This window comes from Solanum lycopersicum, chromosome 1 (assembly GCF_036512215.1).
Source record: "Solanum lycopersicum chromosome 1, SLM_r2.1".
In the NCBI taxonomy this organism is placed as follows: Eukaryota; Viridiplantae; Streptophyta; class Magnoliopsida; order Solanales; family Solanaceae; genus Solanum; species Solanum lycopersicum.
Window position 1 is genome coordinate 55575817 of NC_090800.1, and position 72089 is coordinate 55647905.

Sequence of the window (72089 nt, forward strand, 5' to 3'; positions counted from 1 at the left end):
GTGCCCCATGTTCCAGACCATGAGGTTTTGAATGCATAGTTTTAAAATGCTATCAAGTTTTTAGCTCAGATTCTAGCGAACCACAACAGTTAACAAGTTCCAGTTCATACTAATACTAATGTTGGGTTGTGACAGCTAGGATCCGAGACTTTGTTAGGATGAATTGTCATGAGTTTCTAAGGTCACAAGTTGGTGAGTCTATAGAACTTCATTGATGAGGTTAAGAAAATATTTAGAGACATGAAAGTGGCTGGTAATGATAGGATTGAGTGTACATCCTACTAACTTAAGGATGTGCCTCATATATGGTTCACAGAGTGGTAGGGAAACAAGTGTGAGAATGTAGCCCCTGTGATGCGGGAGTGCTTTACTAAAGCTTTTGTGGACAGATTCTTCCTGAAAGAGTGAGAGAGGCTAAGGCTAAGAGTTAATGAATTTAAGTCAAGGTACCCTTGCAGTCTAAGAGTAAGTAGTTTATTTTACCTAGATCTCTAGGTATTCTCTACATATGGTTGCCGACTTTAGGTCACAAATTAGTAAGTTTCTAGTTTTAGTGTTTGAACTTGGTGAAGACGTAGTGCAAAGATACTATGTTGTTAGAGGATATGTATATAATTAGGGTCATGAATCATGCTCATCAAGTTGAAGGAAATAAGCTTAGGGGAATGACTAAGGACAACAAGAAAGCTTGAACAGAGAACTATGAGTACTTTAAGAAAAAATAAGGTGGTGAAGATCGCTCACAGTTTCAGCATATATATTCAGCTCCATCCTCTTAATCTACTAGTTCTCCATCCCCAAGATTTCGACAAGATCAAAAAGGTAGGGCATCAGGATCAAAGTTTGAAGGGAGTAATTGAGGTGACATGACCTACCCTACTTGTCTAAAGTGTGGTAACAACCATTTCGGAGAGTGTCTTATGGGAAAGGAAGGATGTTTTATGTGTTTTAAATTTAATCATACGTTGAAAGATTTCGCTTCTTCTAAACAAGAAAAGAGGGTAACAATAATAGGGGTTAGTCTCTAGCTCTAGCAACACCAACACATCGCCCAACTCTATGGAGTGCTTTATGTTGTACAAGTGTCGTTCAGTGCGAGAGCATGTTGTATGTTCTTCAGACTCGCAAAGATTAAGAAGAGTCTCCTTATATGGTAATTGTTATGTTGTGATTCTTTCATTTAGATGTTTGTGCATTGTAATATCCAGGGGATACTCTTTCTTTTGTGAATCCCTATATAGTAGTAAACTTCTGAGTTAGTCATGAAACTATTTCAGTACCCTTCTAAGTCTCTACTCCAGTTAGTGACATAGTTATAGCTAAACTTGTATGCAAAAATTTCCATGTCACAATCTCTAGAAATGTCATATAAATAGACATTGTAGAGCATGAAATGGTAGATTTCTATATCATTCTAGGCATTGATTGGCTGTATTTATATTTTTCCTCGGTCTATTATAGAACTTGTATTTTTTCCCAAACAAGCCTCTATTAGAATGGAAGACTAGTATTTCTATGCCTATGGGTCAATTTATCTCTTACCTTAAGGCTAGAAGAATTATCTCCACAGGGTATGTATACCACCTTGTTCCGGTTAAGGATTTAAGCTTTGAAGCCCTAACTCATGAGTTAGTCCTTTTAGTAAATGAGTTTCCAGAGGTATTTCGAGAAGATCTTCCCCGAGTTCCTCCCCAAAGGAAAATTGACATCAGAATAGATCTTTTTTCAGATACCCTGGCCATTTCAACTCCTCCTTACATAATGGCTACAAATGATTTGAAGCTATACAAAGAACAATTGAAAGTACTTCTAAATACGGGATTAATTTGATCTTATATCTCTATATGTGGTACACAAGTGTTATTCATGAAAAAAATGATGCTTCTATGAATGTTCATGTACTACCATCTGGTTAATAAAGTCAACATAAAGAATATGTACTATATCTCTAGGATTGATGACTTGTTTGACAAACTTCATGATGCTAGTCATTTTTCAAAGATAGACCTCACATACAATTATAATTAGCTCAGAGTCAATGATACTAGCATCTTCAAAGTAGCCTTTAAGATTCGTGTGGTCACTATGAAATTGTTATGTTATTTTGGAATAAAAACTTCTATAGACACTTTCAAGGACTTATTAATAGGGTTTTCAAGAAGTATTTGTACTTTCTCATTATTGTCTTCATTAATTATATCCTCATTTGATCTATGAATGAGGAGGTGCATGTGAATGATCTAGGTGTTGTTCTTCAAACTCTCAAAGATCTCTAGTTATTTGCTAAGATTAGAAAATGTGAGTTTTGCTTACAATCAGTTTCTTTCCTTGGTAATATCAAATCTAGCATAGTAATTCGAGTGGATTTTCAGAAACTACAGGCAATGAAGCAATGACCCAGACACACCGGTCTAACAGATATCAGATGTTTTGAAGGCTGGGCTAGTTATTATAGAATATTTGTTGAAGCATTTTCATCCATAGCTTCTCTATAGAAATATTTGAGTGAAAATATATTATGTTTTAGTGGTTAGATGAGTGTGATAAAAGCTTCTCAAAACTACAAATTACGTTGGCTACAACACCAGAATTCTCTAGGAGTTATTTTATCTATTAAGATGTATCCACAATCGTCCTATGTTGTGCTTTGATGCAGCAAGGTAAGGTTCTAGCTTATGTTTCTAGTCATTTAAAGGTCCTTGAGAAGAACTAACTGACTTATGAACTCGATCCTACAACAATAGTATTTTCCCTAAAGGCTTGGAGACATTACTTTTATGGTGTTCACGTTGATGTGTTCATATATCATAAGAGCCCCAGTATGTGTTCACTTAGAAAGAGTTGAATCTTCGTTAGAGGAGACAACTTCAATTCTTCAAGGACTATGAGATGAATGTGTTTTATCATATAAGTAAGGTCAATATAGTAATCTATTCTCATAGAAGACTATATATGGGTAGTGTATCCCATATTATGGAATAAAAGAGGAAATTATCAAAATATTTTAAGAGTCTTGCTCGCGTAGGAGTTTTTCTTGTGAACATATCAGATTGTGGTGTGATAGTTCAGAATATATCCAAATCTGAATTGGTAGCGGAGCTTAAGATGAAACAAGGAACTGATACAATATTATATCACTTTAAAGGTGCAATTCATCAAAAGAAAGTTGATATTTTCTCCCAAAATGAAAAAGAAGTACTTCATTACCGGGATCGCTTATGTGTTCCTATGGTTAGTGAGTTGAGGCAGCAGATCCTTAAAGAAAAACATATTTTTTTTGTATTTTGTTCATTCAAGTGCCACTAAGATATATTGTAATCTATGAGAAGTCTATTGGTGTAATATCATGGAGAGGGATATAGCATATTTAGTGGTTAAGTGTCTTAATTGTTATAAGGTTAAGGGAGAATATTAGAAACTAGGAGGTATGAGAAGATGGACTTCATTAAAGGTCTACCTCCTACTTGCAAGATACATGACTCCATATGGGTGATAAAAGAAATTGATACTAAGTCCTCCCATTTTCCGGCTATCTACACAACATATTCATTAGTGGATTACGCTAAACTATGTTGGAATGAGATATTCATCTTACCTGGGGTTCCTTTGTCCATCTTCTAAGAAAGAGGTCCTTAGTTTACCTCTCATTCTAGAAATAATTTTAGAAAGTTAATGGTCCTCAGCTAAATCTATGTACAATATTTCATCAACAAACAGAAATTAGGAACAACATACTATTAAGACAATAGAATACATGCTAAGAGGTTGCATGATCGAATTAATGTGTAGTTGGTATGATCACCTACCTCTCATTGAGTTCGAGTACAATAATAGTTACCATTAAGTCTTCAAATGGCTTCTTATGAGGCATTGTATTGGAGTATATGTAGATCTCTAGTTTTTTGGTTTTAAGTAGATGAAGTACATTGATTGAGCCATATTCGGTTTATGAGGCTATGGAGAATATTAAACTCATCAAAGATAGACTTAATATCGCTCAGAGTCATCAGAAGTCCTATGTATATCTAAGGAGAAGTAACTTCGAGCTTAAGATTAATGATTGAGTTTTTTTGAAAGTGTCTCCTATAAAAGGGATGATGAGATTTTGCAATACTGGGAAGATAAGTCCTTGATACACAGGTCCTGAAAGAATATTGAAAAGGGTTTGTAAGGTCACTTATGAGTTAGAGTAGCAAGTAGAACTTGCACTGGTTTATTCAGCTTTCACATTTCCTTGTTGAAGAAGTTTGTAGGTTATCAAACATTTATAGTACCATTAGAGTGTGGTCGTGAAGGAAAATATCACTTATTAAGAAGTACAAGTTTAGATTCTTTACCATCGAGTTCGTAGGTTGAGAAACAACAAAGTCTACAAAGTCATGTTTATGGCAGAGTCACTTTGTTCGCGGAGCTACTTAGGAAGCAGAAATAGCCATTAAGTCTAATCATCTTTATCTCTTTCCTTTCGATTTTATTCTAGCTTTGGGTAATAGCTCATCTCTAGATTGTAACACCCCGTATCAAAAACATACAAAAAAACAACTTTTTCAAAAAATCTACAAGTGCAAAAGATGGTGGACATCGATGGACCGTAGACTTACCCACGGTCAGTCTTGCACATCTGTCAATAGGGTAAGAAACCCCCAAAATCTCAGCCCGAAAAAATTTGGTTAAGTCATGATCGAAGGATGGACCTACGATCCGTAGGTCAGACAACGGTCCATAGTCCGTGACCGTCAATCAAAACCTTATTCACCTATGTATGACCAGTACGATCCGTAGGTCTGACCGTAGGTGGGAACTACCAGTCAGTTAAGGGCGAAATGCAATTGGGTCAACTCTTAATGGTCATAACTCTTATCACAAAATGAATTAGGTGTCTCATTGTCTATCTACAGATAGATAATTGAATTATCTTGCAATCGCCACCGACCTTGCTAAAATCAGACCTCCAAGTAAAAAGTTAAGTCCATTTTAGTAAAGTCATGTCAAACAAGACCAACCAATGGACCCAATGATGGACAGTCTATGAAACAATGGACCGTCTGTCTAGCCTGTCGTTTGGTTTAACAGAAATCAACTCAGGGGTCTTTTGGTCTTTTTCCACTTTGCTTAAATCTTAAAATACGTCATTTTTAACCCCAAATTATCAAATTTTAGTCATTTTAAGACTGCAAACATAACAAGATCTTACCTAATTCAAAATCATAAATAAAAAGCTAGAAAATACAATCAAGAAAGTAGAAAAAAGATCAAGAACCCTAGTTCAAAAATGAAGCAATTTCTACCAGATTCAGCCCTGATGTCTAAGTGTTTCTCCGTGAATTTTATTACTAGGATTAAACCTAGGGTTCCTAGAATTACAGCAGAACTTCATAGTTTTTTATTCCAAATCTGGTTATCATGTTATTACTCAGATTATCACATGAATTTTAGAACTCTTGCTTTGTATTTCTTAAGTTCTTGAATTATACATGCTAGGTCATATATTTCAGTTATGCAGTTATACATGCTTTAGTTTAATACATCATTATCAGATCAAGTGTTGGATGTAAGTTTTGAATTATCCAGTGTTTACAGAAAATTCAGACATAATTAGTTAATTGCATAAAATTATGAGAGAAGCATAAAATCAAGTTGGACTAGGGTTTAGCATACCCAATTAGTCCCAGAACTACTAGCCAAGTAGGTTGTAAATCCCGTCTGTGGGCATCAGTGTAGTGCTCACACCAACATGCATTTATAACTGTGATAGGGTATATTGGGTCTTCCCGATGGGGCGTATACATCAGACTCCACATTTAGATCATGTGGTTTTATTATCGGTAATTAGTAGCTCCACATTCCAGTCAGACTCTCAGCATTGACCATTAATCAGTATATACAGTATTCAGTCTCACCATGTTATAAATTGGTTATTGCATCATGTTAGCTCAGAAATAAGTATATCATGTTCAAATTATTATACTTGCTTTTGTACTTGTTCAATTATGTTTTATTTTAGCTTTACTCTATCCTACATGATCAGTACCTTTCAATTATTGACTCATATGTGCACTACATCTTCTCGTGATGTAGCTTCAGGTTCTAAGCATCCAGATCAAACATAGATAGATTTTCAAATCTTAAATTTAGCAGATTCCGTTGTGAGTCCTCATTCTCCGAGGACAATAGTCATGAGTTTCTTTTCAGTTTTAGTCGTTTAGTTGCTATTTTTTCTAGACTTAGTTGGGTTTATTTCAGACATAGATAGTTTCAGCTTAGTATTGAGTTAATATTTTATTTGTATTGAACTCATCAGTTTTCATATATATACTAGTTTTAGCATATGGGTTTTCCCCATCTTTTCAGTTAAAAATTATGATTTAGTTTGCAATAGTTTATATTCTTTAGTATGTTCATGATCATGACAACAGGGTTAGCTTGGGATCACTTTTGGTCCTAGGTTCCGTGTCCGCATCTCGGGGGTAGCTCAGGGCATCATGAAACTTGGTATCAGACAATAGGTTCAAAAGTCCTAGGATGTCTAAAAAAGCCGCAATAAGGAGAGTTCCTTTCATGGGTGTGAAGTGCACCACATCTAATGAGAGGGAGGCTATGAAGTGTTTTAGGAAAAAAATTCACTTTCCTGTTACTCTTATCGTGCGTAAGGTATGATCTTATTCCATTGTAACTTGACATTGTGCGTTTCAAATCACGCCTCCTCGTACAGCTAACACTAGGAATATGAATGCTACGAATGTAACCGCAACTCCTCCAGTCCTAGATCAAGAAGTCTAAAATGCTGATTTCAAGAATTCCATAAAGATGTTGCTTAGAGTATGACTAACCAAAAGAATTAAGTTCGTGCTCATATGAATGAAAATTGTTGATCAATAGTAGAAAAGGTCTGTGAGTTTGTTATGATGAATCTGCTTGAGTTCATAAAATCTCAAACTAATGAGGATCCATAGAATTTATTGGATGAGTTCAAGAATATCTTTGAGGTAATGCAAGTCATCGAAAATGCTCAGGTAGAGTTAGCATCATAGTATTTTAGGATGTTGCTCATATATGGTACACTCGGTTAAAAGAGAATAGGGGTGCAAATGTAGCTCCTATCACTTGGGATAGCTTTAGTGAGACTTTTCTCTATAGGTTTTTCCCAATAGATTTGAGAGAGGCAAAGTCTAAGGAATTTATTAACTTGACGCAGGGTAACATGACAGTCCAAGAGTGTGGAATAAAGTTTAACCAACTCTCCAGGTATGCTCCTCACATGGTTTCTGAGTTCAGGGCTTAGATTAACAATTTCTTGTATGGAGTGTAGGATTTGGTGAAAATTAAGTGCATAAATGCTATGTTACTTTGAAATATGAACATCTCTAGGCTTATGACTCATGCTCGACATGTTGAGGGTGATAAGCTTAGAGAATATGCTAAGGAAAATAAGAAAGCTAGGACTAGAAACTATGACAATTCTCAGCAGAAATCAGGTAGTGGAAATCGCTCACAGAGTCAGAAAAAGTTTTCAGCTCCCACCCCTTCATCACCTAGTATTCCATTCTCCTAGAACAAGTATGACAAGAAGGGTAGAGCACTAGTCTCTATGTCTTAGGGAAGTGTTTCAGGAACAAGACTTACCCCCACTTTCCCTAAGTGTGGGAAGAACCATCAGAGCAAGTGTCTTGCAGGAAAAGAAAGATGTTTTGTGGGCGGTCAATCTAGTCACAGGTTCAGTGATTCTCCTTCGTGACAGTGTCAAGGAGATGGTAATGGAAATGCTCAGTCTACAACTTCAGCAGCACCAGCAATTCGCCCAACTCAGTAGGATAACTCATCTGTTACAGGTGGCGGTCGGTGCAAGAATAGGTTCTATGTTCTTTAAGATTTCTAGAATCAGGAATATTCTCCATGTAGTCATGGTATGTTACGAGTCTTTGACCTTGATGTTTCTGCATTGATAATAGTTCCTTTCACTTTTCTTAGTGTTCTGCTAATGTGTGGTTCCATTTTCTTTTGATGTGAATAATGGACCATATATTATGCTTGTGTTGTCTGCTAAATTAGGAATGTAATGAGGTCAGAATATTTGGTCTATTCTTACTATAATACCTCATATATTCCGTTTCTGGTCTTGAAATGATGTTAGCAGAAAAGGATGTAAAACATAAAGATATGAGTTTCTGGTTTCTTATCTAATGTAATTGAACGTGTCGTCTAAAATAGGTATGATTCCCATCTGTTGGATCCACTTGCAAGCTTACAGTTCACAACAGGAACATATTACATGTTATCCTCCAGAATTAAGAAACTTGCCAAAGATTTATGTGGGGGACGTTGCGTGTTTTTCTTAGAAGGGGGATATATTCTCATGTCTCAATCAAATTCAGTTGTAGAATAATTTCGTGCTTTTCTTGGGGATCGGAGCTTGGCTTCAGAGCTAGACGATCCATCCTACTTGTACAAAGAGCCATTGAAGAAGGGGAAGCAGATTATTGAAAAATTGAAGCACAGTACATACACTCCTTTTGAAAGATTATATTGGCAGTGATCTAGAATTAATATACAGCTTTGTACAGGACACCATCACTAGTCTATAATTCCTATACAACTTTGTTTAGTATATACCATATAGATTATATTGGTGTTGTAAATTCGTAGCCAAAATTTGTTTAAAAGTACAAGCTAAATTTGATGAAAGCCCATTCTATTTAATTGTTTCTTTCTTGGATACCAAATGCTTATATATTGTATGGTGTTGCAGAGGAATTGATGTATATCTATAAAGGAAAAATGCAAGTTTTAGTATTTCCTCTTCATTTTAAATTTTTTCTTCTTTTCTTCTTTTTCGTTTTTTATTACCTCTTAATTTGATTTATGGAAATAATAAGAAAATCCATCAAGGGTATTTTTGTAATTAAACTTTTGTCTGTTTTTTTTACACTTTAAGTATAGTGTTATAATTATGTTATGATATGGTATGATGATTCTATTCTAGTAGAGTATATGTCGTTCTCCATTTGAGAATAATATGAAATCAAATTTGTTGATTCTCTAAATGAACTCTCATACAGAATTAAGGATGATTTATTCTTTAGATATCAAACTCTCATACACAGTAACCAAGAAAATCTGAAGAACTAACATCCCCTAACCATTGAACTTCTATAGTAAAAAAATCTAGTAAATATTGAAACATATTCAAGTACTTACGTCACATACTTAAAAGTAGAAAATTCTCCCATTGATTTGAATGGTCTTGCATGAAGAATGAGCGAACCAGGAAAAGTACATGAACATTATAAATAGATGTGAGGACTCCCACATATTGATTATAACTTCGGCCTTTTTTTTTGTTGTAGCTACTAAAAGAAATTATACGTATCAAATCAAGAGAGCACAATATTATCATTTACGGAAAAATGGTCCCAATTCTCTTTCATGATTCCAAAGGGAATATGGAGAACTCTTACCTTAACTACACTTACATCTTCAATATTTGTGTACTTACTTCTATATGCAAGACTATTTACCTAGAAAATTGTAATCCAAGTGAAGAGGAGTGAGCCTCTCATTGACATGAAGCAAATATTGAAGAATTTATTAATGTGTATGGTCAACGTGATTTCACAATATCATTTTCAACAATAGTATATTGCAAATTGCAAAGAAATGTGCAGAGATGCTTCACATACGGACAACATAGCGGGATAACTCGAGAATTAAGTACTATCAATTCCTAGATTAGAATTATGGAATATATAAGAATGGTAGTTAAGAGTTCTTTTAAGTTAAAATCTTACTAAAATATCGAGAAAGAGAAATATAACTAACCTTAAAAATAAATTAAAGAAAATATTAATTGATAAAATAGCATACCAAATTGCTACTATAGTGTGCTTCACGAGTCTTCTTTTCCATAGCTTCCACTCTACATGTTCATAATTAGTTAGACCATAATCGGTTAATTCATCACAATAGTGATTAGGTAAAATGGCAAACCTCACAATGTTAAACTCTTTCGAAAAGAGAGATTAAATCCCTTGAACGAAGTTGTTCAGAATTAGTAAAGAAAAAAACATTTCATTGAAACAGATGGGAAGTTCTACATAGATTAATCTTTGATTCATCAAGAGCATAGTTTTAGTTTAATAGAAAGAAAAAATTTTATTTTCCTGAAGCTACAAAGATTAAATGGAAAGAGATCAAAAATAGTAGTAGGGAGTGTATCTGTTCCACTTCTCTTAGAACTATCCCAAAGATATCAAGAAATAAATCAATCAATATGATATTGTCGTTAATAATATAATGAGTGAGTCATCCAGTTTTGTGATCAAAATTCAGAGGATCACCCAAACTATTTTGTAAAACAATTACTCACAATTATAACCAATTTTTATTAATATCTTCATCATTTGGTGCTGATGAAATCTTTGCCAATATCAAATTAAGAGTCATGGCACCCCACAAGAATTATTCTACTGTTGATGACAAAATAAATATTTTGCACTATTTTCCCTAACTTGATCTAAATTAAAATAATGACATAAAAAGATTTTATTTGTGCAAATCCGTCAAAAGAGTCAATATGTTAACACACAAATACAATTTAGTTAACTTTGGTACCACACTCATCTACATCAACTACAGTCTCAAAGCTTCATTTAAAGCCTACGGGTGTCAAATGAGTTGGTTGAGCTTAATCTAGATGGGTCCAGATGATTGAGTTAATAAATGGTTGAATTGTTAACTCACCCGACGGTTACTTCATTTGGGATGGATTGGGTCAAGACGAGTTATATAATAAGTATTAAATTAGTGTGAAGGTGAATATAGGTAAGTCAATATGGTGGAGTCAATAAACAAATGGCTCTCAATTGCATGGACAGTTCAATGTGCTCATCGGCGCCTTACCATGACCCTGAGATGAGAATCATCCAAGGCACATTAGCATGTACTACTCCTCATGTTTGTATCGAGGTTTGAAACCAACATCCTTATTAGAAGAATAGATAGGGCAATTCTGGTTGCCATTAGCACACCCAAAGGTTAATGTTGTTGGGATGGATTGAATCAAGATAGAGTTAACAATGGGTTCCCAAATTTGATGTTTCACCATAAAAATACAGTTTCTTCTTTTTGAAAATTTTCTCCTATACATGATTTAAACAACAAATCCATCAAAATTGAAACATGAAACAGTGATCATCCGAAAATCTTCACTTTGTCACTATAAAAATTTTGAAACAACAAAGAATCAAAATAAATAGAAATCTTGAAATTGTAACAAACTAAGAAATTACCCTTTTTTAACAGCATTCAGCCCCATTATTCTTTAAAGTTCTATCCAGAGGAAGAGAGAACTCACCCCCATCCCCACCCCATCCTCATTGGAAGTTCTTGTTTTCACTCTAAAAATGAATACAATGTTTTTGGTGTGCGTACAATTTTAGTTGTGCCAAATCAATGTTTGTGTTATGAAATTTTTCTTTAATTAGGTGCCAAGTTTAAATTAATGTTGGTGGGGGGGGGGGGGTGATAATTACCATGGTTTATGCCTCAGAACTGAACATGGAATATTCTCTCTTTTTTTGGGTTTTGATTTTAATTTTTTATAAAATCAATTTCGCGAGGTGACTTTATTCCGACCTCTTGTGAAGTCGGTAAGTTTAGATTGATTTAAGGACTTTTTTAATATATTAAACACCATATTCAATATAATGCTGAGTTAAATTTAAGAGGTAGGATATGCAAAGATCTTATCCCTTACGTTTGTGGGATAAAGATGTTGTTTCTAATTGATCCTCAATTCAAAGTTTGGTTTATCCGGACCTCTTCTGAAGTCAGTTTTCTTAGTCATGAACAACTCATCCTATACAATCTTAAAAGTGAGTTTGAAGAGGATAAGATGTACACATATTTTACCCCCAATCTTTGTGTGATAAAAAACTGTTGTTTCTAATATAGACTCACGATTTAAAAGACAATTTTTGTAACATGGTTGTAAAGAAAAAAATACGCCAACAAAAGAGCAATAGGGAAAACTAAATCTGATCTACTCCTAGATATTCTTTGAGTCACCACATAGTATAGTTTTTGTGCAAAAAATAATATAAAATATTACAGGATGATATATATATTTATATGTGAAAACCAAGTAGTTTTTGTTGGTGAAATTACAAAATTACAATTGCGAGTATTATGAAGAAAATAAATAATCTTTTGGATGAGGTGTAGATATCTTGCTCTCTTTAAGGAAATTCAAGTTCACGAAAATAAATATTTTCACCAGTCTAGCTGTAATCCTATTAACTTGACCCCTCTAGGATACAACTATTGTCAGTCTTTCTATGTGAAACAGAATAACTGATTCAAAAAAAAACTATTTACATAAACACGAAGTTATCAAAGTCCAATCAACCAGTAAGAAATATGAAAAAAAAATCACAAAAAGCTAAAATTTGTAAACGTACTAGAATCTGAAAATTTAAAATAGAAAAAAATTAAACCCACTGAATGCACAGTGTCCCCTTAAGGAACTTATTTCCCTCTGGTATCCGAGGTTTGATCTCAATCACCAGTGTATTGATATCCAAAACTCTGGTGTCAGTGAACCACTCAACAACAGTAAACATGAATAATATTTGTGCAGAAGAAGAAGGACAAATCAAAAAAATTCGTAAGGAACTTAGCTGTAAGGATGGCTTCCCCAAAAGGTTTCACGGTGAACCAGAATTGATCATCAAAACATCCATCATCTCCTTTAATCTTTTGTTCTTCGCCGAACTATGGTCTATAGGGTGCGGTAGTTTGATGAATAATACCATATTCCAAACACATCTGTGCAAAAAGAGATTTGTATTCTCTGCCCCTATCACTTCGAATCATTTTTATCTTTAGATTCAATTGGTTCTCCACTTCATTTTTGTATTGCTTAAATACATCAATTGTTTCATCCTTACTATTTAGCAGATATACAAAACAAAATCTAGTGCAATCTTCAATAGAAGTTATAAAATACTTTTTCATACAACGAGATGATGGCAACTTCATATCACATATATCTTTATAAATTAATTATAAAGGTTTTGAATATCTTTCAGATGTTTAAAAACCTTTTTTCTAAACAAATTTCGAATTTCAATTTATCGCATTTAAAATCAAGCAATACTTCTAATGTAACCAGTATCCACAAGGCTTTGTAATTTACATGTCCTACATGTTTATGCCATAAATCATTGAACTCCAATAAGTAAACAGAACAAGACTTCTTATTAATGTTGTCAACAACCATTACATTATGTTTTAAGAGATCCTAGTTGAAGTTTTCCGTTTCCTAATAACATCTCATTCTTACTTATTAAATATTTGTCACTAACTAGGTGATACTTAAATCTGTTCTTAACTAGCAGCGCAACAGAAACTATATTCTTCCTTATAGTAGGGACATGCAGAGCAGTGTTCAAAGTCAACACCTTGTCGGATGTCATTTTTAACATTACTTTCTCAGTTCCTGCAATCCTTGTTTTTGCAGTGTTTCCCATAAACAAATCTTCATCGAACTCAACAGAAGTAGACATTGCAAAGGATTTTTTCGCAGAGCAAATATGTTGAGTGTAACCTGAGTCGAGAAATCACTCCTTGGGATTTCAAATTAAGCTCCACTCTGAGATTATTGCACACAAGTCATCAGCATCATTCATCTCTTCCACGATGTTTGCTTCACTATTGCCTTTGTCTTTGTCTTTGTCCTTTATTGGAGCACAAAAATCAAAAGACTTATGATCAACCTTACAAAAATTGTAATAGTTGCCCTTGAATTTCTTCTTGGTCTTTCTGACTTCTCTCTGTTGGACTTCTTTCTCTTCTTGTCTTTGGTAGGAACTTTTTTAATAATATTAACTCCAATTATTGTCGAACTCTTATGAGACTTCTTTTTGGAGGTTTTGTTACCTTAATCAATTTTGAGCCGAATCACACAATCTACAAGCTTCATTTTCCTACGCTTGTGCTTTAGAAAACCTTGAAAACGTTCTACAAAGGAGGTAACTTCTTGATCATTACAACCACTTGAAAAACTTCATTTATTACCATATCTTCAACAATCAGATCATGAAAAATAAGTTGAAGTTCCTGCACTTGTGATCCAATAGTTTTATTACCTACCATTTTATAGTCTAAACACTTTGCGACCACAAAGTTTTTCAAAAATGCATCTTATGTCTTATATTTCTTCTCAAGTGCATCCCAAACTCTTCTGGAGTTGTCATTTCACTATAGACATAGACATTATACAAGTCATCCTTTAAAACACTCATAATGTAGCATTGTTGTTTGTCATTCCTGATAAACAAAAGTTGATAAAATCTTAGTGAGCAAAAACTTATAATTGCAGACTTAAAAGAGTATAAAACCCCGAAGGTTTTTGTCTCTACCAGAAATACTAATTAATAATAAAATATAATTTCCTTAAGATTGTTGTCAACCTGTGTTTGAAAAATAGAATTACTGATTCAACAAAACTTTTAGAAACAAGAAGTTATCAAAGTTTATTGAACCAATAAGAAAGACGAACATAAATTAATTCACAAAAAAAGTAAAATATGTAAACATACCACAATCTGGAAAAAATTAGAACAGAAAAAAATTAAGCCACTAAATGTATACTATCCCTTCAAGAAAATTATTCTCATCTAGTATATGAGGTTTGATTTGGTATATCTCCTCCGAGGATAGAATAATCTCAATCACCATCGTATTAATACAAAAAATTCTTGTCATAGCGAACTACTCAACAACAGTAAAATACACATAGAATCTTTGTGCAGAAGAAGAAGGAGAAATAAGAAAAATTTGTAAGGAAAAAATCTGAAGAATGAATGTATTTGTAGGCAAGAATAATTGGTTCTTAAAGGTTGCAACCCTTGCAGAATTCACACGACCATTCGTGAAAGTTGCTACCTTTCAGAATAATAACTTCTAATGGTGGAAAATTCAAATGAGACGGGAAAGAATTAAAATAAAATGGATCGCGGGAGGATCCGAGTCGGGTTGTTCAACAAACTAATTAATCAAAACGTTTTGGCCATGTAATTTAATTTAATTAATTAAATAAAAAATTAAAACAAACATTGTCTAAAAAATAATCTCTTGATCAATCATTTTTCAAAGCCAAAGACAAAGACAAATCTAAATTTGAAGCCAAGCCGAGCGAGAGATGACGACGACGCAAGGGGGGTCCCTTTTTCCAACCCTTTTAACAATTATTAGGAACGTTTCTATAATAAAACTCTCCTATTTTTCTTTCTTCCACCGAGGAGGCACAAGTGCATTTTTACTAAAGCATAAGAGGACTTTTCATGTTCCCAACACGGTGGAAAATTCTAATAAAATAGGAAAGCATTAAAATAAGATGGGCCGCGTGTGGATCTTCGGTGAATCAGTCAATTAACTAATTAATTGAAACATTTCAGTTAATTAACTAATTAATTGAAATATTTTGGTAATTCAATTTAATTTGAATAAATAAATACTGAATAATTAAAACAAAATTTTCCAAAAAATAGTCTTTACATCGATCATTTTCCAAAGCAATGTCAAAAGCAAAGCCGAAGTCAAAGTCGAGCCGAGCGAGCGACGATGACATCGCGAGGGGGTTCCATCTTTCCAACTCTTTTAACAATTAATATGAGTGTTTCTATATTTATATTTTCCTATTTTTCTTTCAATCACGGGTGAGGAACAAATGTCTTTTCACTAAAGTATAAGAAGACTTTTCAAGTTACCACCTCTTCAAGTTGTCAACTTTCCAAGTTCCTCTTCTTTTTTTTTATCTTCCCTCCATTTCCCATTAACTCTTGCTACGTATCCAACCACAAACTCCAACTTAGTAAACTCTAGACAAGAGTTGAGTCAAAAGCTCTATAATAAGAACACCTCCCTTCAACTAAAATAAAATTTATTTTTTCACTCACTTTAATGAACTCTATGGGAGAAAATTCTTCTTGGCAAAAAAGATTGTGCAATAGTGAATTTGGTAGATAAATGGCCTAAAACGAGCTTAAATGAGTTACAAGGCATAAAATGGTAAAATAATGAGTTAAATAATAGAGACAAAAAGAGAAGGTATGGCCATGACTACCACATTCAGTCACAGTACAAAAGACATTTACTCCAGCTGTTTTATTAGCACAAGAGGTTGATACATACCAAATAATTGTTCACAACATCAACTGAATTATGTTAATTAAATTAGTTGTATTTTTTCCCCTTCAAACCCCAAAACATCGAAATATTATAGATACTCTCAAATTAAACCTCCCTAAAGAACCATAAGCGATCGTTTGCACGTAAAGAACCCGACTTGTAGGTTGGGGTCGATCCCACGAGGAATATAGTCTAGACTTAAGTTCAATTTACAATTATCTTTGTTTAGCCAAGGTTTTTCTGAAACAAGTAATTGAAAGAGGGAGTGATTTGTGTAATAAATTCGTTAAATTGTATGATTAATAAATAAGAAAAAGTTAATCTCGGATGTTATCAAGATGAGAAAGAAACTAGGGCATATGTCTTCCCCATAAGCTCATAACTCCGTAATCCTTATAATAGCAATCATTTCCTAGTGTATTACATACAAAGAGATGAGTTAGGTACCTCTAAATCCTTGGTCCGACATCTAGAGAATTTTATACCGCATCTTGGTCTTGCTACTTGTGTATAATTTACTAACCCTTACCATTACCTCATATTAGATGTCAAATTGATGTATAGCTTAGTTTTAACCCTCTCAAAAGGCGAGTTCTAACATTAGCCACAGGTAAAAAAGACTTCTAAACAAAAGAATTATCAATGCATTCAAAAATACTATTCGAAAATTACTTAGTTACTACTCATACTTCGCTTTTTGCTAATGGTTCCCACAATTCTAGTTGTGGATTTAGTTATCCAAACTAGAATGAACATGATTAATAGTTTTAGATGGAAGAATCATAAACTTACGCAATACGACTGAGAAAAAAATCATAAATCCAACTTGAATTGCAAACCATAATCTTCAAAACAAAACCCGGATATCACTAAATTGCTTAAGTTGAAAAATTAGTCTCCAAGTGAAAAGTAAAATAAAGTAGTAATGTCTTCCCCTCAAAAGGAGGTTTTCATACCCTATTTACAAAAAAATGTCTCAACATAAAAGGGAAACAAAAATAAGGAAAGTTTGTTTAGTAACGCGTCTTCGTTCCATGACACTGACTCACACATCCTCAAAGGATTTATAGTCTAAAAGTCCTTTTCGTCATCCAAGACTTAGAAAATATTTTCAGCTTTCATAAATCAACTTCTTTGAAGTAAAAGACGGAACACCGGTACGGACCGTAGATAGACCTACGGTGCGTCGATCCCTCTCCATAGATACACATTTCGATTTTGTCACAAATCAGGAACTAGAACAATCACAGTCACATTTTAGGGTGTAGTAGTACGTTCACTAGATCAATCTATGGACCGTCAATGGTCGTCCTGGTTCCATACTTAGTCAGCTTCCCTGAATCTCCTTCCATGCCTTGTCCTGTTGATCTACAATCATCCTCTACGTAACGTCAATGGACCTACGGTCTCTAAATGCCCTTTTAAGAAATTTCTTCCAATTGTCTCTTTACTTCCACACTGAAACATCTTTCCTGGAATACATGATAAAAACACCTAGAAACAAATACATAAAGGCCCTGGACACAAACAATTCTTTAAGTGAAATGTATTGAAACTACTATATACACATGTTATATCATTTACCAGAACAACGAAACAAAAGAAATTGAATTCACCTAAAACCCGTCTATAAACTCGACCACCTTCTAGTGAGCTTCATTCATTATTACCAAAATATTCTCATTTTTTCTTAATCGTTCTTCTTTCTTTCCCTTTGCATTCATAATCTCTATCATTCTTTAATTTGCAAGCAAACTTATTTCTCAGTCTCACACTCCTTCTGACTAATGAGTCACCTTCTTGAGATTTGTTACGTTCATTATATGCACTTTTCTCCATTTTTTATTTGGCAAAGATTGGGTAACTTGCAGCAAGTAATCAACACACAATTTCATGACAAAATAAGTATTTCTTATTCATTTATGTCACAATTATGGTTCTAAGTTCAAACGCGAAAAATACTGAAGAGTTTCATTTGGATAATAAACAATGTTATTGTTGAAAATCAACAGGAGATCTCTAAGGGAATCACCAACACTACACTCTATTTTACTCTCTAAATATGTATTTCTATATTTTTTAACACAATCAACTCCGACCTAATTCTCTATTTTTTACTCTCTAAAAAGAATATTTTTCTCTCTCCTTAATATTATATTAGTATTTCTATCTCATACTTATTTTCTTATTTAATATAAATCATTTATTTCTTTTTCTCAATGATTACTTTATATAATTCTCATGTGATAAAAATCTTATTTCTTCAAAAAAAAATTTAATATAAATTATATTTTATTCTAAATTTTTAAATATCATAAATTGTACGAAAATATTATATAATATATAAATTAATATCAAATTTAAACAAAAATAAAACACGATTGCATAAACATTACATAAACACTCAATTTTTTGAAATTATTACGTTACTCCCATAAATGCTCTATAAATGCATTAAGGAGTGCAAAATGAGTATTTTTTTTCCTTAATATTATTATTTCAAGCTAAATATCATCTCCCACTATTTATGTCTTTGTAGTTGGAGTCTCTACGACATCTTGTCTTGGTGCATTAAGATCAAGTGCTCAATTATCACATTGTGTAGTATAACACATTTAGTCATAAATCATGTAAAACTTCCTTTCTCCAAAAACATGACGGTCTTGCAATAATTGTAAAACACCGAATGCATGTTCCACATCTTTTCGACAAGTTCTTGTTTCATCGCGAATTAATTATTATGTTTTGTATTGTATTTTATCTTGTATTTAAACTATTATGTTATGTATTGTATTGTGATTTGTATTTAAATTAGTTTTTTCATCTTGCCATTTAATTATGTGTATTATTTATAAGGAAAATTAATAAAAAAATAAATTTATTATTGGTGAAAAATATTAAAAATATATTAATTGAAATCATATATTTATATAAAAGAAAACCTTAGGTCAGCCTATGTGGCGCCACCAGAAACCAGAATTTTCATTTTAAATTTAGTTTTTTCCAAACTAGCCTTTCATTTTCATGAAAAGTTGTGACTTTTATGAAAAATTGTAACTTCTTTTACAATATGCGGCTTTTATGAAAGATTGTAACTGTTCCAAAGGGTTGTAAATTTTGCAAAGAGTTATAACATTTTCGAAAAATTGTGACTTTTATGTGAAGTCGTGACTATAATGAAGAGTTGCGACTTTTACATCAAAAGTTGTAACTTTTGTGAAAAGTTGTGTCTTTTATGAAGAGTTGCGACTTTTATGAAAAAAATATGACTTTTACAAAAGGTTTTGAACTTTCCGAAGGGTTGCAATTTTTTCAAAGAATTGTAACCTTTTAAATAAGTCATAATAAGAATGTATTCCGACTATCCGTTATTGAGTATAAATAGAAGGATTTCCTGCCACTATTATTTGTAGGTGTTTTTTCGCTCTAGGGTAGTTAAAATGCAAATACATTAATTAAGCTTCTTTGAAGTTTGTTCCACTTCTCAAAGCTTTCTTTCTCTTGTTTTATGGAGCTTAATATGTAATTTAAGCCATAGTCATTCATTTGAATTGCTAGGAAAAGAAGGTTGCTTTTATCGTTATTTTTTGATATTTTTGAGTTCAAATGCTCACAAAATTATGCTGTGAAATTTTAGTATGTCATGTGTTGAAATTTTGGTTTAGAATATACAGTTGTGAACCGTTCCATTTAGAGGTCACCTACTTTATGGTTGATAATTGATTAATTTTTTCTAACTGCGTACTATAATAATAAAAATAACTATGGTTCAATTAAAAAAAAAGTTGAGGCCGGTGATATGAAACATAATCAGTAGTAATTACTACTCTGAGACAATGAGGAAAATCATGTATGATACAATCAATTTTAGGCTCATTTTAAAACATATACATGATACATCATACTATAATAAAAATAGATTGATGGAGTTCATAAGAAGTGAGCTGAAGATTTTCCATTTGAGTTTAGTTTATTATGTTCTTGTATGGACGTAATGTTCCATTTTACTAGGGAGTGTTGTTGTTGGAGGTTTTTTTGTCCCTTCTTTAATGTGTGATTTTTTTCTTTATAACTATTTGGAATTTAGATAATTTCATTACTTCTGACTAACTATTTCTATGGAGATTTGGCTTAAACTTCTTTCTTATACTCGAAATTTCTCTATAACTCATAATTTATATATGAAAAAAAATACATAACTTTAAGATTTTGGAGAAACGTTTTGCCTTGAAATAAAATTGTCTTGACAATGTAGGGTATATATCTAGAATAAGTAATAATCGAATGATCATACGTGAGCTTAATAAAATAGTTCAATCCCGTGTGAAGCACGAGTAATTTACCTAGTTCTTAAATATACAACAACAAAAACAACACACTAAACAAACCACGAGATAAGGAATATCACATAACCCTAACTAGCATGATCCTATTCTTGAGAAATACCGAATCAAGTTCAATCTAGGAGAAGGAAAGTTGTAGCCTACCTTTAGGCTGACCTTTCAGTCTCCAAATCACGTCTTTAGAGCTTTTCCTTTCTGAATGGCCTCCAAATGATGCCACACTACCAAAAATAGTATCACAATGTTAATTCGGTCGTGAAGAGACCAAAAACAAATAAAACAAAGAAGAACCAATTTTAGAATGCAGATGGGAACCAACACGGGAAATTCCAAAAACGACATCGTCAAAGGAGACAATTCAGTACCCTAAACTTGTGTCCTAAAATAGAACATAGTTCAGGGCTCTGAAGAGGTTGAATTCAGCAGATGCAAATATGTAAGCAGTGAAGAAAAAAAAGCCATGGCAGCCCACAAAACACATTTTCTACCTCAAAGTGAGAGTCCACCATGCTCCCCAATCACTAAAATGCATAGTCCTAACCTTACTGTACACAAAAAACTTTAAACCACCCAACTAAAAGATATATCAAGGGACAAATCGCATGAAAAAGTTATGGAATAAAGTTGATCCCATATAACTTTTAGGACTACAAAGTTGCTGCTTAAGTGACCAGCAAAGTCAAAAAAAGAGACAGGTCAACAAGAGTTGGGCCTTGCTTTTGTGAGCCCCTTGTCGCTAAAGTTACACTCGCTTAATGACTCAAATCCATGAAATAACTTCAAAACTGAAACTGACAACACATTTACTCCAAACTTGATATTCTAGAGTTGATGGAATTTCAGTTCGATACTCATAGCTTCAGTTGTTACAAAAAAGACTTTTGAATACTTGAACTCTCCAAAACTCTGAAAATTCCAAAACAATCATAGGTTTACAATAAAATTTCAAAAATGACTTCACAAACCGATCAAACATGACTCCTTGGAACTATTGAAAGGGGTAAATAGTAATTTCTAAAAAATTCCAAAATTGACATTCAAAGTGATTACATCTCTTGACCTCTAGCTATAGTAGAATATATCCTCATCATATATGAGAGAGTAGAAAAAGGAATCTTATAATCAATGGAATAAAGTACTCACACTGTAATACCCTGTAGCCAAAACAGACAAAAAATTAGTTTTTTAGAAAAATCTACAGGTGCAACCTAAGTGACCATCGACGGACCGTAGCCTGACCCACGGTCCGTCCTCCATAACCGTCGATGGGATCAGAGACTCACAAAAACTCAGCCCCGAAAAATTGTCTATGTCTTGATCGACAGACGAACCTACGGTCCGTAGGTCAGACGATCGTAGTTCGTGACCGTCGATCGATACCCCCTTCACCCACTCTCTTCCAAGAACCATGGATGACCGCACGGTCCGTAGGTGGACCCATGGTCCGTAGGTTTGATTTAGCATAGTTAACGGGGAATTGCAGTTGGGTCGATTTCAAATGGTCATAACTCTTAGCACAAAATGAATTTGGTGTCCCATGACCTACCCGCAGATAGATAATTAAAATATTTTTCCATATACACTGCGCTTGCAAAAATCTGACCTCTGAATAAAACGTTATGCCCGTTTTAGTAAAGGAATGTCGAATAGGCCCAACCTACGGACCAATCGACGGGGCGTCGGTCAATTGACGGATCATTAGTTCTGGTCGTCGTTTGCAACTTATCCAGGGTCTTTTCGTCATTTTCCACTTATTATAAAGCCTAAGATGCCCCTTTTTGATCCTAAATCATCAAATTTTAGTTAGTTTAAGCCTAGAAACATAATCAAAACTTGCATAAGTCAAATTATTAAATCAAAAGTTAGAAAATTAGATGCAACAAAGGAGAAAAAACTCAAGAACCCTAGTTTAAGAACAAAGCAAGTTTCCAGTAGTTCCAGCACTGAAATCTAAGTGTTTCTCCATGAACTTCATCACTAGGTATGTCGGATTTCACTAGTGGGTTTCTTTCACCCATTGGGTCCCTAGTTTTCAGTCAGATTCTTGATTCCCATATCATGATAAAACCTAGGGTTTTTAGTACTTCGCTATAACTTCATAAGTTTATTAAATATATGTTCCAAATTTTATTGTAAAGTTATTAATCATATTATCACATGAATTTCAGAACCCTGGCTTTGTATGTCTTTAGTTCTTGAACTACACATGCTAGGTTAGACATTTCAGTTATGCAGTTATACATGCCTCAGTTTTTAATGCATCATTATGAGATTAAATATTGCATTTTTAGTTTGCATGTTCAGTTTTGAGTTATCCAATATTTGTAGAAATTCATACATAATGAGTTAACTACATAAATCAATGGGAGTAGCATAATATCGAGTTGGACTAAGGTTTAGCATTTCCAAAAAGTCTAGAACTACTAGCCAAGTAAGTTGTAAGTCCCCTCTGTGGGTAATCAGTTCAGTGATCACGCCAGCATGCCTTTATACCTTTGACAGGGTATATTGGGTCCTCTCGATGGGGCGTATACATCGGACTCCACATTTAGCTCATGTGATTTTCTTATCGGTTATTAGAATCTCCCACAATTCAGTCAGACTCTCTGGATTGACCATTTATCAATATATTCAGTATGCAGTTTCAACATGTTTATAAATTGTTCATTGCATCCAGTTAGCTCAGAAATCAGCATATCATATTCAAATTATTATACATGGTTTTATGCTTGCTCAGTTATGTTTTATTTCAGCTTCACTCTATCGTACAAGCTTATTACCTTTCAAGTGCTAACACATACATTCTCTACATCTTCTCGTGATGAAGGTTCAGGTTCTCAGCATTTAGATCACGTATAGATCAATTTTTGATCTTTAGTTCAGTAGATTCAGTGGTTATTCCTCATTCTCCGAGGACAATAATCATGAGTTTATTTTCAGTATTTAGTCTTTTACTTTAGTTTTTGCTAAATTTAGGTGAGGCTTGTCCCAGTATTTGTAGTCAAGTTTAGAGGCTTATCTCAAACATAGTTAGATTCGGTTTAGGATTGATTTAATATTTCTTTTGTATTAAACTCATATTTTCAAATATCTCAATTCTAGAATATGGGTATTCTCCATCTTTTCATTATAAATTATGATTTAGCTTCCGCATCAGTTTGTTACCTTTAGTGTGCTCATGATCATGCAATCGGGGTTAGGTTGAGATCACTTGTGGTCCTAGGTTCCGTATTAGCGTGTCAGCTGCAGCTCGGGGCGTGACATACAATAAAAATAATGAATGGAAATTTTCTAATGTCCAATAGCCTCTTTAAGATAGATAAAAGACATTTCAACATCGATTTACAGGACTTTACTAGACTCTTTTTGTACTAGTGATACTAATGAACTTTGTGCTCTGACACCAAATTTTCACTACCGAAAATAAGGAAGCTGATGAAACCCCACTCAACCATGCAAAAAGGTGAGCAAACCCAAACAACTCAACCCAAACACAAAACACAAATATATGAAAGGAAAAAATTTAAGCCAATAAGCAACGCCTTTTATAAAATATTTAAAGAAACGTGGAAAGTCCATACAAAACCATCCAAAACTTTGAGATACTAGTTAACACCTTACCGAATTGGAGTACAACTCAATATGTCTCAAGATCATCCAATGGAGGGAAATCCACATAAAGTAAGAGGATAGATTACATCGAAGAAGTATGAGGATCAACCAAGCAGCTATATTAGAGTCAAGTAAGAAATATTTTAACACCGCCATCGATCACATGTTAAAGGTACTTGGCTCAGAATCTGCATAAAAAGGTATAGAAATAAATAAGTGTGAGTATGAATCTACGTGTACTCTACAAAATTATAGACTAAACCTTATCCAAATTGATGGCTAGGATAACCCCTAAACTTCCGTAACCTACTCAAACTAAAATATCAAAACATCTCTATAGGACTCAGACTAGTAGCTACATTTGTTCTTCATAATACAGCCGAGTCCTCACGATCGAAACCTACCAACACAAACCATCATCACAAATGCTAGTAGACCCAACACAAGCGTACAGGCCAAAACTCCATCAGCCCCGACCTAGCTAGGCTTTCATTCATATGTGTGTTTTACTCTATCCATTAACTTTTACTTGTTATATTTTGAATTTACATTTCCATTAAAAAACAATGATAAAATAAAATAAATGTTTGACATGACTATTTCACCACAATACCCCAATTATTTAATTTTAAGTATTAAGTCATGGAAAATTATGTGGGAAATAAGTATTAATGTTAAGGTAGAACATGGAAAAATAAATGTCTTTGCCTAATATGTGAGAGTGACAAGAAAAATGAAAATGAATTATAGAATGGTAGACAAGTAAAAAATAACAACAGAATGTTAAACTAACCTTAGTAATGATGCTTGAAAAATCTAAATTTAACTAATAATCTTTCTATTTCATGTGGTTATTTAATACTATGGGTAATATAAGAACACTATCTTGATTAGTGAAAATCACTACTACAAAAGGGACCTTTAGCGGCAATAAAATATGGCTTTAGCGGCAATAACATTTGCGTGATACTTTATACCAGCCAATGAACTTTCGCTGGCTATGTTGGGGTCCGCAAAGGCTTTTGCGGCAATGTGGGAAATGTTGGTAAAGGGTAGCAAGCATTGCCGCTAAAAACCATTAGCTTTTATTGCAATTGACTGCGCAATTATATTGACTGCTAAAGGTAAATAATATTGTCCTACTATTGTCTTTTATCGACCATTGATTTAGTCAATAAATCTAAATAAATAGCCGGTAAAAGGCAGTACTTTTAATGTCCATTATTTACGCAAGTGTGTTGGCTGCTAAAGGTAATTTTTTAGGTTATAACTATAGCTTATTTGTGTGGATTGTTTTAATCGAGAAATTTAAATAAATAGACACTAAAATGTCTTAGTTTTAATATTGATTGTTTGTCACAATTTTTTTGGCTACTAAAGGTAATTCATAAGGTCTCCGTGGTCCTTTAGTGTCCGTTGTTTTAGTCAATAAATCAAGCTAAATAATTTCTAAAAGATAGTAGTTTTAACGGCAATTCAATTTTCTCATGAAATTGCTGCTAAATATCATAACATTTAATCGCAATTGTTTAGCCGCCGCTAATAATATCTGCTACATTTATCGATAACATGTATACTTAAAAATCCAATAATCGCATGCGCAAAAGAGAGCCTCGTAGTAACAATTATTTTCGCTAATAGTGAAAACATATATATTACTATTAAAACATAAAATAGAATATATAGATGTTTAAATCTGTATAAACAAAAGGGATTACTCATCCAAAATAGCAAACACAACTTTTAAAAATAAACTTGTATTGTTGAAACCATCGAATAATGTCTTCAGATGAGTTGTGTTACTCTTACTCGAATAATAACTTTGAAATAACCCACATATTAAATTTGCAAACTTCAGATTATATTAACCTGAAATAAAAAAGAAATGTTTCAATAGATGAAATTCACTTCAGATTATATTGACCTGAAATAAAAAAGAAATGTTTCACTAGATGAAATTTTAAGTATAAAAATATTGCAAGTAGTGTGACTAATATGACAGTTACAAGTAAGAATCATTTAGGTAATTCAACATTATGTGGAGAACAAATATGCAAGTTGATCATTTTCGGTTAGCAGTAGCACATAGCAAGTCTACTTCAAGAATAATTCGTGCACTCTCTTTGGCATGTCGTTTGGTGATCAATATAAGGATAAGTGGTAAGAATATTATTCTACATCATATTTTAGTCGAATACTTTTAGTATCTGTACAAAAACTATATATAATGGTGAAGAAACTCTAGTAACCTTGACCTTCTACTACAATTCTATATTGCGCATCAAAAACAATGACATAACTGCAAATTTCATTTGGTCCTAATCGTTGTTTATTGATCTATAGATAATGAGAGAAGTGAAATTTTAGCATCCTATGACACATCATGTATGAAAATAAACATGCAAAAATCTTAATCTTTGATCTAACCACCACAACTAATGCAACTGATAACTTCACCAGTTGAGATACAAAAGACATGGACAACACTTAAATTATGTTAGAACATGAACAATTCTACAAGATTAAACTAACACAAATAATATCTATAACAATTAATCAACAACTAAAGAAAAGACAACGAAGAGTATATGTGAATAGTGAAGAAACATAATTTTATAGCCTACTGGTCTTCAATGTTCGTGTTGCCAAACCAAATCTTGGGTATAAACAAAACGTATGTAGAAACTTCATATGGTCCAGAAAACTTAATAGAAATAAAGCTCCATTAGATACATGGGGCTTGGTGTGTCGGACCAAAAAAAGAAGGAGAACTGTGAATCTCTGAATGTGTGATACGGAAGGAGGTTGCGGTAGCAAAACACGTGTGGGACATTCCTCTAAAAGCATATAATCAATGGGTGAAATTGATGCATCATGTCTACATAAATGGCACTGACGGGTGGCAATATGTGTCTTCAGAAATCCTTTCTGAAGATACATCTTCTCTATTTCAATTGTTTGATAGGTTTCTAAAAGTGCACCAAATAGCAGAAGCAAAGATTACATATGCACAGTCTTATTCTCAGCATGAGCCTCTAATATTCGAGCATTAGCTCAGTGGAATGCCTGGGATTATGGTATTTCAGATGTCAAAAGTCATAATAAGGGAAGATGTGATCAACCTATAAGAGATATTTTTGTTTTCTGGCACATTTGTGACTCCATACAATCATCAAAGGAAGAACTGCAGTAGGATTTGCATCTTCTTGCACCTTGGTAGGTCATCTCTACAACATTTAGTGTTGATGATCTGGAGTTGAACTATGTGAAGCATCTTTTTAATCAATATCAAAACCTAAATGACCCTTTCATGAAACTTTTGGGTTTCAATCTGAACTTGGACTCTGAAGTTGATGTAGAAACATCTCCAAATGTAGTTGAGGTTTCTAGTTCACCTTTGGCCTAGAGCAATGATTAAGATTATGCAGAAAACATTCAGTCAACGACATTATCTTGTAGATTTTTTAGGCAGTCAAATCTGTCTCCTCCAAGAAAAAATTCCTCTCTTGTAACATTATTTGTGAGGCTTGGGCTCAATTGTTCTTATTTCAAACATGAAGAAGAAGGTGCCTATACTTTCAGATGAAAATGTTGTAATCAGATGTTCCAATGAGTAAAAGGTTTTTCCACTTAAGAAGGAAGAAATTAGGGTGGAAGCTAGTAAGACATTGATAGTAAGTTAAAGGGTAGACATTATGGAGTAAAGAGAGCTTGATGCACACAGAAATAGAGAATTGTAAGTTCTGCTTTTTCCTAGGGGATCAATTCTTTATTAGTTTGTTCATTTCATTCTCCACCCTCACCGCTTTCACATATCCATACCAAGTACAGCATAAACATAAATAACTTACACTCTCTACACCTGCTCTTTATGTAGACTTGATCCACCCCTCTGTACCCTTTATGTTGGTATTAGAAAAAGATATGTCATATAAGAGATAAATTCACACCAGGATATAACCAAAATTGATGGCTTCATGGAAGATTACTTACCAAAGAGAGGCTCTACCGAATGGGGATCTACCACGATGATAACTGCGAACTATGTGAGGATGTTCCTGAAATAGTGGAACAAATTTTTTTTGACTATCCGTTCTAAAAAACAGCAGCAGAAGAAAAATCTTGATTTTGTGAAGGAGGCAAAGGAATCAATTCTAAAGTGTGGGTCTCTGCTAGTTGTACAAACAGAAGAATAAATGGAAATGTTCCTACATTACCATCTTCATTCTCTTTGTTGTGCTTATATATTGATAAAATATATGCATTAACTTAACAAGTAATGGACTAGGTCCCTTACTACACTAATGAATAAAAATAGAAAGTTAAATGCAGTAAAATCAGCACGATGATTTTACGTGGAAACCTCGTTGCTTAAGGGAGTAAAACCACGACCTGTCTCACAGGATTTTCAATCGTTTTCACTAATAGACAAAAGCAAAAGTAAAACATGATTACACCAAATGTAGGAAAGACTTATCAATGTCACAGTTAAGCAATAGTCCTCTATTGCTTGACAAGCCTAAGTAGAAAATAATCTACCCACTTAGCTATCCCACCTAGACAACCTAGACTTTAAACAATACACACCGATTCCTTTATAGATTCAGGAATGGTTTACAGTTTAAGAACAAGAGAATGTATTCCTAAACAACTAGACGGAAAGCTCCATAGATTGCTGTTGTTCTTGGAATAATTCTGCCTTTGCTTTGTAGTAGCGTTTGCAAGAGTTCTTGAAATTTTTTATCAAGTTGAAAAAACTACTTAAAAGATTTTTAGGAAAGTGCCTTTTATATGACCAAATCACTTTCCTAAACCTCTTTGCCATTGGCTGGAAAAGTCACACTTTCTGACGCCAACGGGAAGTGTGCACCTACTTTCTGTACCGTCTCCAGCTTGCAGTCAGCTGGCTCATCATCATCAGAACCTGGTACCTCTACTAGGTCCTTGGGTTTGTTTCATCTGCAATACTTAAGTAAGAACTTGCAATACTCAAGTAAGAAATCTGGTACCTTGACAAGGTCCCTATGTTTGTCAAAATATCAAAACTACAAATAACATTTTCCCCCTTTTTGATGATGACAAAAACGATCTAGGATCTTCTCCAACATTGTTCCCCCTTTTTATACCAACTTTGTTCCCCCTTTTTGTATTCCCCCTCACTGTATATTCTACTTCACTGAATTATCATTTAGCTACACACATTTTTACTTCCCCTTTTTGGCATCATAAAAAAGATATGCAGTAAACCAGTGAGGTCAACATAAACACTGAACAAGATCAAAGCTATCAAGCAATCAATCAGGAATGGAAAAGCATGCACAAAAGAAGATAACTAGAATAGCAAAGGAATAAATTAACCAGCACGCCATTATAACATAAATACGTTAAAAACAAACTGAATATCTATCAACACATTGATAAGCCACACAAAAAAAAATTGACACAAGGGGGGTTGTTCAACAGGCTAGGAAGAGGGGGGAGGATGAGACAAGGACTGGATAATAAGAGTGAGTCGTGCATTGGTAGCATTATTTTCATTGATGGCCTTTTCCTGCAGGGCAGTTATCTTCTCCTTCAACTCAGCATTCTCTTTCTCCAGAGCTTGAACCACTGAAAAACCAGGTCCCTCACTCTATGCAGTAAGCAGTTCTGCTTTGAGTATAGCAATCTCTGCCTCTCTACCAGTTAACCGCACAGTAAGCTCTTCAACCTCGTGCTTAAGCTGATCTTGATCATTAATAAGTTGGGACATCTTGCTCTTAGGATAGCCTCTTCCTTCAATGCATTCGCACCCAACCAAGGTACTTTCGAATATAGTCTTCTTAACTGTCCCCATTTTTCCCACACTGAGAGGAATTTGAAAATGCTTGAATACCTCCGTGAGAAAGTATCCACAACCCATTCCGTGAACACCTTTTCTCTCAATGACAGCTTTGTGGATATGCTCAAGCATTATACCAGGAAGGTTCAGGGCCTCGAAGTTGCACAACATCTCCATCACAAACAAATCAGCAGCAGTTGCTACTGTCCTCTTTTTAGTGCGAGGAAGGAGAAATTTGTTGATGAACTCAAAGACAAACTGGTACTCACTCTTCATGATTTTCTTATAAATCCCAGAAACCTTGGTTGTGGGTGTCTTATAAATCACAGCAGCAAACTCAGAAGAGCAAGTTCTGCCCAGTACAGACCGAGTCCCCTCTCTAGGCACCCTGAGAATTTTTCTCAACACACCCTCATCTAAACATATAGCAATGTTATTTACTCGTGTGAGGAGGCTCCCATTGTCCTTGAATTGAATATTATAGTAAAATTCGCGCACTTCTTCTTCATGGAGGATGGGGGATTTCTAGTTGAACAAGTGTAACCAAGATTAGATCTCTACTATATCGTCAAGAGAGTCCATGCCAGGAAGAGTTATGATCCCCATATCAAAAATTCTTCCTGCCAAGACAGCTTGGTTTCTCATGCTGTCAACCACCTCGTGCAATTTGACACTCTCAACTTTCCTGGCTTGGGAACCAGGTCCCTGTGACCGCTTTCTCTTTTTCTCAGATCTCTTTCCTTTTGACTTTGTGTTTTCAACTTTCTCTGTAGCCTTTCCCTTTTTCTTCTCTGACCTCTTTTTCTTATTTTTCTTTTCCACTTCTTCTCCAGACAACTCAACCACATTAGCTTCAGGTATTTTAAAATTTGATACCTTAAAGGTTCTTGCACTTCTAACTGCAGCAGTAGAAAGTGCACTCGCCTTCAAGGCATCAGCCATGAACTTTTGAGCAGCAGACCTAGTAGTAGGTCGTCTCCTAGAAAACTCCTCTACAACCTTCTCTTTTCCTTTTCTAGATTTCTCTCCTTCTCTTCTCTCAACCTTCCATTTTAAAGGTTCTTCCTCGCTTGCAGAGTCAGATGAAGATGAAGAAGACTACCTTCCTATATCAGGGGTCTTATCAAAGATAGGTTGAGTGGGTCTTACCTCTTCTATTTCCAAGACTTCAGTATGCTCTGCCCTTTCTTCTTCCCGCATCATGGCCAAGCTTTCAATCACCAACTCTTCACTCGCTGCCAATATGTTGGACTCAGAAGCCTTATGCTTGGGTAGATTCCCTTCAAACACATTGCCAGGCAACATGTCTTGAAACGGACAAAGTTTGGTAGGCAGGACAGAACTGTTTAGATCTACGGCGAAAAAGGGGTTATCAGGGATGCCTTGTTGAGAACTGGAAGGGAAAGGAAATCTGGCTTGTGTAGTGGTCGGAGAATAGAAGGAAAGAGGTTCTATTTCACTGAGAGCATTGAACATCTTTTTGGAAGAAGATGAGGGGGAAAACATGATTTTCACACTAGAGAATAGTTTCTTTGAACGGTCAAGAGAAAAAGAAGAAGACAAATTTTGCCTTTTGAAATTTTGCTAAAACCCTTCGTGAACAGGAAGAAAAAGTGAAGAAACAGATGAGAGTTTCAATAAGAAGTAAAGGTTTTTAATGAAAGAGAAAAGGTGCCAGGTCCGTCATTGGATGCGTCGTTTGAGAGAGAAACGATGGGACAAACGGTCAGAGTAACCGATGACTAACACGTGGCATTATCAAAACTCATATTTTCAGTTTCAAATTAATGTATAAATGCTAACCTATATAGGCACCAGGTACCATAGCACAGTTAAATTTTATTCCTCAGTTGTTCTAGTTGCTTCCCTTTCTAAGAAGGTCCTTACTGAGAGAATACCTACAAAAGGCACGAAAATGATCTTTGTTCAATATTTAAATATTCACACAAAGGATACCTGCACTACAATTTTTAGCCATCAAGGGAGTTCAACTGTTGGAAGCTAAGAGCATCACTTGGAGATCAACATGCCCAAATTCAACCGATTTCTCTCAAATTGATCCTTGCTAAGAGCCTTGGTGAAGATATCTGCAATTTGGTTTTCCGTTGGACAATATGTAAGCACAATATTTCTCTTCTCAACATTATCCCTCAAAAAATGATGTCTAAAATCAATATGCTTTGTTCTCTTATGGTGGACTGGATTCTTTCCCATACTAACAACACTAGTATTGTCAAACATAAGAGGAATTGCTTTGATGTTGATCCCAAAATCTTCCAAGTGTTGCCTGATCCACAGCAACTGAGAACAACAAGCTGCAACAGCTACATATTCAGCTTCAGCAGTTGAAAGAGCCACAAATTTCTGCTTCTTGGTACCCCAAGAGATAAGTGATGATCAAAGAAAATGATCCATTCCAGAGGTGCTCTTCCTGTCAACTTGATAACCAGCAAAATCAGCATCTGCAAAACCAACCAGATAAAAAGTGTTACCTGCAGGATAGAAGAGAACCAGGTCCCCTGTTTTCTTCAAGTATCTGAGAATGCGTTTTGGCAGCCTTTAAGTGTGAATCACGAGGACATGCTTGAAACCTGACACACATTCCAACACTATAGACAATATCAGGCCTGCTAGCAATCAGATATAACAAGGATCAATGATTCCCCTGTACATTGTCTGATTCACAAGAGGATCAGATTCTTCTACTATCATCTTGTAATTTGTCCCTATATGAGTATCAATAGGTTTAGAATCAAACATATTGAATTTCTTCAGTAGCTTTTTGATGTACTTCTCCTGACATATTGAAATTCCATTTGATTATTACTTGATTCGCAGACCTAGGAAGAATGTCAATTTACCCATCATGCTCATTTCCAACTCCTTTTCCATTAATGATGAGAATTCTTCACACGGATGTTTTGCAGTAGCTCCAAAAATTATGTCATCCACATAAACTTGAATGATAAGCAATTCTTATTCTCTTTTTAATTAGAACAAAGTATTGTCTATCTTGCCTTGTTTGAACCCATTCTTCAGCAGAAACTTTTACAACCTTTCATACCATCCTCTTGGAGCTTGCTTCAAGCCATATAGTGCCTTATTCAATCTGAACACATGATTTGGTAGGTATGCATATTCAAAACCAGTAGGTTGCTTGACAAAGACCTCCTCTTTAAGATATCCATTCAGAAAAGCACTCTTCACATCATTTCGATACAGCTTGAACCCCATAAATGCAGCAAAAGCTATTAAAATTCTAATAGCTTCCATTCTGGCAACAGGTGCAAAAGTCTCATCATAGTCTATTCCTTCTTCATGATTGTATCCTTGCACCACCAACCTGGATTTATTTCTAGTAATCACTCCATTTTCACCAAGGTTGTTTCTGAAAACCCATCTAGTTCCTATTACTGTTCTGCCTTGAGGTCGAGGAACCAGGTACCATACCTTGCTTCTTTCAAATTGATAAAGTTCTTCCTGCATAAAATTTATCTACTCTGCATCACCTAATGCTTCTTTCACATTCGTGGGCTCAATAGATTGTATGAATACTGAGAATGCAACTAGATTTCTTGTTTTTGATCTAGTATGAATTCCAGAATTCAAAGAGAAATGAGATTATCAAGAGGATGTGATGAATTATGCTTTCATCCTGACCTTGGAGCAGACTGATTGAGCTAGTAAGCATGTTCTTCTTCATCAATAGTGACATCATTTTCTGGGGAGTCTGATGTACTATGGCTGGATTTTTGAATAGTACCGGGTACCATATCATCCTTTTCAACCTCAATAGCCTCTTCAGGTAGACTATGATTCTGATCATCACATTCATTTTTCAGTTGTTGATCTGCATCAGTTTGACCTCCTTCAGTCTTCTTTGATTTTATTATTTTCATCACATCATCATCATCATTTGATCCATCATTCTTCAAGCTTCCATATTCAGCAAATACAACATGAATGCTTTCTTTAATGCATTGAGTTTATTTATTGAATATTCTGTAAGCTTTGTTGGATGAAGAATATCCAACAAATACTCCTTCATCACTTTTAGGATCAAATTTTCCCATATCATCCTTCCCATTATTCAGCACAAAGCATCTGCATCCAAATGCTCTAAGGTAGCTTAGCATTCGCTTTCTGTTGTTGATCAGCTCATATGGGGTCTTATTCAAAACATCTCTTATTAGACACCTATTGGTAACATGAAAAGCTGTGTTAACAGCTTCAACCTCGAAATTTTGAGGAAGATTTGATTCAATAATCATAGTTCTGGCAATGTTCACCAAGACTCTGTTTTATCTTTCCACTACTCCATTTTGTTGAGGAGTTCTTGGAGCAGAAAAATTATGGCTCATACCATTTTCCATGCAGAATTTATCTAGTGTTGAGTTCTCGAACTCAGTACCATGATCAGATCGAATGCTGAAAATAACTTGATTCAATTTGGTTTGAATCATTTTTAAAAATATCACCAACTCTTCAGCTGTGTCTGCCTTTGTTCTCAAGAATCTTGTCCAAGTGTATCTCGACTAATCATCAACAATCACCAAAATGTACTTCTTGCCATTTCTGCTTTGAACCTTTAAGGGTCCACACAAGTCCATATGGAGCAGCTCTACTGTTCTTGATAATGTTACTTGCTTTTTGGGCTTAAAGGATGATCTGATTTGCTTTCCTATAACACAAGCTTTACAGATATTATTTTTAGCAAACTTCAGCTTGGGCAGACCTCGGACCAGGTCCTTAGAAATCAATTTGTTCAATAAAGATGAGCTTACATGCCCTAGCCTACAATGCCAAAGATCAGCATTCTCATTCTTAGCACTAAGACATGTTAGGTCATCTCCATGAGACATTTCTAAGTGTGCCACATACATATTTTTACTTCTGTGTGCAGTGAGAATTACCTTGTTTGTAGTTAGACTCACCACAATGCATTTCTCAGAAGTAAATTTGACCTCATTTCCTTTGTCACAAATTTGTGACACACTAAACAAGTTGTACTTCAACCCATTCACATGATACACATTGTCACTTGAATCTTCAAGAGATCTTCCTACTTTGCCAACTCCCAAAATGTACCCCTTCTTACCATCACCAATACAGACACCTCCTCCTTGGAGTGTCTTGAGTGAGAAAAAGTTACTTACATCACAAGTCATATTTTTAGAGCATCCACCGTCCATATACAAACATTGACTGCTGCTCTTCTCACTCACCTGCACCAAGAATCACTTGTTTAGCTTGGGAACCTATTTCATCTTGAGTTCACAGTAGGCAGACAAAGGAGTGATTAGATTATATTTAGTCTAATATGGTAGATTTTGAAGCTTTCTAACAAAGGACAGAGGAGTAGGGACAAATTTTTTCTTTGAAAGTGTGTGAGTTGATACATGCTTTGATGGACCAGGTCTCTCCTTTGGTACATTTTGCCTTTCAGCATAATTAGAGAGCCTTTCCTAGGAGTTTCTCTAGCTAGAACATTCAGCCTTCAAATGTCCATTCTTACCACAGTGAAGACATAACAAATTGTCAGATACAAACACATACATACTATGAAGATTATAAAGAGGAGTCATGTTCAGACTTCCTAGTCCTTTCTTATTGAAATTACTCCGACTTGTTGCATTTGACTGTAACTTTGAGGATTTTGTCCAATTAAGGGATTTTTCAAGTTCTTCCTTAAGTTTAACAATATCTTGTTCCAATTTGTTACTCTTTTCAAGCGACACACCAAGTTTTTTCTTAGAGTTTTTCAATTTCTCTTGAATTTCAGCTTGCAAACCATTAGACATTCCATTCAATTTTTCAGCTTCTTCAGTAATGTAGTTCAATTGGTTCGTAAGTTCAGAGTTATTTGACTCTAGAGACACCATTCTTGACATTTTCTCTTCAAGTTTAACTTTGTTTTCAGTCAAACTTTCAAGTTCAGCATTCATGGTATCTCTTTCAGTTGTTAACTCTATCACAGAATCAATCATGACTTTGGCCAAAGTTCTCAATTGTGTAAGAGAATATTTATCCAAGTCATTTTTCATATCTGGAAGAGTTATCTGATTATGCTCTTCTTCATCTGCTGTGTGAGCCATGAGAGCAAACATTTCATTGAAGACAGTTTCCTCCTCATGTACAACAACCATGGACACATCTTTTGGCTCATCAGGGTCTTCTGAATCACTTGAGGAATCACCCCATGCAGCAAGAGACTTTCTGACAACCAAATCTACAGCAGATTTTCGATCACTCTTGCCGAGTACCAGGTCCCTTCTATTCTCTTTGTCACTTCTTGGTTTTTAATGTTCCTTGCTTTCATTCTTGAGCAAAGGACACTCTCTGATGAAGTGCCCAACTTTTCCACACTTGTATCAAGTATCACATTGAGCAGCATTTCGAGTACCATTTGTTCCTCTTTTATAAACTTTTTTTTCCTCACAAATTTTTGAAATCTGTTGATGAGATATGCCATATCAGCATCAGTGGAATCTTCATCTGATTTGTTCTTCAGCATCAATGACTTGTCCTTCTTGGCTTCCTTCTTCGATAAATCATAATTTTTATTTATCTCGTGTGTCTTTAGATTACCAATCAAAGCATCAATAGTCAACACCTTCAGATCCTTGGCTTCTGTAATAGCATCAACCTTGCTCTCCCAAGACTTTGGAAGAATTCGAAGAACTTTTTTGACTTGTTTGGTCATGCTTATAGGTTCACCCAGACTTCACAGCTCATTTTTAATGGAAGACAACTTGGTGAACATGTCATGTATTGTTTCTCCTTCCTTCATTTTGAAGTTCTCATATCGTGAGGTAAGCATATCAATCTTAGATTGTTTGACTTGTTCAGTTCCTTCATGTGCAGTCTTCAAGCAGTCCAAAACTTCCTTAGCAGACTCACAGGCTGACACTCTGTTGTACTCATAAGGTCCTATCCCACAGACAAGAAGAGTTTTAGCTTTGAAACCTTTTTCAATCTTTTTCCTGTCAGCTTCGTCATATTTCTGGGTAGACTTTGGGAAAAGAATAGTTTTCTCTCCATCCTTTTCTTCCATCGTAGGAACAAATGGTCCATCCAGTACAATATCCCATAACTCGCTGTCTTTAGCCATGAAGTAATAGTGCATTCTAACGTTCCACAAACTGTAGAAATGTCCATTTAAATGAGGAGGTCTGTTTGACGACTGACGTTCTTCGAGGTTAAGTGGAGCTGCCATTCTAGAACAAATATCACTTCCTTGGTGTTAACCAAATAGGTAGTGCCTTCTCTAATACCACTTGATAGAATATATGCCTTCACTTAAGGTTATCACTTCCTGGTCCATTACATGTTAAGTGAAGGCATACATTCTATCATGTGGTATCAGAGCAGGCACTACCTATTTGGTTAACACCAGGGAAGTGATTTTGTTCTAAGAATGGCAGCTCCACTTAACCTCGAAGAAGGTCAGTCATCACACAGACCTCCTCATTTCAATAGATATTTCTACAGTTGGTGGAAAGTTAGAATGCACGACTATCTCATGGCTGAAGATAGCGAGTTTTGGGATATTATACTAGATGGACCCTTTGTTCCAATGATGGAAGTAAAGGATGGAGAAAAGACCATTACAGTTCCAAAGCCCAGGCAGAAATATGATGATGCTGACAGGAAAAAGATTGAAAAGGGTTTCAAAGCTAAAACTCTTCTGGTCTGTGGGATAGGACCTGATGAGTACAACAGAGTGTCAGCCTGTGAGTCTGCTAAAGAAATTTGGGATTGCTTGTTGACTGCACATGAAGGAACTGAACAAGTCAAAGAATCCATGATTGACATGCTCACCTCACGATATGAGAACTTCAAAATGAAGGAAGGAGAAACTATACATGACATGTTCACCAAGTTTTCTTCTATTACAAATAGGCTGCGAAGTTTGGGTGAACCTATAAGCATGACCAAACAAGTCAGGAAAGGTACTTCGAATTCTTCCAAAGTCTTGGGAGAGCAAAGTTGATGCCATTACTGAAGCTAAAGACTTGAAGGTGCTGACCATGGATGCCTTGATTAGCAATCTTAAAACACATGAGATGAATCGAAACTATGATTTGTCAAAAAACAAAATCAAGAAGGACAAATCATTGATGTTGAAGTATAAATCAGATGAAGATTCAAGTGATGATGATGATATGGCATATCTCATCAGTAGATTTCAAAAGATTGTGAGAAAAAACAAAATGTATAAAAGAGGAACAAATGGGACTCGAAATGCTGCTCAAGGAAATACTTGCTACAAGCGTGGAAAATCTGGACACTTCATCAAAGAGTGTCCTTTGCTCAAGGCTGAAAACAAGGAACATCAAAAACACAGGGGTGACAAAGAAAACAGAAGGGACCTGGTACATGGAAACAGAGATCGTAAAGCTGCTGCTGATATGGTTGTCAAAAGGGCTCTTGATGCATGGGGGGATTCTTCAAGTGATTCAGAAGATCCTGATGAGCCAAAATATGTGTCTATGGTTGCTGTGCATAAGGAGGAAATTGTCTTCAATGAAATATTTGCTCTCATGGCACAAACAGAAAATGAAGAAGAGGACAATCAGGTAACTCTTCTTGACATGAAAATTGACTTGGATAAATATTGTCTTAAGAAATTAAGAACCTTGGCAAAAGTCATGCTAGATTCTGTGATAGATTTAACATCTGAAAGAGATGCCATGAATGCTGAACTTGAAATTTTAACTGAAAACAAAGTTCAATTTGAAGAGACAATGGCAAGAATGGTGTCTCTAGAGTTAAATAATTCTGAACTTAAGCATCAGTTGTGTCAGTTTACTGAACAAGCTGAAAAGCTGAATGGAAAGCCAAACAATTTGCAAGCTGAAATTCAAGAAAAATTAAAAAACTTCGAGACAAATCTCAGATTGTCACTTGAAAAGAATAACAAATTAGAACAGCGTGTTGTGAAACTTAACGAAGAACTTGAAAAATCTCTTAAGTGGACCAAATCCTCAAAACTACTGTCAAATGTGACAAATCAGAGTAATTTCAGTAAGAATAGACTAGGAAGTCTGAACATAAGTCCTCCTTATAATCCTCCTAGTAAGTATGTGTTTGTGTCTGACAATCTGTTGTGTCTGCATTGTGGTAAGAATGGACATTTGATGAATGAGTGTGTTAGCTGGAAAACCTTATGTGAAAGATACTCTAATTATGCTGAAACACAGAATGTACCAAATGAGAAACCTGGTCCTAAAGAACCTATCTCAACTCACAGATTTTCAAAGAAAAAATCTGTTCCTGCTCCTAGGTCCTTTGTTAGAAAGATTCAAAGTCTACCATATTGGGCCAAGTACAATCTGATCACTCCTTTGTCTGCCTACTGGGAACTCAAGCTGAAATGGGTTCCCAAGCTTAACAAGTGGTTTTTGGTGCAGGTGAGTGAGAGGGGCAGCAGTCAATGTTGGTATATGGATAGTGGCTGCTCTAAACATATGACTGATGATGTAACGAACTTCCTCTTACTCAAGACCCTCAAAGGTGGAGGTGTCTCATTTGGTGATGGCAAGAAGGGGTATATTTTGGGAGTTGGCAAAGTAGGAAGATCTCTTGAAGATTCAATTGACAATGTTTACCATGTGGATGGGTTGAAGTACAGCTTGCTAAGTGTGTCACAAATCTGTGACAAAGGAAATGAGGTCAAATTTACTTCTGAAAAATGCACTGTGGTGAGTTTAACTACAAACAAGGTAATTCTCACTGCACACAGAAGTAAAATTATGTATGTGGCAAACTTGGAAATCTCTCATGGAGATGACTTAACATGTCTTTGTGCTCAAAATGAAAATGCTGATCTCTGGCATCGTAGGCTGGGACATGTGAGTTCATCTTTATTGAATAAGTTGATTTCAAAGGACCTGGTCCGAGGGTTGCCCAAAATGAAGTTTTCTGAAAATAAAATATGTGAAGCTTGTGTTAAAGGAAAGCAAATCAGATCATCATTCAAGCCCAAGAATCAGGTTACATCATCAAGAACCTTAGAGCTGCTTCACATGGACCTTTGTGGAGCCTTGAAGGTTCAAAGCAGAAATGGAAAGAAGTACATCTTCGTGATTGTTGATGACTATTCAAGATACACCTGGACGATATTTTTGAGATCAAAGGCAGAGACAGCTGATGAACTGGTGGTGTTCTTCAAAATGATTCAAACAAAATTGAATCAAGTTGTTTGCAGCATTAGATCTGATCATGGGACAGAGTTTGAAAACTCAACATTGGATAGATTCTATATGGAAAATGGTACAAGCCACAACTTCTCTGCTCCAAGAACTCCTCAACAAAATGGAGTGGTGGAGAGAAAGAACAGAACCTTGGTGAACATTGGAGTGTGTGCCAGGTTTCAAGCATGTCCTCGTGATTCAACTCTAAAGGCTGCAAAACGCATTCTCAGATACCTGAAGAAAACAGGGGACCTGGTTCTCTTTTATCCTGCAGGTGATACTTTTGATCTGGTTGGTTTTGCAGATGCTGATTTTGCAGGTTATCAAGTTGACAGGAAGAGCACCTATGGAATGGCTCATTTCCTTTGATCATCACTTGTCTCTTGGGGCACTAGGAAGCAGAACTCTGTGGCTCTCTCAACTGCTGAAGCTGAATATGTAGCTGCTGCAGCTTGTTGTTCTCAATTGCTGTGGATTAGGCAATACTTAGAAGATTTTGGGATCCACATCAAAGCAATTCCTCTAATGTGTGACAACACTAGTGCTGTGAGTATGGGAAAAAACACAGTTCATCATAAGAGAACAAAGCACATTGATGTTAGACATCATTTTTTGAGAGATCATGTTGAGAAGGGAAATATTGTGCTCACATACTGTCCGATGGAGGAACAGATTGCAGACATCTTCACCAAGGCTCTCAGCAAGGATCAATTTGAGAGAAATCGACTAAAGTTGGGGATGTTGATCTCCAAGTGATGTTTTTAGCCTCCAACAGTAGAACTCCCTTAATGGTTAGAATTGTTGTGCAGGTATCCTTTGTGTGAATTTTAAATATTTGTACAAGATTACTTTTTGTACCTTTCGTAGGTATACTCTCAATAGGGACCTGCTCAGCAAAAGAAGAGTCTAGAACAATTAAGGAATGAAGTTAAACTCTATCATGGTACCTGGTACCTGTCCAGGTTAGAATTTTTACATTAAATTTAAACTAAAAAATTTGACCATTGAAAATGCCACGTGTCAGTCATCGGTTACTCTGACCGATCAGTCCAATCGTTTCTCTCTCAAATGACGCATCTAATCAAGGACCTGGCACCTTTTCACGTCTTTTAAAAAGGGGTCTTTTCTTCTTGAAACTCTCATCCGTCTCTTAACTTTATCTATCTCATTTATCACAAAGGCCTCTCACATTCAAAGGCAAATCTGTCTTCATCTTCTTTTTGTTCTTCAACGACCCCTTCCAGTATCACAAATATGTCTTCTTCTTCATCTTCTTCTAAGCAAATGCTGGACGTACTTAGTGAAATTGCACCCCTTGCATTCTATTCTCCACCCCTGCTCAAGCCAGCACTCCTCCCCCACCCAGTCCTCCACAAAATACTCCAGATAAACCTTTCTTCTCCATCGATCTAAACACTTCTACAGTACCTGGTACATGTGAAGACATGTTGCCTGACAACATGTTTGAGGGAGATCTACCAAAACACAGGGCTTCAGAGTCAAATATCCTAGCAGCGAGTGAGGAACTCGTGATTGAGAGCCTGGCAATGATGAGAGAAGAGGCCAGAACAGAACACACTGATGCCCTGGAAATAGAAGAGGTAAGGCCTTCTCAACCCATTTTTGATAAAACCCCAGATTTAGGGCGGTACTCTTCTTCCTCGTCATCTGAATCTGCAAGTGAGGAAGAACCATTAAAATGGAAGGTGGAGAGTAGAAAGGGGAAGGAAAAGGTTGTGGAGGAGGCTCCTAAGAGAAGACCTAATACAAGGTCTGCTGCACAAAAATTGATGGTGGATGCCTTGAAGGCAAGTGCACGATCTGCTGCTGCAGTCAGAAGTGCACGAACTTTCAAGGTATCAAATTTTAAGATACCTAAAGAAAAATCGGTTTAGTTGTCTGGAGAAGAGGTTGAAAAGAAAAATAACAAGAAGAAGTCAGAAAAGAAAAGGGAAAGGGTTACAAAGAAGGTTGAAAAGTCACAGTCAAAAGGGAAGAAATCTGAAAGGAAGAGGAAGCGGACACAGGAACCTGGTCCTCAAGCTAGGAATGTTGAGAATGTCAACTTGCAGGAAGTAGTTGACAGTCTGAGGAACCAAGCAGTTCTCGCTGGATGAGTGTTTGATATGGGGATTATTACTCTTCTGGGCATGGACTCTCTGCATGACATGGTGGAGATCCAGTCTTGGCTGCACCTGTTCAGCAAGAAATCCCCCATCCTCCATTAGGAAGAGGTTCATGAATTCTATTACAATATTCAATTTCTGGAAGATGGGAGTCTCCTCACATGCGTGAACAATGTTGCCATTTCTTTGAATGAGGACGTGTTGGGAAAAATCCTCAGAGTGCCTACAGAGGGGACCCGGTCCGTGCAGGGAAAAACTTGCTCTTCAGAATTTGCATCTCTGATTTCAAAGACTCCCATAACCAAGGTTGCTGGGATCTATAAGAAAATTATGAAGAGTGAGTATCATCTGGTCTTCGAGTTCGTCAACAAAGTGGTTCTCCCTCGCACTGAAAAGACAACACTTGCTACTGCTGCTGACTTGTACGTCATGGAGATGCTGTGCAGCTTTGTGGCTCTGAGCCTTCCTGGTCTTATGATTGAACATATTCACAAAACAGTTATCGAGAGGAAAGGAGTACATGGAATGGGTTATGGATACTTTCTCACTAAAGTATTCAAGCACTTTCAGATTCCTCTTGGTATTGGAAAGGTGGGGAAAGTTAAACAAACAATCTCTGAGCACACCTTGTTTGAATGTGAGTGTATTGAAGGCAGAAGCTTACAAAAAAGCAAGATGGCTCAACTTCTTGAGGACCTGGATCAGCTTAAACACGAGACTGAAGAACTCACTGTGCGGTTGAGTAGTAAAGAGGCTAAAATTGTTGTACTCAAAGCAGAGCTGCTTACTGCCCAGAGTTAGGGACCTGGTTCATCAGTTGTACAAGCCCTGGAGAAAGAGAACAATAAGTTGAAGGCGAAGATAACTGCCCTGCAAGAAAAGGCCATCAAGGATAATGATGCTGCCAATGCACGACTCACTCTTGTTATCCAGTCCCTGTCCAAAACACCCCCCTCTTCCTAAACTGTCAATCAATCCTTCCCTGTTTCTTTTTTTTTGTGTGCCTAATCATCGTGTTAATGGATTTTTAGTTTGTATTTAATGTATTTATGTTATAATGGCATGTTGGTTACTTTATTCCTTTGTCGTTCTTCCTATGTTCTTTTGTGAATGATTTTCCTCTACTGTTTGATTGCAGATTCGCTCTGATCTTATTCAGTATTTGTGTTGACTCAATGGTTTACTACATATCTTTTTTATGATGCCAAAAGGGGGAAGTAAACTGTAAGTAACTAAATAAGGGGGAACATACTTTAAGGGGGAATATACAGTAAGGGGGAATACACAGCCAGGGGGAACGATTTTGGTGAAGATTTCAGATCATATCATTGTTTGTCATCATCAAAAAGGGGGAAAATGTTATTTGTAGTTTTGATGATTTGACAAACTTAGGGACCTCATAAAGGTACCGGGTTTTCTACATGAGTATTGCAGGTGTATTGTTCGAAGTATTACAAATGAAACAAAACTCAGGGACCTAGTAGAGGTATCAGGCTCTCATGATGACTAGCTAGTCAACTGCCAGCTGGATATGGTGCAGAAAGTAGGTGCACACTTCCCGATGGCGTCAGAAAGTGTGACCCTTCCAGCCAATGGCAAAGAAGTTTAGGAAAGTGACTTGCCCATATAAAAGGCACTTTCCTAAACACTTTTCTCTAGTTATTGCAACTTGATAAACACTTTTCAAGAACTCTTGCAAAGGCTAATACAAAGCAAAGGTAGAATCATTCCTAGGACAACAGCAACATCTAGAGCCTTTCGTCTAGTTGTTTAGGAATTTATTCTCTTGTTCTTAAATTGTAAACCACTCCTAAATCTATAAAGGAATTGGTGTGTTGTGTTAAAAGTCTAGGTTGTCCAGGTGGGATAGCTTAGTGGGTAGATTGTTTTTCTACTTTGGCTTGTTGAGCAATAGAGGTCTATTGCTTAACGGTAAGATTGATAACTCTTTCTTACGTTTGGTGTAATCGTTTTTCGCTTTTGATTTTGAAGATTAGTGAAAACAATTGAAAATCCTGTGAGACAGGTCGTGGTTTTACTCCCTTAAGCAAGGAGGTTTCCACAGAATATCATTGTGTTGATTTTACTGCATTTAACTTTCTGGTAATTTTCTGTAGTAAAGTAAGGGACCTGCTCCATTACTTGTTAAGTTCTATCAACACCTTTATATAAAAGGGATACACCTTAATGCATATTAACAGGTGTATCGAGTCAATCAATTGCAATCAAAATAGTAGCAACCAGAGATCACAAACACAAATGAACTTCTCTGAGGAATCTGAAATCATAGTTAATACCTAAATATTGATTAGTTTGTCAAGTGTATTTTCTGTATTTTTGTTAGTTAATGCGTAAATACTGATTAATAAACATAATAGAAAAAAATAATAGGGTTAAATTAGAAAGGAAGATGTATAGAGCAGCAAGAGTAATAAAACATGATACAAACAGAGGAGTGGAGATGAATGACCTACAGAGCTGTAAACTTTGTTTTTCCTGGGCGTATTTGCTGTTGGAAGTCGCTGCTTCACATTGGTGTTGCTGGACATCGCTGCTGCTGAAAGTCGCTGCTACGAATGAATATATTGCGTTGGATGTGAATCTCTACGTTATTTAGGATGTAGAATGCTTGTGCGTATGGGAGATTGTTTTAAATTTTTTTTCCTTATTTGCAGCTTATAAAGGGTTATGTTCATAGTACTCTTTTCTTTATTCTCTAGCAATTTGTTTCATTTTTTTACAGAATTTAGAGAATTGGGGGAAAAAATTATTTAGAGAAAGGTGCAGCTTTAAATTATAGGAAAAAAGGTTTTTTATTTTTCGCGGCTATTGTACGGAATTGCTACTAAAAGTCTACTTTTTCTTGGCCATTATACATTAGCCACAGGGGCGGACCCACATGGTGTCCGCCGTGTGCTCGAGCACCCATTAACTTTGTTACGAAATATATATATCTATGTAGAAATCGATAAGTATTTGTATAAAATTGACATAGAGGACCCAATGAATAAATCGTATAGATGGTCCAATGGTTCTAGGATGGGTACTTAAGACTCTTTTAATGTTGTTGTAATAAGGTTCGAATCTCATTGTTAAGACATATTTTTTTATAGTTTAACTTCAAAGCACCCTCAACCTTAAAATCCTAAATCTGCCACTAATTAGCCACTAATATATTGCCTCACATGAATACATCAGCGGCCGTTTTCTTATTCGCTAAAGTTCATTATTTTAATAGTGAATGAACGAGTAAAATGAAACATTTATTTTCATTCGTCCACCTTTACTTGTCCATTATATTAAAAATAGTAACTGAAATTTACTTATTCTGTTTTGAAAATCAAGAGATATTTTATCATTTTATAACTATTTTATCATTATTAATAAATAGTATCTATTCCCCAATGTTTAAATAGCTTATAAAATTATTCTTTTATTAATTATTGTTAATGGAGTATTTAACAAAAAATCTATAAATAAAGATGAATGGAGAGAGTAGTAATTTGTAACCTATATTTCGAGGTAAAACAAAAAAACGTGGGCACATCAATTCAGATTCAAACAAAAAGAAAAAGTAGCATTCAGTTCCAAGTTCCATTGTAACTGAACAGATTTTGACTAATTGATGGCAAAAGAAAGGGTACAACATGATTTCTCACATTGTTTGTTTCAACCCCCAAAAAGAAAAGAAGAACTTCGCAAAGTTTTCTTCCAGAGTGACAAAGTTTTCTAATAGATTTCACAAAGTTTTGTGAAGAATTTAGTGTACCAAGATCAATTGGAAAGTGAAGAGGCAAGACATGTTGGAAAAAAGGTAATGTTTATTTTATTATTTTAGAAATTTGGTAGATAGTAACAAAAATGAGACTTTACGTGCTTGTTATTTCATTTTTCTAATTTGATAAGAAATTTTTGCTTCTGTGAATTGGGACATCCATAATTTTGATGAATAAGCTTTGCTTCTTGCAAAATTTTCTTTATCCCAAGCAAAGTATATCAAGATGATGTGCTTTTAAAAAAATCAATGTCTTTAAATATAAAGGTTATGTTTTTTTTGCACATACCTTTTAATTCAATCAAATTCACCCATATAATATTTGTCGACTTCGAATAATGTTTTCTAATTGCAGTTGAATAATTTTGAAGCTTAACTTAGATGTGTGAGGTATAAAGGTTAGCTAAATATTAATTTGTGATAATTGATATCTTACAAGTATGCTACAGTTTTTATACTCTTTTTGATGTTATTCATTACCAATCTGTGTCAATGTACAAGTGATTCCTTGCAGATAACGCAAAATATTATAGAAACCCTTGATGGTAATACAATTTTGTTTAGGTTGTTTATTTATCAAACAAATGAATCTTGAGTTTCACCAAAAAAAATTATATCTCAATTTTGTTTACCTAGCTGAGCTTCTCCCACACTCCATCCTTTCTCTTCTCAACCTCACAACGAGGCTACTACTCCTCCACAATGGAGATTTCTAAATGAAGTCTAGTACACAAAACAAAGACATAATGGTTACAATTTTTTTAGAATCCAATGTCCAAATAGTAATTGTCCGACAAGTGAAGACATTAGACTTGTTGCGAAATGAGGTAATTTTCACTTTGTTGTTTCAGAATATTAATAGTGACAAAAATGAGTTGGATATTCATTGTTTTATGTTTTAATTTCATGAAAAAGATTTGCTTCAGTGATACCCGTACCTCTGTTAGTGTGTAAATTTCCTAACCTAACAAAATTTCCTAACCTAACACATGATGACATTCTCAGGTTAAATTTTACATATCTACAGTCATGGAGTTCCACATATTCCTTGGCACTAGTTAAAACTTTTCACTACTAAGAATCTTATACTAGCTAGTGGGTTCTTATAGTGACTGATAGGCGCAATTGCTTAGAGATTTTCCTTTCTTACAAAGTTTTCTTATGCACCAATATATGAAGTATATCAATATGAGGTTTTATAAAGAAATTGAGTAGAAGCTCTAGTTGTACTTTTTCATATTGAGTTTCTGTTAGGTGTGCAAAAATGTTACTCTTTTGGGATGTGTTTCTACTACTAACTGTTAATGTAAAGAGGTATAAATGGTTCCTTAAACGGCAAAAAAAAGATCTTTTATCGTGCCTTCTAATGAATTCTCTACTCGAGGACCTAGATTCACATACAATGTTACTATAAATTGAGGTGTCTTATGTTTTGTTATAAGATCTGCTCTATCCTCATAAATGTATAGTTCATTATATTCAAAATATGTTGCATAAGATAAATTTGAATGGAGAAAATGGTTTGAGAGGATTCATATAACCAGATCCTCACTCTTTTGAAATTAAAATGTAATAGTTGTACTTGTAGAATTGTACTTTAACTGACTGTCTGTATCTATTTTCATATGTATCGTCGTGTAGAAGACATAGGAAACATGGAATGACAACCTCAGATGCATTGATTTTACTCTTAGTTTTTTCTTTAATAGTTCTTAAGGAAGTTGAGCTACATTATTGAGATTTAAACTTTCTAGTTTCATAAAAATCTAATGTGTTTCTGCAATTGAGCTAGACCTATTCTCTCGACAACTCAATGGTTCATGTGTGTGGAACTTTCCCACCCTGAATTAAAGTAATGTTGTTTCTTCACTAATCATGAATAGATTGTTGTTTTGGCTTAAAATCTATATCTTAGAATGAAGGACCAAACACAGTGAATTCGACCAATTTAACTACGCAATCATGTGATGAATTCATTAATGGTGAGAGAACGAGTGTTGATCCTGCAGAAGTTGTGTCTATGAGAAAGAGGAGTAGTGAAGAACGATATGTTAACATTTTGGAAAACTAGTTTTGCCATTTAAATTGTTGTTTGGCCTTCCAATTTTATAGTAAATTAGAATCTCTATCATGGCTCTACTTACGGTAGGTAGTGTCTCCCACTATGAACTTTTTTAATAGGATTGTAACATAAATAATTCTTGTTCTTCCTTATTTCCACATTATTTTTCCTCAACAAATTTAAATTCCTTTTTTCACGAGATATCCTAATGTTTGTCCGTTATTTACAAGAAAACATCTCATGTATATTGTCATTTTTTAATATTCTATTGCTAACATGATATTGTGACACTTTCACAATATCTACATTAGTTAAGATTAAGTTTCTAGGAATATTTATCCAATAAGATATTTATATGGTGGTAAAATATTAACCCTAATTTCCACGGTGTTGACGTGTAAGTGTTGTTGATATTTTTTTTCTTACATATATACCTTTATTAGAACATACATGCTCTACCTAATTGTATTAACCTTTTATACTTCTATGGTCAATATACAGATAACTTTAATAGTCAATTAAAAATTTGTTTAAATTTGTATTGGATTACTTAGTATTGCGTGCCCAACATCATGGTTTGGGCTGTGGAGGAGCTATTATAGTCCTAAATCATATTATAGTTTCCCTTGATTTTCTTACCTTATTAGAAGTTTATTTTTCTCTTGTAGGAAAATCAATGTATTACCTTAAATGCTTTAATTTTTTGATAAGAATATATAATTTCCTCAATATTTAGGTTATTCCTTTATTGGAGGAAAATTTTGGAACTCTATAAATTGAAATTTACTCTTCTCACATAAAATATGAAAGCATCCACAATGTAGTCCTGTTGAGACTTTTATTAATGGAGAGAATTTTTTCCAAACATAGAGGTTATCTTCTTCTTATAATATTTTAAACACAATAGATATGTTGAGTCTGTAGCTTTCTTTCTTTTATGGTGCTAAGCTTATATTTTTTTCACATTGTCCCTTTCATCGTCTCTTAACTAGAATGGAAAGTTTTGTTGTGCCTAGGCAGTTACTGAATTTAGCCACATGGATGTCTAACCATGAGATGTGAAATTTATTTCGTTCATATAATAGTTTTTAGCTTGAGCGAAATTTATCTTATTCATAGGGACCTTCTTTGTTATTCAGTTTATTCCTTCTTATAGAAAAAAGTAGAGTACTTAATAATATTCGATTTGTATGTTTCTATTTACTTTGGTGGCTACCTCTCAAAAGTATCTTTCTTCTTGTTGGAAAATTAGTGTAATCTCAAAAGATGGTTAATGAGCCGTTGTAGAAACACCTATATATACACTACTTTGGTTAAAACAAAATAGCAAATTTATCTATCCCGATTTTATTTCTTCCATCTAGGTATATTATTTCTGCTTCTAGTTAATCCCTTAAAAAGTTTGTTGCATCTTGGGGATATGTCTTATTATATCTTTGAGGATAGTTTCTTAACATGCCTCAGTGTAATGGTGTATTTTTCTGTCAAATTATTGATCCTCAATATTTACCTCTATCATAAAACTGCTTTTTTGGCCAAGGCCTTCTTGAGTCCCCTGAGTCTAAAAGGAGCTATTACATATCTAAATCAGACTACTCAAGGAAGACCGGATGCATAAAAAGATTCTAACCAGAGGTACTTCGAAATCTGCTTATCCCTCTTATTTGTAACTCATCACTACACTAGTGGCTTAATTATTTTCATGTCAATTAACTCTTACATTGTGATATATTCTAGTTTTCTCGTGCTGTCCATGTCCAATTTGAAATCTAGCAATGTTTATATGCTCGTTCTATTTTAATATGAAACATATTGATTTTAATCGTCTTTCACTATTTCTGATTTGCTAATCCAAATAAAGGGGATAACAACATTTACATAATCTTCTTATCTGTACCTCATTTTTACCACAGATGATCTACATTTGTTACAAAACATAGAAATTTAGCTTCAGAAAATATAAAAGTTATTCTGTTTGAAAATGATCATATGCCTCAAAATATATGAACATTGCATACTAAATAGAATTTACATCTTTATAAAATTCTTAATAATTATGCATAATCACTTTATATATCCAAACTCGATATTGTATTAATGAACTATAATGTACAACTTCTGAGCATAAGGTTACTTGTGTTGCCATTGTTGATCATATAATGTTTCTATGTCTTTAGACTGTTATATGTATAGTTTCAAGTGTGTCAAACATTTATTAATGCATCTATTTACAAAGTTTATAGAGAGTTGGCAAACAACCCGAAAAGGAAAAATTAAATAACTTCAATTTTATAGCAAACTACAAATGTCTTTTATTAAAGAAAAAAAATTAATACTTTCTTAAATTACATTGTACTTAAAGTTTGTATCAAAATTTGATTGTTTAAATGATATAATACATGAAATTTGATTACCTTTGAGAAAATAATTTAAATAAACTGTCAAAGTCTACGAATGATCAACATTTATTGACTTAGGTAGTGGATTTGATTGTTCAAATACATACTGGTTTTACTCTTTTAGAACTATTTGAATCAATTTTGACATTGTCCAAAATACACCTGTGCATAGAAAAATAATTTTGTTGAATTCCACACCGATCAATAGGAGATAAATAGGCACAACTTAGATAATATCGATTTGTTTTTTTATTTTGTCCAGTCCATTATTGTTTGTTATTACTCTAAAAATGGACTTATATTATGTCATAGTGAGTTTGATTCTATTTGAGCTACATTTTGACATTTAATAAAAAAAATTCTTGTTTGTTCTTGAGTTCACCAATAATCTCATGGTTTGATTAGCATATTGTCATTTCTTTATTATATTAGACATGTTAACTTAAATCATCAATTAGTTTTTGTTTATTTTTCTTTTATAATTTTTCCTACTTCTAATAAATTTTGGAAGTCTACTAACAATATTGACAAATGTTTGTTTGTTTTCTGTTCTCTATTTATTTTATTTCAATCTTCATCTCCCAATTATATTCATCTAAATATGGTGAATCATTGAAAGTGTTCGCATCTCACAGAAACAAACACAAAAGGATACGCAAGTGTATATTTGATTTCTCTTGGCATAGAAAATGTTTGTTCTCACTTTTTGCCTCCTTGATTTTGTGGTAAATTTGATTTTTTTTCTTATGTTAATTCTTAGATTTTGATTTGTTGGACACTTTTATCAACTCTTTAGTGTCCATGTTTCATTGTTGTGTATGGATATATACTCAAAGTAATTAAATCTGATTTTAGAAAACAAACCATGATTGGACAAAATGTTTTTTATTTGTATTCATTCGTTAAAGAATAATGAATATTACGAATTAAAAAAATGAAATCTTTTGTTCAATCATTGCTACACTTTGCTTAAATCAATTTTAATTCGACTGAGTAGCTATTCATGCAAAACTATGAAAATATAGACACTAACACTGATATATATCAATACCAAATAAAAAATGAAGATCGAACATGAAAAAATATATTTTTACCACAAAATCAACAAGACAAACAAGTGTGAATAAACATTTTCTGCCAAGAGGAACCAAATATACGTTTAAGTACCTGTTTGTTTTTGTTTGTGTGAGATATGAAGACTTGCAATTATATATTGTATTTAGACTAATACAATTGAGATAAACTAAATAAATAAAAGAAAATGAAGAATAGAAAAAACTAAGCTTTTATTGATCTTATTACTAGTCGTCCAAAATTTATTATAACTGGAAAGAGAAAGGGAAAAGGAAACCTAAAATGAACTGGAGATCACAGTTACATATTTAATAATATAGTGACAATATAATAACTGAACAATCAATATATAGGTGAACATCAGGACAAAAAAGAAAAAAAATCATTGAATGACAAAATGAGATTTGGATGGAATCAAAGTCCCCATCACATAATTTAAGTCATTCATCGTAAAAAAATTAATTCAATTGTGAATTGACTAAAATAATAAAACACATCCGTTATTCTCTTAGTTGCATTAGTATGTTTCCTCTTGACAGTTGAGCTATTTACATAGTACTTAAATTTAATGAAGAAGCAAAATAGTGTCACCCCTACTAGTTAAAACGGCTTGTCTTGTCCTATATGATATTCTGAAAAAAATATGAATTAAAAGTAAAAAACAAATGAGTCAGTGTCTCGTATTTTATATGTATTGTCTTGGACATTGAGCCTTTCCATTTTAAACCACATATGTTACAAGTTTTATATATATATATATATATATATATATATATATATATATATATATATATATATATATGATCTCATAGAAATCTTGTAGCAACTATTCGATCATATGCTAGGCAAGACAACTCATATACAAATAGAGTGACGAATGTCAAAGAAGAAAAGTTTTCTCTTAAAAAATTAAAACATAAAATAATGCACATCCATGTCATATCTATTACTATCAAAATTTTGAAACAATATAGTAAAAATCACTTTTTTCCCAACATGTCTTATGTTGTGCCTAACGAATGATTTTGGGTTTTTGATGAAAGATGTTCATGAAACAATCAAACAAATTTTTTGGCGGGTTGGGGTTTGGTTCTGATGATTACCTCAGAAGGGATCTACAACTTGTTACAGTTGGGTAAATGTATGAACAGGTCCAATCTATGTTGCCTAGAGTACTAAATTTTTTGTTTGTTCTGCTTCATGAGCGGAAAAATAGTGGCACATACGGTTAGTATAATGTACTTGTTCTATTGATTAGTAGCTTACTAAATGTTGAAATAAGGCATACTTAACAAGGTTAGTTACTATGAAGAGATCAAGTTCATTATATTAACCGTATATTCCCCAATACTTTCAATCACGAAGCAAAACAAACATAAATTTTGGTGCCCCAGGAAGCTTCGATAGGGCTTCAACCATTTTCTCAACTCTAACAAGTGGTGGATCTCTTCTGAGGTGATCATCAGAATCAAATCCCCAATGCCCCAAAAAATATTTAGCTTCCATGAACATATTTCAGCAGAAACCCAAATGATTTCATCAGGCACAACATAAGACATGTTTGAAAAAAAATAGTTTTACTTTGTGATTTCAAAATTTTAATTATAACAAATACGAGATGGATGTTCATTGTTTCATAATTTTGTTTTGATGAGCAAACCAAGCTAACCTTCAAAATCAAGTCATGGTAGTACAAGAGAGTTCTTGATCAAGAATAATTGTCACTCTCGGATAAAAATAAGTGAGATAGAGTAACTTACTGCAAGCATACGTGATATTGTGTTCAATATCTGAATCTATGCAATATTCCAAGCTTATTCGAAGGAATCTTATTAGAGAACTGTGAATAAGGTTTTGAGATATTTGAAGAAGACATGATCCGGTTAAATTCTATCCATCAGAAGACTCATTTGATTTGGTAGGATATGTTTATGCAGACTATGATGGGTATCAATCAAGTTGAAAGAAAGAGCACCTCAGGAATGACTCATTTTTTGGGCTCATCTCTTATCTCCTAATTAACTAAGAAAGTAAAATTTTGTTATCCTTCCAATAGTTGAGGAAAAGTATGTAACAATAGCAGCTTGTTGTGCACAACTCCTATGGGCATGAACTTAGAGTCTTTGGAGTGGTTATTCACACTATTACTCCTTTGTGGGAAATACAAGTCTCTTAATTTGACTAGGAATCTTGTCTGCATAAAAGAACAAAGAATATTTAAGCGAGGAAACATTTTCTGAGGGATAATATTAAAAAGGGAAACATTAGTATGTAATTTTGCAAGAGTGAAGATCAAATTAAACATATTCTCATGAAAGCTCTGAGTAGGAACCTGTCTAGAGAAACAAGTTTAAAGTTGAAACTTGTTTGAGTTGGTAATCAACATGTACATGACTATAATATAGAAAGCATGTATCCTCATTTTCTCTATATTCATGTTTTAGTAAATTTACTTTCATACCTTTTGTAGGTATACACACAAGGTGAGTGAACTGATAGAAAAAGGAGGTAGGGGAAGATCTGTGCAGTTACATCGAACGTTAGCATTCTTAACAAAACACTTACTTAAGAGAACCATTGCAATTTCCATATGGCAGTCATCCACGTATCTGACCATCGTCCAATCATTGAATACCAAACGATACTTCCTTTCAGGAGATCTTACACCATTTCAGTTATTTTTATATTCTCCATTGCCTTCAATCTCTCCCGAAATTCAAATTTGCTTCCAAAATCAGATCGAATCATCTCTGTTTGTTAATAAGATAGACAATCTCTCTTAATAACCCCCTACTTCGACCATTCCTCCTACCAAACAAGAAGGTGTACCTTCAGCTGAAGATCTGTCAACCCCTAGTAGAAGAATCTTTAACCCCCAACCACTGAGGATCTAGTCTCACCTAGTGGTGAACCCTCTTCAAAAATCATATCCATTGTTTGTTCTCCTATCATAAACCTAAATAGATCTCAAAAATCTTCTCTTGAGGTATCTATTAACTCAAAGGTTCAGTCTGTGAAAAAAACCTCTAACCTTATGTGCATCGAACCTTATTTTGTTCTCCCATCCCATCTAAACAAAACTTCAATGGAGATCTTCCAAAAGGAGAAGTCATAGGGTTGAATATTTTTGCTACAAGTGATGTGTGGATTATTGAAAGTCTGACTGAGATGAGGGATAATATAAGTGTTAACTTGAGATATTTTGCATAATGACAAACTCAAATCTTATCGCAGGAAATCAAGGAGCAAGATTTGGAGACTGATAAGAAGCATCAACCAATGAAATAGTTTGATTAAATTAATCTAAATAATTGACCAATTAGATATCAATCTCACTAGATACTACATTGGTTCGTATAAGCAAAAAAACAAGAAGCAAAATCAGACGACCAAAATAGGCAAGCAGATCAAGGAATATCACATTTGTGATCTCAAGCAACAAGTCAAGTCACACACCAGTACATTGAAGAGTAACTACAAAACTCTATTTCAAGGAAGAATGGACAATGTTGTAATTCAATCAAGGAAGAGTTATTCTCAATCAAGGAAACATTACAAATCCTTGATTGATGGAAATTCCCTTGGGTTCTCCTATTAGAGCTAAAATCTACGCAACACCAAGTATATAAATTAAGCCCCTTCTAAAATGAAAATGCACAACTTCACTTGAATTTATATCGCAATCTTCTTTCGTCTTTCATAAAGCATTGGACACATTTTAGTGAACAATCGAAAAAGAAAAGAGAAGGAAATATATTGAATGTATGTTATACAAGTAAAGGTCATATAAAGATCGAAACTCTGATTTGCATATTTAACAGGTTCTCAATTAACATCTCTGTACAACCCAAGTTCTCTTAGTGTTCCGCACTAGAATAAAAACATTATGTGTCTATCTACTTTCTGCTCTTTATTTATCACTAACTTTAGTATCTAAAATACAGGGAAAGTTGACTTATCCAACAGATCAGTCGACTAGGAATTTTAATTCTTCCCTCCCCTCTTAACTTTCTATAGGAACTCCATTTTGTTGAGAGGAAAACCAAATTTGTGTTCCTTCTGAACTCTCTTGGTTTGGGTTTTACCCAGATTTTGTCAGACCTAGGCACTCGTTTAGCTGTTGCTTCTGCTGATACAGATAAGGGTGAAAATAAGGATGATCAACCTTTATGGTGGAATTTTGAAAGGAAACAAGTTCAGTTTTCAAAAGGAAAGGAAGAAGTAGTTGAGGATCAAAGTGTGACCAAGTCTTTCTAATACAAGGGGAACCACTCTGAGTGATCGATGAAGTCTAGAAAAACATGAACTAAACCGGAGAAAAAGGAAACATTCTATTATTGATAAGGGCTAGTTTCCTGATGTGAATCCGGTTTAAAATTTTTAAATATAAGGAAAAAGGTGAGACAGTGTATGCAGATGTTGTTGCAGTTGAGAAGAGAAGAGGGGAGCCACTAAACAAAAAGCCTACCAAAAACCAAAGACAATAAAGCCTGAAGCACAAAAACATGTGAAGAGGAAGAGGAAGGATTTCTCTCTAGATCTTTTGGATGAGTCATATTCTAAGTCTAACAAGGAAAAGGAAGGATGAGAAGGAATTGACAATGATGAAAACATCGAGAACCTGAGAACTCCAAAGAACAAAAGTTCTCAATGAAAGTGTGTCTAATCTTTAAATAAAGACAAAGCGATGGATCAGAAGCCTGGTTGTTGTTGTAATGATACAAAGCTGGAACCATTTTTTACAGTACATGTGCCTATACTGCATGAATCATAAATGAGGGAATTCTACTACAAGAATGTATTTACTGAAGATGGGAGACTAAATACTCAAGTAGGCAACATGTGTTCTGTAACAACCCTAAAAAAATGAATAAGATAAATGCTTAAGGTGTCAATAATGATTGCGATTAGACCCAGGGTTCACACGGATTGATACGTGTAGAACCAGACCTCGGAACCCTTACTACGGCCAAGCCAACTATCTTGGGGAGTTATATGATTTTGGTAAGGTTGGAACCAACCATGTAGGGCTCTCGAAAAAAAAGATTTCATCGAAAGAGTCTTTACCAGACTTTAAAGAGGAAATTTTAATGTTTGAGGGTCCAGGGGTAAAATGGTCTTTTTCAGACCAAGGGTAATATAGTAATTACCCTAAGGAAATAATTATTTAATTAGTTAATTTAATTAAAGAACCAATTAGGCTCGGGTTAATCCGAAATGGTCAATTTTACAAGGGTCACTCCACCCGAGTTCGAGCCCCAATGGAAGCAACATATTGGTGATTTAATTATGTTTTATAGTCTGATTTTTAAAGGAATAATGGTCATATTACTAAGATAATTAAATTAGGTTTTTATTTAATGTAATAAGGAGTCCTAGTTTGACTGATTCCCAAACTAAAACTCTTAATATTAAACTACTCTCTCACGATCTGTCTCTCACGTGCCATAATCTCTGTAACTTTGGTTTTTGCCAAAACAACTAATATAACAGAAATAATATTAAGATTTCTTCACACTTGAAGAAATCACATGAAATTTTAAGAAAAACAAAGTAACCAAAAATGTTAAGGCAAAGAGAAGTTGTCCGTCGAGTGGTGTGGACGTTGAGGAAGCTTGGACTGATTTTGGAGAGGGTTTTTGGGTAGAAACTTCAACATTTGAAAAATCAAATAACGTATGGGTTCCTTAACTCTTGGTCCCTTTCCCAAGAGACCTCTTAAGGTTCAGTCATTAAGTCCAAAAACTAAGATAATTTTCCCCGTGGCGTGTTCCTGTCACTAGCTCCCACTGATTCGTATGTTGGGTATGTTTGCTGGTAGATTTAGGTGTGTGTGATATTTTTTGTGTTGAATGTGAATATATTTATTTACGTGAAATCATGAAAATAACAATCAATGTGTGTTCAAAGTTATGTGCTAGTGTGTGCCAGTGCGTGGCTTTGGCAAGGGTCTCGGCTTGATGCTCAAAATTAGATAAAGTTGTAGATGTTGTTCTATTTACAAAAATCCACGAAAAATAGTGATGATCATTTAAGGAAATGTAGATGATTTAGTTACAATATTTTATCCAAATAAACTAATGAAAGATGCGCCTAAAGATGTGATAAAATGGTATATGAATATGCCCTTGGAACTGACATGAAAAGATTGATGAAAGGAAGCTAAAAATAATGAATAAATTTCCGGGTTGGTGTACCTTCAAAAAGAAAGTTGGAAATCGTGAAATTTACATTTTAAAGAGGTGAGACCACAAGGATTCGAACATCTAGCCTCACCCTTTGGCTACTGGAATTCGCGAAAAAAGCAAAATAATAGGGGGCTGGGGGAATCGAAACTGGGTCTGCCGGTTTAGGAAGAAGAGAACGAGAATTAAAATAAATAAATGGGAGGCGTGTGAATCGAACCCACGACCTCCAGGCAGCGAGTGAAGAAGAGAAATTAAAGAAAAGAGAGAATCGAACCCACGGCCTCAAGGCTGGAAATGATAATGCAAAATTAATTAATGAAATAAAGTGAAGCATTGGGGGTTCGATCCCACAACCTCACTACCACACGTCTAACTTAGTGAATTTTTCATTAAAAAATAAAGATAGGAGGCTGTGGGGGTTCGAACACACAACCTCACAGCCCCGAGCGAAATTAACATTTAAATAAGTAGGTTGTGGGGGTTTGAACCCACAACCTCCCAATTCCCAGCGAAAATTAAGAATAAATAAAAGAGGTTGTGGGCGTTTGATCCCACAACCTCTTGGTTTAGGTAAAATTGGGCAACAAGATGATAATGAAAAATAAAAAAGGCTTGTGGGAGTTCGAACCCACAAACTTCATCCAACCTAAGATGAAAACCAAGTAGAAAACTAAAGATACAGTGTTAATGATGGGGTTCAATCTAGAGTCCCAATATCACGGAGATTAAAATTAAAATCAATGAAAAATGTAAATGTTATCCAAGTGATTCGAACTTGGGTTTCTTTGCCCAAACATCCGTATTGATACAGAAGTGAAACGTGAACAAAATATCCAAGAATAACTCCACCTACTTAGATCGAAATCAAGATCTTGTCATATATACAAGATACCTAAGTCTTGTACTACATAATCTTAGGAATGTATGAATCACTTAACGAACTACGAATGAAGCCCCATGGCTTGTGTGTATAGACTCATAAGTCTAGCATAAGTTCAAAAGTAAGTGAACCTAAGATGTATGTAATGAAATGATGAACCCTAGAAGGGTTAAGAATGAGTGTAAGATACACGAAATGGCCAAGTGCATTCGCATAAGATGAGATGAACAATTAAATGAGGAAATGAACAATGAAATGATGAATCCCTAGAAGGGTTAAGTAAGGGTGTGAAATACACTAAATGACCAAGCGCATTGTCACATGATAAAATGAACATTAATGTAATAAGAGGTGAGTAACTATTAAAAGAAAAAATGCTAATGATAATGAATGTATTGACAACATGATATCATGCTAATGTAAATAATGAGAGCAATCTCAAATGAGCCTAAGTAAATGTAACCAAAACGTACTCACCTATGAGAGTGTAAGATAATGAAGAGACCAGTCTCTTTGAACACTCTAATGAAAATATTGAGCTTAACACACTTAATACTAATGATGAGATGATAAATCATCTAATGAGCTATGATGTCCTCATACTAGAAGCCAGCTTCCATGACGTATGAGATGAATATAATGGAACTTTATACTGAGCACCGATAGACTAGCTGTGAGCGATGATGCCTTCCTTCGGGAAGGGTGAAGGTTCACGTAACTCTCATGAGATAAGATTGTCTGACTTGCCAGGTATGGTTCTTCTTATATATCCTAGTTGTCGAACCTATACAATCAATATAGGGATCTGGCAGGGTTAGATTCCCATGTACGCTAGAATGTTATGGGTCACTTGGGCCGGTGATTCCACCTCTTTTAGGTGTGGGGTAGAAATTGGATTTGATGATGCTCACATGATCTGTGTCGGTTAAAGTTAAATTCCCAATGAATGAATGAGGCCAGCCTCAAATGTTGTACATAATGAAATGAATGATACCAAAGGTGTTAGGTTAGGATAATCAAAAGGCGAGTTAGATTCAAGTAATGACATTAGTTCATTCTTGGTCATTGCACAACGAACCTAATGAAAGTTTTAAACTACATACTAGGTATAGCTTGTATTTACACTGGCCAATGAATGAAATGAAATGTCGTACGTATGAATGAACGAAGTAGACTCTGTGTTTTCTAATGAGGACTTCCTAGTTGAGGTCCCATGTGTTGAGCCCTCATTTCTAGGATGTTTGATGTTAAGTCCATGATCCCAATGTCTCATGGCATATGAATGAATGATATTAAAGAAGTTATGTGCTACATGTAAAATGTATTGTATGCTATTTGATCTTGCTATGTGTAAATGTTATGGGTTGTGTGCAAATGTGAAAAGTATGATGATATATGTTTAATTCTCATGGCATAACTTTCCTATTCCAAATCTTGAAAGCTCACTGACTTTCCTAGTTCAATTTTGGAAAACTCATTGACTTTCCTAATCCAAATTTGTAAACTTTCCTAATCTCAATTTTCCAAGTCCACTGACTTGACTTCCCAAAATCATGTTTTTAGGAAATAGCTATTCTTTCACGTGCATGTCCTTGGTGTGTGCTTGCATATACCCATAATTAGTACAAGTCTATACTAACCCTATTCAAACTTTACTCTTTTAGGTGCAGACACAGGTTGGATGATAGAGCTACATGATCATCGTTGTAGTCATCCAGACGTTCAACATTCATCCAATTTTGGTGGGTCCTCATGCTTTCGAGTATGTTGTTGTTTTATATTCTAGCTTAGTGTTAGAGTTGAACTAGTGGAGCATGTTCCACTAGCATTTCTTTTTTGTTTTTATTCAGACTATGTATTTGGGCCATTTTGGCAATTATACACTTAATAAAAATTAAACTATTTCTTTCAGTTGCTTACTCTTAATGTTAGATGGTTAATGGTAAAAATTACGTATTAATGATAATGTTTTTATAAGTATTTTAGGAAACAAAAAGTTTTAAATTTTCTACCAAAATTAACCTATCTAAAGAAAGAATGACATAAGTAGGCTTCTTTGTAACCTTTGAGAGGTCAACGACGCCACTCTCGTCTAGGGTCTAGATTCCAGTCGTAACAAAGTTTGTATCAAAACACTAGGTTATATTCTGTGGAATACAATTTCACATCAACCACATTGAGTAGTTTCTATGTGATGGTAGTGAAGTGCACCACTATCCTGGATTAGAGACTGCATGGTGCGTAGGAAAATTTCCTTTCTTCTGATCTTATCGTGATTTTCCTAGTCTCTAAGTTCTTGGTGTTATGAGCATGTATGGCATCAATCCTTGTTGTTTTTCAGAGAATGAACACTAGGAGAGCTAAGGGTAAGAGGAGAGGAGGAGCAGCTGCTGGGGGTAATTAGAATCCACCTCAGGCTCCAGCTGAAGGAGTGGCCATGCCACTTAACCTAGTTGGGTTGACTAATGCTGAGGTGAGTGCATCTATGGCTTAGATGGCACATGCCATTACGATTTAGGCTCAGGCTATGATTTCCCAGGTCAACCGGCAGGATGTTCAAAGAGAAAATCCACCGGTTCGTAGCATGGGTGACATGCCGCGAGGTTTCACGGGGATAAACCCTCATATATTCATAGGGTCTAAGACATCAAGGATCCTCAGGGGTTTGTGGACGATGTACATAAGGTTGTGGTGGCTATGGGGGCCACATATACTAAGAAGGCTGAATTGGCTTCTTATCATCTCAAGGATGTTGAATAGACTTGGTGCAAGATGTGGGAAGATAGACGAGTTTTGGGTGGAGTGCCACACTTTGAAGTTGTTCAAGACAATATTTATGGAGAGATTCTTCCCAAGAGAGATGAGGAAAGCCAAGGTTGAGGAGTTTATCAACCTTAAACAAGGCTCTATGAGAGTTAGGAAGTATTCCTTGAAGTTTGTTAAGCTATCAAAGTATGTTTTTTTTCCTTAGTATTTAATAGCATGAATGAGGAGAGTACTGAACCTTGTTTAAATTATCCAGGTATGGTACCTCCCTGGTTTCAAACAGCAGGGATTAGATGAGCAGGTTCCTCATGGGAATCAATGGAGACCTGGAGGAGGAGTGTCAATCTGTGATGCTTCATGATAATATGAATCTTTCCATGTTAATGTTGCATGTCCTGCAGGTAGAGGACAGCCGCAAGACGAAAGGTGTTCGTGATGTTAGGAGGCCTAGGCCTCAAGATCGGACAGGACCCAGCCATGGAGGCCACAGAAAAAATTTTGGCATCCGTGAGCATCCCAAGTTCAATAGGGGCAATAGAGTTCTGGGAACTCTAACTCTTAGAGGAGTACAACACCTAGAGGAGGCAGAGTTGAGCCCAAGAAGGGAAATGAAGGTGAGATGCAGTGTCCTAAGAAGAAATGTGCTAAGTGTGGCCGAGCTCATAGAGGAGAGAGTGTGAAGACAGGGCAGTAATGCCTGCTTTGGTTGCAGTAATAGTGGGCACATGATTAGAGACTGCCCATAGAACACAGTTCAGGCTGGAGGTAATGCTCAACGTATGCCAAATGCACAGGGTGCAACAGCAGCCGAGCCTCCTAAGAGGAACAGGTTCTATGTTGTAAAGGGCAGGGAGGAGCAGGAGAAGTCCTCTGATGTGGTCACAGGTATGCTACAAGTATTCTCAACTTCTGTTTATGCTTTACTTTATCCAGGGTCTACGCTTTCCTTTGTAACTCCTTTGGTTAATATCACTTTTGAGATATTGCCTGAAGTTCAGCATGATCCTATAGTGGTTAGTACACCTTTAGAAGAAAATATAAGAACTAATAGATTATACAAGGACTGCCCAATAGTTGTAAGTGGTATGACTATGTGTGCAAAATTTGTTGAGATACCCATGCATGATTTTGATGTTATTCTTGGCATGGAGTGACTTCACAGTTGTTATGCTTTCTTGGACTGTCTTAGTAGTTTGGTGAGATTTTGCTTCTCTAATGAAGAAGAGTTAGTCTGGGAGGGGTACAATTTGAGTCATCCTAATCTCTTGATTTCAAATCTTATGGCCAATGAAATGATGTCCAAGGGGTTACTATGTCATCTTGTGAGTTTTAATGATTTAGATCATGGCATTCCTTCCATAGACTTAGTGTCTGTAGTTAATTAGTTTGTAGATGTGTTTCCTGAAGATTTTCCTGAAGTTCCTCCCCTTCGAGATATTGACTTTGGTATCAATTAGAACCTGATACTAAATCAATCTCAATTCCTCCTTATTGAATGGCTCCAGCAGAACTCACAGAGTAGAAGCTCCAGTTGAAAGATCTCACTGATAAGGGTTTTATTCACTTGAGCATATCCCCTTGTGGCGCTCCAATGTTGTTTGTAAAGAAGAAAGATGAGACCCTTAGAATGTTTATAGATTATCGGCAACTCAACAAAGTCACTATAAAGAACAAGTATCCACTTCCCAGAATAGATGACTTGTTTGACCAACTCTAAGGGTCTAGTTTCTTTTCAAAAATTGATCTTTTTTCAGGGAACCATCATTTAAGGATTAGGGATCGAGATATCACAAAGACAACCTTTCGTACCCGCTATGGGCACTATGAGTTTCTAGTCATGTCATTTGGTCTCATGAATGCACCTGCTGCATTTATGGTTCTCATGAACAGGGTCTTCCGTGAATACCTTGACGCTTTCGTCAAAGTATTAATTGATGATATTCTCATCTACTATAAGACCAAGGAAGAGCATAAACAACATTTGAGACTAATCTTGCAGGTATTTAGACGACATCATATGTATGCCAAATTCTACAAGTGTGAATTCTGGCTGAGATCTGTGACCTTCTTGGGTCATGTTGTGTCAGATCAAGGTGGATAGAGGGATCCTAGGAAGACTGAAGTTGTAAAGAACTGTCCAAAGCCCCCTACACCCAATAACATTCGTATCTTTCTGGGATTGGCTGGTTACTACCGCAGTCTTGTGGAGGGTTTTTCTTCCATTGATTCCCCACTAATAGCTTTGATGAAGAAGAAATCCAAGTTTGAATGTACTAGGACTTGTGATAAGAATTTCCTGGAGATTGAGCACACACTCACTTCAGCCCCAATTCTTACTATGCCTAAGTGTGGCGAGAATTACACTGTCTATTCTGATAGATCTAGGGTTGGTTTGGGTTATGTTCTTATGCAGGCTGGTAAGGTGATAGCTTATGCTTCCATACAACTCAAGGTTTATGAGAAGAATTATACCACTCATGACATGGAGTTGGCAGTTGTACTGTTTGCACTGAAGCTGTGGAGGCATTATCTATATGGAGTGCATTTGGATGTGTTCATAGATCATAAGAGTTTCTAGCACATGTTCACACAGAGAGAGTTGAATCTACGTCACCGAAGATGGTTGGACCTGTTGAAGGATTATTACATGAATGTGCACTACCATCAAGGTAAGGCTAATGTTGTGGCTGATGCTTTGATCAGGATGTGCATGGGGAGTACAACACATATTGAGGACGAGAAGAAGGAGTTGGCAAAAGAGGTACGTAGACTGGCCAGACTGGTGTGCAATTGGTTGACTCTACTAGTGGGGGTGTTTCAGTTCATCCTAGTTTTGAATCATCATTGGTAGTTGAAGTCAAAAAGGGTTAGCATCTTGATTCTGTGTTGATGGAGCTGAAGGACTTAGTGTTGTTAAAAATTGAATGAGTCTTTTGCTTTGGAAGGTGATGGCATACTTAGGTATCAGGACAGGCTGTGTGTGCCAGATATGGATGATTTGCAGACCAAGATTGTGGTAGAGGCCCATGGTTCCATATATTCCATACATCCATGTTCCACCAAGATGTATTATGATCTTAAGAAGATCTATTTATGGGATGACATTAAGATGCACATTGCAGAATATGTGGCTAAGTGTCCTAATTGTCAGCAGGTTAACGCAGAGCATCTTAATCATGGTAGTCTGACACAGATTATTGAGGTTCCGAATTAGAAGTGGGAAGACAGTAATATGGACTTTGTCGTTAGTCTTCCGTGGACTAGGAGGCAGCAGGACTCCATATGAGTTATTGTGGACAGCTTGACTAAGTCTGCTCACTTTATCCCTTTGAAATCTACCTACAGAGCCGAGGATTATGCGAGACTTTATATAATGAGATTGTGAGATGGCATGTGATTCCTTTGTCTATCATTTCAGATAGAGGAGCTCAGTTTACTTCACATTTCTTGAGATCTTTCCTGAAAATCTTGGGCACGCAGGTAAAGCTTAGTACCGCCTTTCATCCTTAGACTAATGGGTAGGTAGAACGCACCATTCAAACATTGGAGGACATATTGAGGGCATGTGTAATTGATTTCAGAGGTAGCTGAGATGACCATCTTCCTTTGATAGAGTTCTTGTATAATAATAACTATCACTCCAGTATTGGGATGGCACCGTTTGAGGCAACGTACAGTAGGAGTTGTAGATCTCCAGTTGGGTGGTTAGAGGTTGGAGAGTCATCCATTTTGGGTCCAGAAATCATTCATGAGGCCTTAGAGAAGGTTGGAGTGATTAGGGACAGGTTGGCTACTGCTTACAACTGGCAGAAGTCATATGTAGTCAACAGGAAACGGCCTTTAGAATTTGATATTGGTGACCAGGTTTACTTAAAGATATTACCTATGAAAGAGGTGATGAGATTTAGTAGAAAAGGAAAGCTGAGTCCGAGGTATGTTGGGTCATATGAGATCCTACAGTGTGTGGGTGAGGTGACCTATGAGATAGAATTGCCTGCGGAGCTAGCTTCTGTCCATCCAGTCTTTCATGTATCTATATTGAAGAAGTTCCTAGGTGATCCAACATCGATTTTACCTGTGGAAGGTTTGGGGGTTGATGAAGACTTGTCTTATGAGGAGGTACCTGTTGAAATCTTCGACAGACAGGTCAAGCGGCCGAGGAACAAGGAGATTGCCACTGTGAAGGTATTATGGAGAAATCATCTTGTTAAGGGTGCTACGATGGAGGCTGAGGCCACATGAGATCCCGCTACCCTCATCTTTTCAGCTCTTAAGGTTAGACTTCCTACTCTTAAGTCTATGTTTTCTTATCTCTCCGTATTTTATTGTTATTGCTTGACTTTGCATAGTGATTATGTTATGATCTGATTGGTATTACAATGTGTAGTGGTAGTTTTATTCAAGGACGAATGTTCCTAAGGGGGGGGGGATAATGTAACAACCGTAAAAATGAATAAGATTAATGCTTAAGGTGTCAAGAATGCTTACGATTAGACCCAGGGTTCCCATAGATTGATACGCGTAGAACCATACCTCACAACCCTTACTACAGCTAAGCCAACTAACTTGGGGAGTTAGTTGAGCTTTTAAAGGTTGGAACAAACCATGTAGGGTTCTCGAAAATGCAGGTTTAATCGAAAGAGTCTTTACCAGAACTAAAAGAGAGAATTTTATGTTTTGAGGGTCCAAGTGTAAAATGGTCTTTTCCAGGCCAAAGGTGATATCCTAATTACCCTAAGAAATTAATTATTTAATTAGTTAATATAATTAAAGAACCAATTAGGCTCGGGTTGACCCGAAATGGTCATTTTGCAAGGGTCAATCCACCCGAGTTCGAGCCCAAATGGAGGCAACATATTGGAGATTTAATTATGTTTTATAATCTGATTTTTAAGGGCATAATGGTCCTTTCACTAAGCTAATAAAATTAGGGTTTTATTTAAATTATTGAGGATTCCTAGTTTGACTAATTCTCAAACGAAAACTCCTAATATTAGACTACTCTCTCACGATCTCTCTCTCACGTTTCATCAGCTCTCTCACGTTGGTTTAAGTCATAACAACTAAAAGAACACAAATAATAGTAAGAGTTCTTCACACTTGAATAACTCACATGAAATTTTAAGAAAAACAAAGTAACCAAAAACGATAAGGCAAAGAGAAGTTGTCCGTCAAGTCTTGTGGACATTGAGGAAGCTTGGACTGATTTTGGAGAGGGTTTTGGGTAGAAACTTCAATGTTTGAACAATAAAATAAGGTATGGGTTACTTCCCTATTGGTCCCTACCGCAAGAGACCCGTTAAGTTCAGTCATTCAGTCCGAAAACAAGGATTGTTTTCCCCGTTGCATGTCCCTGTCACTAGCTCCCAATGATTCATATGTTGGGTATGTTTGCGTAGATTTAGGTATCTGTGATGTTTTTGTGTTGAATGTGAATATGTTTATGTACGTGAGATAATGAATGACAATGTGTGTTCTAAGTTATGTGCAAGTGTGTGCAAGTATGTGACTTTGGCCAGGGTCTTGGCTTGATGCTCAAAATTTGATAAAGTTGTAGTTGCTGTTTTATGTGCATAAATCCATGAAAAATAGTGATGTTCATTTAATTAAATATGTCTAATTTATTTACAATCTTTTAGCCAAATAAACTCATGAAAGATGCGCCTAAAGATGTGATAATATGGCATATGAATACGCACTAAAAAACTAACATGAAGGTTGATGAAATGAAACTAAAAAAATGAATAAATTTTCGGCTTGGTGTACCTTAATTTTTTTCAAAAAGAAGGTTGGAAATCTGAAAAATTAATAAATGGGAGGCGTGTGAATCGAACCCACAACCTCCAGGAAGCGAGTGAAGAAGAGAAATTAAATAAAAGAGAATGGGAGGCGTGGGAATCGAACCCACGACATCAAGGCTGGAAAGGAGAAGGCGAAATTAATTAAAGAAATAAAGTGAAGTTTTGGGGGGTCGATCCCACAACCTCACTGCCACACGTCTAACTTCATGAATTTTAAATTAAAAATAAAGATAGGATGTTGTGGGGATTCGAACCCACAACCTCACAGCCCCTAGCGAAAATAAAATTTAAATAAGGAGATTGCGGGGTTCAAACCCATAACCTCCCAATTCCCAGCGAAAATTAAGAATAAATAAAAGAGGCTGTAGGGGTTTGTTCCCACAACCTCTTGGTTTAGGTGAGATTGATAAACAATATGATAATGAAAAATAAAAAGAGGTTGTGGGGGTTCGAACCCACAACCCTTCGATCAACCTAAGAGAAAAACCAAGTAGAAAACTAAAGATACAATGTTTATGATGGGGTTCAATCTAGAGTGCCAATATCATGGAGATTAAAAATAAAATCAATGAAACATATAAAAGTTATTCAAGTGATTCGAACTTGGGTTTACTTGACCAAACTTTCGTATTTATACATAAGTCATACGTGAACAAAATATCCAAGAATAATGCCACCTACTTAGATCGAAATCAAGTTCTTGGCATATATACAAGTTATATAAGTCTTGTACTACATAATCTTAGGAATGTATGAATCATTTAACGAACTATGAATGAAGCCCCATGGCTTGTGTGTATAGACTCATAACTCTAGCGTACGTTCAAAAGTAAGTGAACCTAAGATGTATGTAATAAAATGATGAAACCTAGAAGGTTTAAGTATGAGTGTAAGCTACACTAAATGGCCAAGTGAATTGGCATAAGATGAGATGCACAATGAATTGAGGAAAAGAACAATGAAATGATCAAACCCTATAAGGGTTAAGTAAGGGTGTGAAACAAACTGAATGGCCAAGTGCATTTTCATATGATGAAATGAACATTCACACAATAAGAGGTGAGTAACTATTGAAAGCAAAGGTGCTAATTATAATGAATGTAGTGACAACATGATATGAGGCTAATGTAAATGATGAGAACAATTTCAAATGAGACAAAGTAAATGTTACAAAAATGTACTCACCTATGAGAGTGTAAGATAATGAAGACATCAGTCTCCATGAACACCCTAATCAAAGTATTGAGCTTAACACACTCAATATTAATGATGAGATGAGAAATCATCTAATTAGCTATGATGTCCTCATACTAGAAGCCAGCTTCCATGACGTAAGGGATGAATGTAATCTAAATTTATACTGAGCACCGATAGGCTAGCTGTGAGCGGTGATGCCTTCTTTCGGAAAGGGCGAAGGTTCACGTAACTCTCATGAGATGAGACTATCCGGCTTGCCGGGTGTGGGTCTCCTTATATATCCTAGTCTTCGAACCTATACAACCAATACAGGGATCTTGCAGGGATAAATTCCCATGTACGCTAGCATGTCATGGGTAACTATGGCTGGTGATTCCACCTCTTTTCAGAGTAGGGGAGACATTGGATTTCATGATGCTCACTTGATCTATGTCGGTTAAAGTTAAAAGTACCAATGAATGAATAAGTCTAGCCTCAAATGATGCAGATAATAAAATGAATGATACCGAAGGTGTTAGTATAGGATAATCAAAAGGTGAGTTAGATTCAAGTAATGACATTAGTTCATTCTTGGTCATTGCACAACTAACCTAATGAAAGTTTTAAACTACATCCTAGATATAGCTGGTATTTACACTGGCCTATGAATGAAATGAAATGGTGTATGTATGAATGAACGAAGCAGACTCTGTCTTTGTTAATGAAGACTCCTTAGTTGAGGTCCCATCTATTGAGCCCTCATTTCTGGGATGTTTGATGTTAAGTCCATGATCCCAAGGTCTCATGGCATATGAATGAATGATATTAAAGAAGTTATGTGCTACATGTAAAATGTATTGTATGCTATATGATCTTGCTATGTGTAAATGTTATTGGTTGTGTGCAAATGTGAAAAGTATGATGATGTATGTTTAATTCTCATGGCATAATTTTCCTCTTCTAAATCTTGAAAGCTCATTTACTTTCCTAATCCAAATTTGTAAACTTTCCTAATCTCAATTTTGCAAGTCCAATGACTTAACTTCCCAAAATCATGTTGTTAGGAAATAGCTATTCTTTCTCATGCATGTCCTTGGTGTGTGATTGCATTTACCCATACTTAATACAAGTGTGTACTAACCTTATACAAACTATACTATTTTAAGTGTAGACACAGGTGGACAATAGAGCTACAGGATCATCGCTGCAGTTATCCAGACGTTCAACTTCATCCGATTTTGGTAGGTCCTCATGCTTTCGAGGATGTTTTGTTTTATATTCTAGCTTAGTTTTAGAGTTGAGCTAGAGGAGCATGTTCCACTAGCGTTTCTTTCCTGTTTTTATTTAGACTATGTATTGGTGCCATTTTGGCAATTATACACTTAATAAGAATTGAACTATTTCTTTCAGTTGATTATCTATTAACGTTAGATGGTTGATGTTGAGCAATTACGTATTAATGAGAATGTTTTTGTACGTATGTTATGAAACAAAAAGTTTCAATTTTTTCTCCAAAATTAACCTATGTAAAGTAAGAATGACGTAAGTAAGCTTGTGTACGACCTCAGAGAGGTCAACGACGTCGGTTTTGTCTGGGGTGTAGATTCCAGTCGTGACATGTTCCACTTGAATGAGGATACTTTGGGGAAAATTTTACAAGTGCCAAGGGAAGAAATCCAGACAGTTGTTGGAAATTCCCTATCAAAGGAATTTGTTTAGGAAATTAGCAAACATCTCAATCAAAGTTATGAAAATATTCCTTAAAAGTATCTCAAAAAATAAGTATTAACTGTTTTTTGAGTTTATCAATAAGGTGGTGTTTGGAAAGGTGTGAAAAGAGAATTCTTTCCTCTGATGGGTACTTATTGCTTATTGAGCCTTGAGCACAATTGAATTAATTAGACTCCCTGCCATTATGTTGGAGAATATGAACATGAATATGTTTATAAAAGATGGCAAAGATGGCATGCACTATGAGTATTTTCTAACAAAGGTGTTAAAACACTTTGAAATTCCCCTTGAACATGGAGATAGAGGCAATGTGAAGAAATTATATCTTTGAACACTCTTATTGAGTGTGGAAATTTTGAAGGGAAGGAAGGGAACATCAGTAAGGTGTCTGAACTATTGATTGAACATGACAACTCAATTATGAGTGAAATACATTGTAGTAACTCTGGCGAACAGGAATGTAGAGATTTCTTGCATGGATGTTAAGGTGCAATTAGCAAAAACTGAGGGATCAGGCGAAGAAGAATTAGCTTCCTTAAACGTTCATAATGATTTCATGGCAACCAAAATGTATAGCTCAATGAGCTACTTCTCAGGAATATATGCTGAGGTAGATGCTCGCTTATCCCTACTCTTTCAAACCCCTTCTTACAAGCCTCTTCCTCCTAAGTTTGAATATATACCTTCATTTGAACTAAGTCGATATTATCCCTGATCTTTTTTGTAATGTTAATTGGAATGTTTTGTATGTTCCTCTTTAGTTATGAATGAAAATGAACTTGTTTCTACTAACTTGTCTCACGACTTAATTAATATTTTACTTATACTTAGTGTTATCCGAACCGCCAAGAGTTTTCTTCAATTGCATTTCTATTAACTTTATTCATTGTTTTAACTCTTTTTATGAAGTCAAAAGTGGGGAAATTGTTAAGGGTATGCGATCTGTTAGTAGTTTCTTGAAGAGGACCCGGTCACGCTGATATGGAGCACTAATGAAAAAAGGAAAAGGGTGAGTAAGTTTGTCAAATGTTATTTTGAGCTAACTCGGATGTTTGAGGAGTTAACAAACTTTCAGATCTTATAGGTAACCAATACCATGTGAGACTAAGAGTTCCTTTACTTGAAAAGTACAATTGTCTTAAAGTTGCAATAGTATCAGTGTTGTAGTTGGTGCACGTCTGTTTGCAGAACAATGTACTCTCAGCGAATGGCTTGCTTCAAGATTTTTTTGTTTATCTTATACAAGTCTCTTCTCCAAGGATACAACATAGATTTCTATGAGATCATCTATATATATATATATATATATATATATATATATATATCCTTTTTTGGCACGAATTTTATGAATTCTTCTAATTAGTGTTATTTGTAGGATATAGTCAAAGAACGCCAAATGACATTGGCCTTTCCACGTGGCGGCAATTGAAAGGCACAAGATCATGAGGTGGTTCGGCCGAAAAAGAAGAAAACCAAATTTCGTTTGGTTTTGGATTCCTAATTTGCTTTGGAATCAATTATTTTATTTAGGATTTATTACAATAATGATTTGAGACATCAATTTAGGGGAGACACTTTCGAAAAGAAAATCGTCAATATTTTTTACGGTTCTTTTCTTCTTTCTGTTTCCTTAGAGATTAGTAGTTAAATGCCTTTTTTCTAGGATTGTAGATATGAATGGGTTGTTTATTATTAAAGGCTTTTTGAATTAATTCTTGTTTGACATTATAAGTTACTTTTATATTCTTGTTTTAGTATTTCTTGACTGGTAATCTAGAAATAAATTTATTGTTTATTCTAAATATTGAGATAGGAGATTAGATAAACCAGGGAATATAGAATGATCGGTCCACCAATTAAATTGAGGTGATCAATGTTAAGGAGTGACGCCCAGACGAACACCTTGCTTGGTTACGATATAGGATAAAATATAAATGCTAGCCAGTTAGTC

General features: G+C 35.1%; 5 protein-coding genes across 5 annotated transcripts; 3 read left to right on the forward strand and 2 right to left on the reverse strand.

Annotated features, from left to right (window-relative positions):
• Window positions 1–35441: 35441 nt before the first annotated feature.
• LOC138342535 (WEB family protein At3g02930, chloroplastic-like) lies at window positions 35442–36667 on the reverse strand. The gene is made up of 2 exons (XM_069294669.1): window positions 36301–36667; window positions 35442–36193 (listed from the first exon to the last, which is right to left on the reverse strand). Exons 1-2 carry the CDS (start codon window positions 36665–36667, stop codon window positions 35442–35444), a joined length of 1119 nt encoding a protein of 372 aa, XP_069150770.1.
• Window positions 36668–36688: 21 nt separating this feature from the next.
• LOC138342551 (uncharacterized) lies at window positions 36689–37180 on the reverse strand. Its single transcript, XM_069294670.1, has one exon. The coding sequence runs from the start codon at window positions 37178–37180 to the stop codon at window positions 36689–36691; it is 492 nt and encodes a 163-aa protein (XP_069150771.1).
• A 201-nt stretch (window positions 37181–37381) lies between these two features.
• On the forward strand, window positions 37382–37957 carry LOC138342567 (uncharacterized). Its single transcript, XM_069294671.1, has one exon. The coding sequence runs from the start codon at window positions 37382–37384 to the stop codon at window positions 37955–37957; it is 576 nt and encodes a 191-aa protein (XP_069150772.1).
• A 37-nt stretch (window positions 37958–37994) lies between these two features.
• LOC138342583 (uncharacterized) lies at window positions 37995–40916 on the forward strand. The gene is made up of 2 exons (XM_069294672.1): window positions 37995–40479; window positions 40591–40916. The coding sequence occupies exons 1-2, from the start codon at window positions 37995–37997 to the stop codon at window positions 40914–40916; spliced, it is 2811 nt and encodes a 936-aa protein (XP_069150773.1).
• Window positions 40917–65081: 24165 nt separating this feature from the next.
• On the forward strand, window positions 65082–65672 carry LOC138342599 (uncharacterized). Its single transcript, XM_069294673.1, has one exon. The coding sequence runs from the start codon at window positions 65082–65084 to the stop codon at window positions 65670–65672; it is 591 nt and encodes a 196-aa protein (XP_069150774.1).
• Window positions 65673–72089: the final 6417 nt, after the last annotated feature.

Bases quoted from the DNA above. Each gene is read 5' to 3' on its own strand.
- LOC138342535 (XM_069294669.1), bottom strand. From the start codon at position 36,667: ATGACCAAACAAGTCAAAAAAGTTCTTCGAATTCTTCCAAAGTCTTGG. The intron at 36,194-36,300 runs GTGTCCTTTGCT...AATCTGCTGTAG, and splicing joins GTTGGGCACTTCATCAGAGA to ATTTGGTTGTCAGAAAGTCT.
- LOC138342551 (XM_069294670.1), bottom strand. From the start codon at position 37,180: ATGGCAGCTCCACTTAACCTCGAAGAACGTCAGTCGTCAAACAGACCT.
- LOC138342567 (XM_069294671.1), top strand. From the start codon at position 37,382: ATGGCAGCTCCACTTAACCTCGAAGAAGGTCAGTCATCACACAGACCT.
- LOC138342583 (XM_069294672.1), top strand. From the start codon at position 37,995: ATGGATGCCTTGATTAGCAATCTTAAAACACATGAGATGAATCGAAAC. The intron at 40,480-40,590 runs GTTATCAAGTTG...CAACTGCTGAAG, and splicing joins TGCAGATGCTGATTTTGCAG to CTGAATATGTAGCTGCTGCA.
- LOC138342599 (XM_069294673.1), top strand. From the start codon at position 65,082: ATGGCACCGTTTGAGGCAACGTACAGTAGGAGTTGTAGATCTCCAGTT.